General features: G+C 54.8%; 2 protein-coding genes across 2 annotated transcripts; one reads left to right on the plus strand and one right to left on the minus strand.

The window, feature by feature from the left end:
- The first annotated feature begins 10,306 nt into the window (after positions 1 to 10,306).
- Positions 10,307 to 49,495, plus strand: ACAN (aggrecan). Its single transcript, XM_047086814.1, has 19 exons — positions 10,307 to 10,376; positions 12,724 to 13,107; positions 14,184 to 14,358; positions 16,459 to 16,586; positions 17,878 to 18,171; positions 19,757 to 20,158; positions 22,211 to 22,385; positions 22,908 to 23,035; positions 24,038 to 24,331; positions 26,185 to 26,394; positions 29,698 to 32,111; positions 32,163 to 33,702; positions 34,556 to 34,669; positions 43,389 to 43,502; positions 46,531 to 46,689; positions 47,067 to 47,149; positions 47,722 to 47,866; positions 48,802 to 48,984; positions 49,419 to 49,495. Exons 1-19 carry the CDS (start codon positions 10,307 to 10,309, stop codon positions 49,493 to 49,495), a joined length of 7,089 nt encoding a protein of 2,362 aa, XP_046942770.1.
- Positions 49,496 to 52,263: 2,768 nt separating this feature from the next.
- On the minus strand, positions 52,264 to 58,589 carry HAPLN3 (hyaluronan and proteoglycan link protein 3). Its single transcript, XM_047086524.1, has 4 exons — positions 58,475 to 58,589; positions 54,870 to 55,238; positions 53,256 to 53,558; positions 52,264 to 52,584 (listed from the first exon to the last, which is right to left on the minus strand). The coding sequence occupies exons 1-4, from the start codon at positions 58,587 to 58,589 to the stop codon at positions 52,298 to 52,300; spliced, it is 1,074 nt and encodes a 357-aa protein (XP_046942480.1). The 3' UTR covers positions 52,264 to 52,297.
- Positions 58,590 to 60,948: the final 2,359 nt, after the last annotated feature.

Genomic DNA, 60,948 nt, shown 5'->3' on the forward strand with positions numbered 1-60,948 from the left:
ACTTTATTCGATCCTATACCACTTGGATCTACTCCTTTCTCCATGCCTTTGTCCATGCCTTTCTCCCTCCTAGAATGCCCTTTCCCTCTACCATAGGGTCTTGTCTGTCAAGGCTCAGCTCAAATGTCACCTCTTCTTCAAAGCCCCTCCAGGCCCTCCAAACAGGAGGGATTTCTGCATTTTCTTAGCTCTGGAACTTTCTCATTGAGAGCAGCCCTTCCTGTCATTGTAAGGCTTATTCATACATCGTATCTCCCGTCCCACACCAGCCATCTTATCTCTCGTGGATTCACACGGGTCCCTCCTTAGATCCCCCTCAGCACCTACTACAGAGGTTTCCCTGTGGTGGGAGTTTGACAGAGGAAAGGAGGGAGGGACGTAAGGCAAGAAATGCTTGGAGCTTTTCCAGATGAGAGGCAATTATACCTTCCACAGGAGAGCTAAAAAAGAATCCTCAGCTCTTCAGAGCACATGCCCCAAGAAGGGACAGCAGTGTGGGTGACGGATGGCCATGGGCTGAAGGTGTCTTGTCCACTGTCCCATCAGCCAACCCTGAACCACGCTGGGCAGGACGGGCTAACCTGAAGGAGCAGTTTCAGGAGGTCTCCAAGACCACGTTCTCATTCAGTAAGTTCTTTAGAAGGATGCTCAGAAGTTAGCAGAGCTGTTCTACTCATGGTTTTGGTGTTTTCTGGCAGAAGAATACAGATCAATGAGCAAAGCAAAGAGGCCCGTAGGAAAGCATCCCAGGGTGACCAGCTGTGTTCGCCCAGGGGAGTCGTGTGGACAGCACACAGGGTGACACAACACGGAGCACTGCCAACCAGGGAAGCTCACCGAGCCTCGGTGTCCGGAGTTTTTAGAGGGGGGGAAGGGGGGAGGGAGTGGTCACGTGGCTGACTGCCCAAATGGTTGACCTTCGTCTCCAGCACCTCCAGAGGTCAAGTTGATACCGTATGACCCAAGACGCATAGGTCACATTGTTAGCATAGACTATCCAGTGTGCCCTAAGGCCCCCAAGAAAACTTAAAGGTCCCCTCCTGAAAGCTGGGTCCACAGCTCCCATTGTGTCTCAAAGAGGAGCATGACCCAAAAGGAGTTAATGGCTGTTCTCCAGGAGTCTTTCCCAGTCCTGGAACCGAGGCATGCAAAGTAGAATCAAAAGAATGAGGTTTGACTCCAGGAATCCATTTTCCTTCTTACCCTTGACTAGACCCTAGGAACGAAACTCATAGAACCTGATCATCTGCCCCACAAGTTTAAGGGGTTGGGTCAGCTGCTCCCCGTTTCCTGCCTGCCACTTGCCAGGCATCTGGCCCTCTGCCTGCCCAGGGACTCGACTCTAACCCCAAACACCTGATGGCCCTTTCTGACAAGCAGACATTTCCAACAGGACTCTCAGCTTCCAGAAACCTCTACCGAAGATCATTTTTGAAACTTGGGCTCCATTCTCAGCCAGGGAGGCCACTGAGGAGTCACACTGGGTCCCCTAGCCCCTTTCCCAAACCCCATCAGGAAGGAGCTCTCTGTCCTGCCAGGTTGGCGGTCAGCACCACGCGGAGGGAAGTCAGCTCTTGGCCCGGGATCCCTGCCCCAAAAAGGGTGCTTGTGCTTGATGGAAAGTTTGGGCTGAAGGACACTCCTTTCCAAAATCCCAGGTTCGATATTTACACAATGTCTGAAATTAATGCAGAGAAAACCTCTAAGTGCCCGGCTGGAAGGGGAGGCTGAGAACAGGAAGGGGCGGGGCCCAAACCCTAGGTTTTTTTCCACAGAGAGAACAGGGCAAAACTAAATGCCCCTGGGTGAGTGAAGAGGAACCAATAAGCATGCCATGTACCCCTCCACTTTAAACTGGTTTTACTGGGAATTTGCAATGGAGAGTGGGGAGAGGGGGGCGTAACGGAGAAAGGTTGGTGGTGTTGAGCTGAATTCTGCCTTCAAGTGCCCCCACCCTTGTCCAGGCATATGCTTCAGGGCCGGGGTGGCCACAGGCACCCAACCCTTAGGAAGCACCACCCATGGCCAGCCTTTCTTCTCAGCTCCTGGACTCAGCCTCCCTCCCAGCGCCTTGGAAGTACAGCCTTTGTCGTGTTCTGTTTTGTTCCTGGATGCTGTCTCTGGAGTCGCTCACCACTCCCTGCCTGGCCATCCTGCCCCACTCTTGGTCCCCTCCTAGCAGGAGAGGAGCATGAACAGATGTTTCCATGGGCCATGTACGGATGTTGCCACGGGCTACGGGAATGCTCCAGACTCCCCTGACAGCCCCTGCTCACAGCTGCCCTTTCTCCTAGGGCTTCTGACAGTCTCCAGGACTGAGGAGGCGGGAATGCTCTACAATCAGGTGACATTCAACAGTTACGATCAGTCTTAAGCTTTCCACGCCTTCCACTCCCAACCTTAATCCGGAAGGGGCATTGCCCATTCATTAACAGCCATCCGTTCATTTATTCAGTGACTATTTCTTGTTTACCTACTACCGTGCCAGGCATTATTCTAGGCACCGGAAATATAGCAGTGAGCAAACCAGACAAAAGTCCCTGCCCTCACGGAGTGTATATTCCAGTAGGGGAAACAGGGAATAAGCAAGAAAGGACATTAATTTCCAATAATAATAATATCGATAAACAACATCAGGGAGGCTCTGGGTGGTGGTGAGAGAACAGGGCGCTCAGGGAAGGGACATTGGGACTGAGCCTGGAATGCTGAAAAGTGGCCAGGTAGGGAAAGATCCAGAAGTGTGTGCCAGAAAAAAGGAAGGGCAGTTACAAAAGCCCTTACAAGGAAGCAAGTCTTTGTGTTTAAGGAACAGCTAGAGGGGCGCCTGGCTGGCTCAGTCAGAAGAGCTTGTAACTCTTGCTCTCAGGGTCATGAGTTCGAGCCCCAAATGGGGTGTAGAGATTACTTAAATAAATAAAACTTAGGAAAAAAAAAAAAAAAAAAGGAACGGCTAGAATATGGCTGGAAATAGAACTCTGAGATGTGGCATGAGCAGGAGCAGAGGCAGATCGTGTAACGCCTTGTAGGCCGTGGCGGAGGGCTGGCTTTCACTCCAACGACATTCATCCTGCTTTGCCAGGAAGTACATAGGCCAAGCTTCCCTTTGCCTTAGCCATCCCTTCTGACCTAAGCTTCCAACGTGATACAGGCTCCCTCCCTCCCCATTCCTGCCACCTCACACAAGAGGATCTGACTCCCTGGGGGACATAGAAACTTCTGTTTTGTGATTTGGAAGGAACAAGAGGAAGTTTAGAACGTCATTCGCTGCCTCTCCGCCTGACTGGAAGTTAGCCATTTCCAGAGGCCTCACCCATAGACTTTCTGGCCAGAGATAACAAGACACTTGCCCAAGTTCACCCAAATAGCAAGTTATAGGTCAAGGGTGTGAATTCAGGTTGCATTCTTAAGGTATCCACCTTCTCCCATACCATACCATAGGTTTCCCATATTTGAGAAATGTGAGAAGAGGCCATTTTAGGATATTGCAAAGAGCCTGTGTTCAAAGTAGACCCCAGAGAGCAGATAAGGAACAGCGTATCTCTTGTCACGACAGATCCAAGCCAAACAGTGATTACTACCAAGGACGTTTATCAGTGGGTGAAGGAAATCAAGACAGGCCAGAGAGGAAAGAAATCGATGTCTTCTAAAGTCTTACATGTGCTCCGTGCCCTGACCAGGGTCTCCTCCTTTCTGTTCCATGTTGTGCTCACCACCCCCCTCCACAGGCAGGACCTTCACCTACAAGACCACATATGCCTTCAGCAAAGTGAGGGCAGATTTGTTTTTATTGTGGAACCAGCATCCTGCTAGGCCCCTGGTCAGGACGGTGAGGTTGGCCACCGATCGGCATTGGCAGAAACAGCTCCTTGGGCTAATTTCTGAAGCTGACGTTCAGAAAGGGCTTCCTTCCCTTAGCTCCCCTGTCCCTGCCCCTGTGGGATCAGCAGCACAGGAAGCAGCAAGGAGTTGGCCAGCTCTTCCAGCTGCCAGAGGCCAGGGTCCTCCATGGCAGAGTGGGACAGTAAGAAAGGCCCAGAAGACCCAGCTCAAGGGAGGGCTCTACTGGCTTTCCTCCTGAGTTGGCTGATGGGAATCCAGCTACACCAAGTGATGTTCATGTTTTTGCAGGTACACTGGCTGAGACAAGACCCGTTTAATCAGGAATGGCTCGGTTAGAGCTTTTTACTTTCGAATTTTTATTAAAACAATTTTTAACGTCGGGGCACCTGGGTGGCTCAGTCAGTTAAGCGTCCGACTTTGGCTCAGGTCATGATCTTGCAGTTTGTGAGTTTGAGCCCCATGTCGGGCTCTGTGCTGACTCTCAGAGCCTGGAGCCTGCTTCGGATTCTGCGTCTCCCTCTTTCTCTGCCCCTCCCCTGCTTATTTTCTGTCTCTCTGTCTCTCAATAATAAATAAATATTAAAAAAAAAAACTTTAGAAAACAAAAAAAAACATTGAACTTTTTTTTAACGTTTATTTATTATTGAGAGACAGAGCTCGAGTAGAGAGACACGGAATCTGAAGCAAGGCTCCAAGCTCTGAGCTGTCAGCATACAGCCCGATGCGGGGCTTGAACTCGCAAACCGTGAGATCATGACCTGAGCCAAAGCCAGTCACCTAACCAACTGAGCCACCCAGGCGCCCTCTGATTAGAGCTTTTTAAAAACCCACCTGAAAATTCCTGGAAGGAAGTTAGCAAGGACCACCTGCAGTTCTGCAAGCAGAAGTGGATTTGTGTAGCGGCCATCCTTCTTCCTCGAGCATCTTCCCTGACAGGCTTTGGGGAGGAGCCGCCATGTTGGGCTGCAGGAGCCAGTCCTCCTGGGGTTTCTGGGGGCACAGGGAGAGCCAGGACTGGGGACACCTTCAGGACTCCTCCCTGCGGATGGATGGTCCAAGAGTGGGTTAGGGCTCTCACTTGGGAACTCACTCCGCCCCCCAGACTCGACCCTGCATGAATGGTTGTCAAGAATTTAAGATGCGTCAGTGACAGCAGAGCAAATAACAAAATCGGAAAAAGGAAATCAAAGATATGGAAAAAGACACAGGTAGAGAGAGACTAAGGAATGGGAGGAAGAGGGAGAGAGGAGAAAGAGGAGGAAATACAAAAAGAATATTCACATGCACAAAAAATACCTTCACAATTCTCATGGGGGTGAAGCTTGCGTTGTGATTCCAGTTTACAGATGGGAAAACTGAGGGCTTCCATGGGTTCCCCCGTGGGTTAGGACAGAGCTAGGACCGTAATCAGCTTCCTGGCTCCCCCTTTCCATACCTTCCCACCATGTCTGGTTAGAGTATATGGAAAATTAGGAGGTGTGTTCGGGGTCACTCTGGCTAGATGTGTCCTTGGTGTGGGACTCCTGCCCCTTTCTCTATGCTGGGTTTGAAATCCCAGTGTTATGTGCATATGTCAATACTGTTATGCACAGATGTAGGAAGGGGCTTGTCCATGAACAACAAGAGACATGGTTGTGAGATTAGCCTGCAAATAAGTGATATGATGGAGGCCAGTGGCTGGAGGAATGGGTGACCTTGGTCCTTTTCAATCCTTTCCTCAGGACTTAAGTCACGGACATAGAGCTGCTTAGTTACTGACAAATCTTACTGGTCAATCAGTCTACCAAATTCCAATGTCCACTGGTTCATCAATAAGTAGTATCGAAAATCATCTTTGTTGTTCCCAGCGCTGTGTGAGTTAACACGGAGGGAATTCTTTTTTTTTTTTTTTAACTTAAAACTGGTCTTTAATCCTTAAGGAGGTCATGATCTGCATGATGAGGCAAAGCTAGCATCTATAGGAGAAAAAACAAAGTGCTAACCTGGCTGTAGCCCAGTTGTGAGAGGAGAACCAGCCTTGTTCTTTATTTAGTATTAGTTACTTCCAGTAGTGTGCTGATAAGCCCACTCCCAAAAAGGGATAGCAAGACAGAAGTCCCCGTTTGTAGTGTTCCCTCATTTCCATGCCAGAAATGTTCCCATCATGACCAATTTCTGGCTACCAATGTGATGTCGTTGAAAACGGAGTTGGGAAGAGATATCCAAAATTGTCTCTGGCCAGCCAATGCAGGCTGGCTGTGGCATCCCAGTAGTTCTCCCTGGGGCCCTGGGAAGGGAAGACCCTATTTGTCACACCCCTGGGCTGCACATGGGCTGTGACCTTCCCAAGGTCACATGCCATTATTGGGACGCTGGCATGAATCAACACAGCCATGTACATCACAAGCGAGCAGTATGTATCTCTCTAGCTGAGATGTGCTGAATGCAAAATGGGAGTGGTCTACCCCCAAAAGCCATGCACCTCATAGATGCTTAGCCTCCAGCACCCCTTCTCCTCCTTCAGAGGCCTAGGGTGCTTAGGCCTCCATTTATTCATTCATTCATTCAGCAGATATTTTCTGATTGACCTCTCTCTGGGCTGGGTGCTCTGCCAGGGGCTGGGGAGACAGGGAGGCACAAGACAGATGTGGCCACTGCCTAGTAGAGCTTACAACATGGGATGATGATGACCACGCCCCTAGTTCTGGTCCTGGTTCCGTCTTCAACTTACTATGTGGCCTTGAGCAAATCCCTTAACTTCTTTGGACCTCCGTTTCTTCACCTGTAAAATGAAGGAGTTGAACTTGACATGCACTAATGTCTGTGGCTCCAGGAAGAAGGGTGAGATCTGGAAGGTACATGAGGAAGAGTTGAAGGAACTGGGCAGCTCTGTGGGAGACGACAGGACCCCTGAAGATCTGGCATGAGTCCCTTGCAAGAGGAGTGGACATTTTTATTGCGGTCCCTGAGAGTAGAGCTCGTGGGTCGAAAGTATAATGGGGGTGGGTCATTCAGACCCCAGCTTGGAAGATGTTGAACACCATCCCAGCTGCCCAGCCGTGGCATGAGCCACCTTGTGAATGGGCACCTCCTATTCAGTTAGAGACTGCAGACCACGTGCCTCAGATGCACGTGGACAGGATCCCTGGCAGGGAGGTCACGGCTGTGAAGCCCCAGCCGCTGGGTGCTCTTCCAGCCCACACATCTGGAGAGGCTCACCCAGTCCTGCCACCGGGGACGTGGGGGGCAGTGGTGCTGACGGATGCCTACTGAGTTCCGAGCTGGAGACACGGCCCCCACCCTCAAAAGGGAACCTGACTGTCACATTATCTCTCTCAGTCTTGAAACGGCCATGGGGGTGGGTCCTGTGTTATTAAAGTAGGAGGTGGCCACGCCAGGACCAGGACTGGATACCTCCGGCCTGGGGGGGGAGCAGGGTGTGCCTCAGGTCCGGGGGTCTCCACTGCACGGTGCGGGAACAGAGAGATTCAAGGCAAGCGGGTAAGCTGCCCACCCAGTGTCTTAATCGGGTGGAGTAAAGGCTAAGGCCACGGCCACGGCCAGGTTGGCACCCGACCACGTGACAGAGGCTAGCTGACGAGGAGGCGGAGGGTTTCCCTATCTACACGCACACGCACACGCACCCTCAGCTCAGTTTAAAAGCCCCGCTAAGCTTGCTTTCCCCCGTCGGGTCTCCCAGCACTTCTCTCTCGAGGAAGCCAGCTCCTTGACGACCAACCCAACCACACACGGAACCCCTCGCACCCCGGCCTTCACCCAGCACCCACTTCCTGCTCCCCCAAACTCCTCTTTCCCCTTCCTTTCTGACGCCCCTGTCCCCTTGCTCTGCCCCGGCCACACATTCCCCCTCACCTCCACCTGGCTTTGCTTCCCATGGAGAAAGGCCTCCCTGTTGACCGTCTGGCAGTGCCCACCTCCTCCCATAAAAGACTCAGTGAGTCCTGGAGACACTTGGAACCCAGACAGAATGGAATTTCTCCCTATTTTCTTTACAGCTGAGAAAACACCCACACACACAAGAGCATATTTATTGCGATGTTTCTAGCCCAAAGTTTGTCTTTAAAAAAAAAAGAAGAAGAAGAAGAAGAAATAAAATTAGTTTCTCTGCCCAGTCCACCCTACCCCAAGCCTCCACCCTTTTCATTCCTGGTCGAGGCCAAGGAGAAACACAGAGCGGGCCCAAGCCCCACAGAGAAGCACTGCATCCCAGACAATATCAGTCTTGTTCACAGAGTTTGGGAAGAAACACACCTCCGAAAACATACACAAAATTTCCCAGTGGAGGGTGTTCTGAGGGAAGAACAGGCGGGCCCTGTGTCTGGACACAGTATCCCTGAGGCTGTGGGAGAGAGGAGCCCACAAGTCTAGCCCCCTCCCCAGACCGGAGGGGACACCTTACCCTTTTAGCCTCAGTGGGGCCGGGGGTGTCATACCGGGCCTGAACAGGAGTGCCCACAACTCAGTGGCCCCTCACGGTCCCAGCACCTGGAACCCCAGAGATCGTTTTTGGAAGGCAACATCGGAGGAAAGTCCCTGAGGAGAGAAGCAAGGGGCTGCTTGGTAGGTCTCTGGCATTTTCCAGACTTCCTATGGTGTGAAGGAAACGTGCCTCACGCATTCGTCTCTGTCCCCCCCAGCAGGGCCACACAGACAGCCCTTCCATCCCTCAGGTGACCAACGTATGTGGCATGAATGACAGATTGTGATAGAAAGAAAGGTCACTCAAAACAACAAGCCAGGTCACCCAAAAGAGTTCCTCAGAGTCCTGTCCCCTGCCCCACCCCCCAGGCATTCCTGGGATGGCAGCCCAGGAGCCCCCCCCCCCCCACCGCTGATGGTGACTGAGCCAACAGCGACACCTGCTGGGCCATCAGACTCTGACCCAGCAGAGAACCCGGGGGCGTCACCCCAGCTTCCCAAAGCCCCCCGGAAGCTCCATTCATGTCTTTAGTTCCAGATCCTCCACCCCCTCCCCCTCCAGGGCTGCCTCTCTCCTCCCCAAGGAGCATCTGTGATGCAGACACTTCTCAAACCAAAATTGAATGCTCCCACACCGGAGAGGAGGGCAGGATGGACCCCAGCACAGGACCCTCCTGCAGGAGAGCTCAAGGGACATCGTCGGGCACGTGTCAGGGAGTGCCAGTCACAGGCCTCCGCAGCGTGACTGCACACCCTCTAACCAACGGTGCTCATCTAGGCCGCATATTAGAAGCATCTGGGAGCTTCTGAATGCCTGAAGACCAGGCTGACGCCCAGGTGATTTCAGTGCACAGCCAAGGCTGACAACCACTGCTCTGGCTGACCTCTTAGAAATTTCATGGGGTCTTTTGAGGGTCTGTGCACGGTCCACTTGGAGTCAAGAGCCCAATTGTGCAGGGAATGCCTTTATGATGTGATTGTCACATATCTGTATACTTGGCGTGACAGTTCTCCAGCAGAAAAGGAAGGTTTTTCTGATGCACATGAAGTCATTGTTGAGGCCAGCAGGAGGGCTCCGGCGGTCCCGGACTCTGATTGCCCTCCTACATCATTAACCTGCCCATCCCTGAGCCTCCTCAAGAGCTCTCTGGGTGGGCATCCTTCCCCTGGCTTGAAGCAGGCCCCTGAATTGTGCACGAAAGTTTGGAGCATTCTTCATCCTAAACACACAAGGTTCTTGAATTTGAAGTTGGTGACAGGTCTGGATTTCATCAGGGAGGTTGGCTAACTCATTTCATTTCTCAGGGATTCTGACAGGGATCTCCAGAGAGGAAGAGGCAACTGGAGGTATGCATACATAGAATAAGAGATTTACTAGAAGGACTTGGCTCACATGATTACAGAGGTATCAGGCAAGCTGGGGGCCCAAGAGAACCAGGGTGTCGTTGTAGCCTGACTCTGAAGACTCGAGACCCAGGAAGAGCCACTGTCTGGGTTCAAGTCTGAAGGCGGTTTGAAGGTCATCAGGGAAGAGGAATTCTCTCTCTCTCCTGGGGGAGGTTCAGCCTTTTTTGTTTTATTCGTACCATCAACTGATTGGATGAGGCCCACCCATATTAACAGGCCAATCTGCTTTAGTCTACCAACTTAAATGCTCATCTCGCCCAAGAACACCCTCACAGACACACCCAGAATAACATTTGAACACATACCTGAGGACCCCAGGGCCCAGTCAAGCTGATATAAAATCAACCATCACAGGGATCCTTCCAGATCAGCCTTTGCAGATTAGAAGATGGGAAGTTGCCTAGAAAGGACAGGAGGTTTCCAGCCTGCCACGTGCAATGAAACCGAGAAACCTGTGAAGGCTTTGTGAAGAGAGGATTCTTGCAGAAGGCATCCCTCCAACCACATGTAGCCTCTTTATCTTGATGCGATTTCAGATCCCTGCACGTGCAATTTATCACCTTGCGTCCTATGCCCACGTGACCCTCAACCGCACTGTGGCTGAACCTAACTCCTCTGCCTCCCTTCTTCCAGGTGAACTATGACCACTTTACTCTTGGCGTTTGTGACTCTGAGGGTCATTACAGCAGCCAGCGCAATAGAAGCTTCAGGTGAGGACACTCCCGTGCGTGTCTCATGTGTCCAGCAGGCACTGAAGACTGGATTCTGGGTACTGGGTCCCGAACTTAGTGCTGCTACTCCCAGGGTTGTGATTTCCCCTTTCCTGGCCTTTTCCTGGCCTTTTCCTGGCCCTGGCTCTTTCCTATCGAACGAAGGCAAGGCTAACCACAAGGGACGAGGGCGACACGCGTGCGTCCAGGAGCCCTTGCTTGGGTACTGCTTCTCCCGGCTGCCCTCTAGGATGGACAGAGAGCATGAGGGGGAGAGCTCCTGGCAGGTGCCCATCTTCCCAGTCTCCCCTCTGTGGACCTCACCCCAAATTGCCACACACTGAGCTTGGGGTAGAGGCAGGATATAGATAAGCCAAAAGAGGAAATGCCAGCAAGGGAGGATCAACTGGGATATCAAAGAAGAGAAACTTGCTTTGAGAAGGGGTCAGAAAGAAGCCACCAACAAATCACACAGGTCTTTGTCTATCAAGGCAAGCCATCCTCAGGGAAGACCCCCCCATGGTCTCTTACATGTGGCAGGCACTAGGTGGGTTTCTGGTCATCAGGCCCTAAACCAAATGAACAAACTATCCACTGACCCCAGGACGGGTTTGCCCCAAAGTGGGCTGTATCTCCCTTAGACCCAGGCCAGAGAGGCCCCTGCTCTGGGCCATGCACTGTAGAGGCCTTCCTCTGGCCCTCCTCCAGCCCCAGTGCTCCTTAAAGGATGAGGAATCTGTAGGGCCAATGAGACATGTCCACACAGATCTATGCTCCCCCTTTAGACCACACTGGGTACCTAGGATGCCCCTAATTCCCTGCCCAAGTGGACCCAAGCCACTTCCAGAGACACATAGGTGTCTCCTCTGGGCCCATCCTCCTAGACGGGGGACCATTCCCCTGGTGTGAGCTACCCAAGGCCCGTGGGAGGAGTCAAGGGGTGGCCGTTTGTATGGGGTGTGGACGGAGCTGGGGCGTGAGGGCTGGGGTAAGCACCGAGCCCTCACGGGGCAGAGACGTGGCAGAGAAGCCGGCCTCCTGCGTGGCCACCCAATCCAAAACTCCAAGGAATCCAAGAATTCTAAATGTGAGTCTGGCTTCTCCTTTTGAAAGGTATCATTGTCCAATAGCAAGATAGAACATATTTTATTTAACAATCTGTGGCCTTGATTTATAACTTTTAAATATTTATACGCAGGCTCTATGGGTCTCCATCTGTACTCCTTCTCTGGGAGCCACAGATACCCGGCCCCGGGCCGTAACCTGGGTGGTTTGTCCACACAGGCAAACCGGTTCCTAGGATTGGTTGAGAGCTTTAAAAACTGCAGGGTTGGACACTGCTGTCACTCTTAGCTCTCCCCAGAGAACCGCCAGCGCTAAAACCATGCTGTGTTACGGGGCATGGGCTGAGCCCTCAGAGGGAGATTTTTGTGGAAGGACCTGGTGGTGGCTGCCCAGGACATCAGAAGGTTGGGTCTGGACCCCAAACATTCCTGGCACCCCCTTACTTGCCCTGTTGTGTGTCTACCACCCACAAATATCTGGAGCATTTTTATTTTCAACCTGTAGGCTCTCCTGGAAAAAAAAGGGGGGGGGCCATAAGTGTATGGCATGCCATGAAAGGTGCTATTTTTGCAAAAGCTGTTTCTTTCCCGTCCCAGGAGGATCTTTTATTTCTGACAGGATTTTGGTCCCTACTAACACTCTCCATGAGTTTTTGTGGAGCTGATCATCCCCCCCCACCCACCCCCCCCACCCCGGTCTGATTCTTTGCAGACATATGTAAATGTAAGACCCCACCCCCCTCCGTTCCCCAACAGCAGAAGAGAATGCCTTATCCCTCAGCAAAGTCGGGACAGAGTCCAAAGTGGACCCCCTCAGCTGGGACACGCCTTTGAAGTTTCGCATCGGAGCTTTAAACATTGTGTGGATTTTTGTTTTCTTCCTCATAATAATTTTTCCTGCCCCAACATGATTTTTTTCCCCAAAAATCTTTGAGTCAAGCTGTCACTCCAGGAAGATGATCCTGTTTGTCTTATGGCTTGGCATCCCCCGGGGTACCCCAGTTTGAGGAACAGAGAGGAGGCTGTCAGCTCTGGAGCTTTCCTTGCCCTCCGCTGCAGCCCTTTCCCAGCTCCACAGTTCCTGTCTCGTGGCACAGAGACCAGGGGGCTTGAGGAACGCTGCTCTGGAAAAGGTGTAACAACACTTTCCGGGAATTCCCGATGGCACAGGAGCGGCCCCCACCATAGATACGGACACGCTCACGGGCTTTTGTCATTTCCAAAATGACAGGGAGGCTGGGCGGTCCTCTCTCGGCACTAACAGCTCTGTCTCTCCCCCACAGACCCTGACAACTCGCTGAGCGTCAGCATCCCCGAACCGTCCCCCCTGCGGGTCCTCCTGGGGAGCTCCCTCACCATCCCCTGCTACTTCATTGACCCCACGCACCCCGTGACCACCGCCCCCTCCACCGCCCCCCTCTCCCCGAGAATCAAGTGGAGCCGCATTTCCAAGGAGAAGGAGGTAGTGTTGCTAGTGGCCACGGAAGGGCAGGTGCGGGTTAACAGTGCCTACCAAGACAAGGTCTCGCTGCCCAACTATCCGGCCATCCCCAGCGACGCCACCTTGGAAATCCAGAACCTGCGTTCCAATGACTCTGGGATGTACCGCTGTGAGGTCATGCACGGCATTGAGGACAGCGAGGCTACCCTGGAGGTCGTGGTGAAAGGTGAGGACCTCCCACGGGGATGCTGCTTCGCCTGGGGAAAGAGCCAGAACAGTATCCTCACAGCAGTGGACCCAGACAGGCTGGTTTTCAGATCCCAGCTGCCCCCCACCCCCAGCTTGCACCTCCCTCAGTCAAGTCAGTTAGCTTCAGCTGCTGCCCCTGTAACACGGAGCTGGGACTGTCATTCTCTCTGGACTTGGAGGGAATTAAACACGTCCTAGCCATAGTCACCTGTAAATGAAAGTTTGTGTTGCACAGCAATCCCAGGATTCAGTGGACCTTGTGCTCCTCCCCATCTTACAGACTAGTAAACTGAGGTTAAGTGACCTGCCTGAAGTTTCCCTGGAAGTGACTCTTCACCCAAGTGTCTTTTCCCTCCCCCAGCCCCTCCCCCAGCCCCATTCTGTTCCAGAAGCCAAAGAAAAAGATGAAGTCTCTGGTTCCCTTCTCTCGATGGCCCACAGGGAATGGTTGTGGCCTTTCGGTTGGCTTGAGAACAGGGCTCACACTAGGATGCCCCTGGGCTGAGGATACATGGGGCTCTAAGTGTCCCTCTCCCCAGAGAAAAGATGGGGTTCCAAGAAAAAATTAAAAGGAGGCAGATTTTAGTTGAATTCAAAGAACTTCCTGATTATCAGAACTATAGAGACTCAAAAAAGATACCTTGTGAGGTAGTGAGGTCCTGTTACCAGAGGTGTTTCAGCAAAGGCAAGAGGGCCACGTGCGAATGTGGAGAGGAGGTCTAGGCATCAGCTAGAGGCCCGGGGCAGATGTCCCTCGGGCCCCTTAGGGACCACGGCCACAACTCTTCAAGGTGTTTGACATGGGAATGTGGAGAGGAGGTCTAGGCATCAGCTAGAGGCCCGGGGCAGATGTCCCTCGGGCCCCTTAGGGACCACGGCCACAACTCTTCAAGGTGTTTGACATGGGAATGTGGAGAGGAGGTCTAGGCATCAGCTAGAGGCCCGGGGCAGATGTCCCTCGGGCCCCTTAGGGACCACAGCCACAACTCTTTGAGGTCTTCGATGGCCGGAGGCCGTGCCTGACTTGCTGTCCCGCCCACGCGTGTCTTGCAGGCATCGTGTTCCATTACAGAGCTATCTCCACACGCTACACGCTGGACTTTGACAGGGCACAGCGGGCCTGCCTGCAGAACAGTGCCATCATCGCCACACCCGAACAGCTGCAGGCTGCCTACGAGGACGGCTTCCACCAGTGCGACGCCGGCTGGCTGGCCGACCAGACTGTCAGGTGAGCCCCCGGGGCCACCCGCAGGGTGGGGTGGGCGATGGTCCCGAACACCGACCGGCACGGAGCTGGTGCGAGCCCGACACCGTGGCCGGCCTCGGCGGGGGCTGGAGTTAGTGCCTTGGCCGACTGTGACAATACGTCTGTCGTTACGCAGAAGCAGGCGGATTTGGGGCTGTTCGTTTATCCTGTGCGGTAAGATAGAATAAGGTCTCAGGTATTTTGTTTACAGAAAGCTCATCAGGTGCTTTTCTGGATAGCTCCAGTGCTACCGTGGAAATACTTTTATTAGCCGATAGGAATTCTAAAATAATACAGAACTTGCACAGAAAGCCTTTATGTGCCTTACTTTTAAAATGCTTTTAATGTTATTTATTTTTGAGAGGGAGAGAGAGAGCGTGCACGCAAGTGAGGGAGGGGCAGAGAGAGGGAGGGAGACAGAATCCGAAGCAGGCTCCAAGTTCTGGGCCGTCAGCACAGAGCCTGACGCGGGGCTCGAACCCACAAACTGTGAGATCATGACCTGAGCCGAAGTTGGACACTCAACCGACTGAGCCACCCAGGCGCCCCTGTGTGCCTTACTTTTTTAAAAAAAAAAAAAGGGGGGGGGGGTTTATTGTACTCATTTGAATATACAGTGTAATTTGCAAGACGGTAAATGTGCCCAGGGCAATCCGCCTCAGACATGCTCATGTGGGAGCTCGCAGGGAGCCAGGACATGTCCTGGGGTGTCTGGGGGTTCTGCTTGTGGAAATCCCATGGCACCACGACCGGTCCAAATCCTAGCAGCTTTGCCCTACACGATCATTTTCTCCGTGCAAATTACACATCATTCTCCTTTCTGCCCACATTCCCCTTTAGCATGATGTCTTCACTGATCCTTTAAACTTTGGTGTTTCAGGGGCGCCTGGGTGGCTCAGTTTGTTAAGCACCCGACTCTGGCTCGGGTCATGATCTCGCGGTCCGTGAGTTCGAGCCCCACGTCGGGCTCTGTGCTGACGGCTCAGAGCCTGGAGCCTGTTTCGGATTCCGTGTCTCCCTCTCTCTCTGCCCCTCCCCTGCCCATGCTCTGTCTCTCTCTGTCTCAAAAATAAATAAATATTTAGAAAAATTTTTAACTTGGGTGTTTCGTGTATTTTTTTTAGCTGCTTTACTTTTTTTGTTGTTTTTAATAATGCAAGACATATATAAATTAAGCTTTTTGGCACATTTTCCCCCCTACAAGTACAGCTGCTGAGGGATGGGTAGCCCAGCAGGACAGACAGAGCTCTGCCCTCAAGGGATCTCAGTCTGTGAGAGCGAGCCTGTTCAGGCGAGAGGAGACATCCATTCACAATGGATCCGAGCTCTCAACAGAGAAACCAGAACCGCAAAGCCTCCAGAGGAAAACAAAGGAAAATATCTTTGCAATCTTTGAGATTTTAGGACACAACACCCACTAAAAGGAAAACAAGACGAGACAGCAGCCTCACGTAGTCCAAGAGCCCATCCCCAGCTCACAAACAGCTGGGCTCAGACCACAGCTCTGACACTTAGCCGCTGTGTGACGTTGGACAAATTGCTTAATGTCTCTGGGCCCCAGTTTCTTCCAGGCTAAAATGGAGTCTTTATAGCACTTGCCTCATTAGGTTGACGTGAGACCCAGATGATACAAAGCAGGGGTCAGCAAGAGACAGCCCGTGGGCCGAATCCAACCAACCTCGTTTCTGTGCATAAAGTTGTGTGGGAACCCTGTGGTGGTTTCACACCACAGTGGCAGGGTTGAGTGGTCAAGTTGAGACCCCAGAGGCTGCAAGCCCTAAAATATTTACCATCTAGCCTTTCTACAGAAGAGGTTTGCAGGCCCCTGATACAATATGTTCAGTACTGATAAAGAATCGGTAAAGGGGGCTGCCTGTAGTCACCACAAACTGTGAAAACACGCATCTCAGTAAAGCTTGGGAAAAACTGTAAAAACAAGTGGTCCACATACCCAGGGCAGATGCTGGCAAACACATCAGTGAGCCACTGTTTCCTCCCACGTCGGAGGGAGGGTACAAGGGCACAGGCCACAGGCCCCTTCTGTTTCCTGAATGTCACGCCCCCACTCTGGGTTCCTGGCAGGTACCCCATCCACACTCCGAGGGAAGGCTGTTACGGGGACAAGGATGAGTTTCCGGGCGTGAGGACATACGGCATCCGAGACACCAATGAGACCTATGATGTGTACTGCTTCGCTGAAGACATGGAAGGTGAGGCTCCACCCCCGTCCCCAAAGCCCCTGCCGGTGCCCTTCTCCCCACTGACACTCGGGATCACACGGGCCTCCTCTGGGGCAGGGCTCTAGCCCAGCTGCAGCCCATACTCAACCCCTCTGCCATGCACAGGGAGAATGGGAAGGAGGGAAAGGGCCTGCAGGCCCCTCACTGTCCACTTGGGAAAGGGCCTCAGGGGCCCCAGGCACCTGCCAAATGTTTGGCACCGCTCCTGGGCCCGAGAATGCTTGTCTCTGCCTCTCCCCTGGGACCGCCCCTCCCAGCCAGGATGCCCCACCGCTCAGTGCTCGGACCAGCCCGTCAACGTCCCAAGGTCCACTGCACCAGCCCAGCCCGGCCCCCCTCACCGAGGACACCCCAGGCTGCTCCAGAGTGGGCCGAACAGAAACGTAGTTCCCAGGAGAGCTGGCTGCCCCCCCCCACCCTCTCTCGGCTTCCCCGCTGCCTGTCCCCAGCCCCATCCAGGCAGTCTCCGTGGGCTGGTTCTGGAGGGCCCTGGAGGATAGCGGGAAGGGACCGGGAGTCTTTCTCTGCTTTGTAGAGGGTGCTGATTTTGGTCCCAGTCAGAGCTTCCCAAGTTACCCAGGCATGTGGATGACAGCTCTTCTCCCATCTGTACCCATCACCCCTTTGGACATTCCAGACCGCAGCCGCTGCCCCCAGCCCCAGCCCCACCCCAGCTCGCAGCTTCTCCCAGGAAAAGACCTGACAACCTGACTCATTGGAGGCAGGGACAGTCCCCCGCTTTCTCACCTCTGTGCTCCTTTTCCTCATTCTCATGCCTGGGCCCAAAGCCTATTAGGGAGCAAGCAGCTGTGTCCCCATTCTTGGGCACTGCCCATCAGTGCTGCCCCTGAACAGGGCCAGCCAGCACCTTCCCCGAGAACAGGTGCCCACCACGCACCCCTAACCCCCCTCACATAACTTTCTTAGGTTTTTGCAAATAGTAAAAAGAGCTCAGAAGCCCCCACTAATGCCCTTATAGATGCTGCAGGCTAGAGACCTCAGTTTGAGAACCACTGCTCTAAGGGTCAGAGTTCAATGCCTGCTCGTCCCGTCAGAATGGGAAGTTTTGTAAAGGATTGCTTGCATGGGCGATGCTTAACTCGTAGGAGAGATGCCCCGGGAGGAGGATGTTCCACAACAGAGTGCGTGCAAGGATGATTTGGAGCAGGATTTGGGATCCTAGCAGCCACGTGGATTGGCTGGGGATGCAGGGCAGGAGCGGGGAGGGAGATCCTCACTCCGCCGGCCCCGTCCTTCGCAGGCGAGGTCTTCTATGCCACATCTCCGGAGAAGTTCACCTTCCAGGAGGCAGCCAATGAGTGTCGGCGGCTGGGCGCCCGGCTGGCCACCACGGGCCAGCTCTACCTGGCCTGGCAGAGCGGCATGGACATGTGCAGTGCTGGCTGGCTGGCCGACCGCAGTGTGCGCTACCCCATCTCCAAAGCCCGGCCCAACTGCGGGGGCAACCTGCTGGGCGTGAGGACCGTCTACCTGCATGCCAACCAGACGGGCTACCCTGACCCCTCATCCCGCTACGACGCCATCTGCTACACAGGTGGGGCTGGGGTGGGGGGGACTGGGGACCGGGAGGGGTGTCATGCCACGGAAATTGGGACCCAGAGGAGGGGGGCTTGGAACGGGTGTTTGTTTCTACTCCTTCTCAAGGGGCCACAGGGTGCCTGAACTTCATGTTTCAGCAACCCCGCCCCTTCCTTCCTTCCTTCCTTCCTTTCTTTCTTTCTTTCTTTCTTTCTTTCTTTCTTTCCTCCCTTCCTTCCTCCCTTCCTTCCTTCCTTCCTTCCTTCTTTCCTTCCTGAGAAGGAGAAAGAACAAAAGAGCGAGAGGAGGAGAGAGGCAGAGGATCCAATGCAGGGCTCCAACTCACGAACTGTGAGATCATGACCTGAGCTGAAGTCGGAATCTTAACCGACTGAGCCACCCAGGGGCCCCGGCATCTCCCGTTTTCACTAGCTCCTGGAAGAGTCACGTAGAACCACTGTAGGCACCAGCATCCAGCCCTGTCTCATCGTCGGCTCAGAATAGGGTTAAAAGCACGAGCTTTAGAGTCTGCGCTTTCTCAGATTTGAATCACAGCCCTGCCAACGTTTACTGTGAGGCCGGGGAAAGCCTCGCCTTCCCCATCTGCCTGAGGGGAAGGTGGCGGGGCCCTGACCTGGAACCATGCCGCACAGGCGGGCACTGTTACCCACCCTCATAAATCAAATGTGCTTAAAAAGACGGGCTTTTTAAAGACGCACACTTAAAATGTGCTTTAAAAGACGCACACTTAAAAAGAGTGCGGGGGGAGAGGTTTGACAGGCAATTTATTTTGAAAATTTAGACTAAAACCTTTAAAAATGAGATTTTTCTCTTATAGTCCACACAGTCTAGGTTAGAATCACAACCCCATGCTAATTCTTAGAGGGGGAAAAAAACCCCAGTAATATGGGGCTGCATCACTTTATGACAAAATTGATGATGGTGTGATGGCATAGCTCACTTCACGTTTGACCGTCATAGCTGGTCTTACATGAAGATGGGTATTTTTGCAAAAGTAATGAGGATTTCCCCCAAAGCCTCTCTTAACCTTTCAGTATCCTTAGCAGCTTTTTCAAAGTGGTAGCACCCTTGTGGATTTCATCTTTCTTAAATTATGGGCTGGTCGTTTCTGCCAGACCCTCGTTTGCTCACGACAGACACACGCAGGTGCCTTATGTCACTTTTATCCGTTTCGTGAGCTCCCACATCTTTGGCAAGGTTTTCCAGTTCCACTTTGTAACTGATTTACAACGTCCTATTGGCTAGTTACAACGTCAGATGGTCAACAAGGCACCTGGACGATAGGTAAGGAGGCAATGGGTGTTGATCAAGAACAGATCCTGGAGCTGGACTGGTTTTCTGAGCGGTGAGCTGCTTGGTCAATATCTCGTGCTATGATGATGTTGCGTTCTTTTGCAACATGGAAAGGCCTCCTAGAATGAGCGCGCGCAGAGTTGAAGCCGCCCACAAAGGGTCCAGCAAGGTGCCGAGGCACCGTGAGTTTTCCTCCCCTGGTGGGGGAAGCCGGTGGATCCGATGCCCGTCTCCCTCAAGCCAGCCCCAGGCTGAGCCCCTAAAGCCGGTCTTTCCCCCTGCCCCAGGTGAAGACTTTGTGGACATCCCAGAAAACTTCTTCGGGGCAGGTGGTGAGGAGGACATCACCATCCAGACAGTGACCTGGCCTGATGTGGAGCTGCCTCTGCCCCGAAACGTCACCGAGGGTGAAGCCCGAGGCAACGTGATCCTTACTGTGAAGCCCATCTTTGACGTCTCCCCCACTATCCCGGAGCCCGAGGAGCCCTTCACGTTTGTCCCCGAAGTAGGGGCCACTGCCTTCCCTGAGGCTGAGAACAGGACTGGAGAGGCCACCAGGCCCTGGGGTGTCCCCGAGGAGTCCACGCCTGGCCTGGCCTTCACCGCCTTCACCAGCGAGGACCATGTGGTGCAGGTGACCGCAGTCCCAGGCGCCACCGAGGTTCCCGGGCAGCCACGATTGCCAGGGGGTAAGTGCCCGCCCCTCAGGGGGCCGTGTGGGGGCTAGGGGCAGGTGGAAAGAACTTGGCCTTAGGGATGTACCTTCAGCTTAACTTGAGACCTGGGCCAAGGCTTTCTCCTGTCAGACTCGGTTCTCCTTCTTTGTAAAAAAGGGGGATGGGCCAGAGCGGTGACCTCCATGCTTTTTTGCCACAGAGCGTTTCCTTCTAATGAAGTTATAGGTAGAAACCAGACTATGTGTCAAGCAGGTAAAGATGCCACATGGGTCTACGTGAAGTTGAATAAAGAACTGGGCCTCTTTTGCCCAGGGGTCCTTCTTGCCCCATCAGACACCCCCAAAGAACAGAGCCACTTGAGACCTTCTACAAAGGTGACCCCAGGGCTTCTCACAGCGCTGGCCTTCCAGGACAGGGGTCAGCAAACCAAGTTCCAGTGGCCAAATCCAGCTTGCCACCTGTTTTTAAATTTTTTTCAATGTTTTTTTATTTTATTACTTTGAGAGAGAGAGAGAGAGCAGGGGAGGGGCAGAGAGAGAGGGAGACACAGAATCCAAAGCAGGCTCCAGGCTCTGAGCTGTCAGCACAGAGCCTGATGCAGGGCTCGAACTCCCAGACCGGGAGATCATGACCTGAGCCGAAGTCAGACGCTTAACCAACTGAGCCACCCAGGCGCCCCGCCACCTATTTTTATAAGGCCCACAAACTAAGGATAGTTTAATAGTTTTAGATAGTCGGGGCATGAAGTCAAAATAAGAATAATACTCTAATATTCTGTGACGTATAACGAAAATTATGTACCATTCAAGATTTAATGTCCACAAATAACGTTTGATTGGACCAAAGCCACACCTATTTGTCCACGTGATGTCTGTGGCTAATTTAGGACTGTCATGGCAGAGTTGAGTAGTTGTGACAGAAACCATTGAAGCCATGAAGAGTGAAATTGTCCTGTCTGGCCCTTTCCAGAAAATGTCGGCCAACCCCTGATCTAGGATGATGGTGTTCCAGGTGTTTAAGGAATGTCTGGAGACTTTGGATGTCACGTCACATAGAGCTCAGCTGTTCCCCATACTCCAGTCCAAGAACCAGAAGGACATTCTGGGGTGGCTTTCCTAAGGGCCTTGGTGGTGTCCCCTCCTGGGGGAAGAGCAAATAGTCACTGTCTTCCACCATCACACACATGATGCCACCAAGCAGGATTTCAGCCTGAATTGCCCAGAGAAATACAATATGTTGGGAAGGAGAAATTGTTTGGAAGTTCCGGGGGTAACGCCAGCGATGGCCGGGTCTGAGGGTTGGCCCGGGACTGGGAAGAGCCCCACTGGCCACCATGTGAGAAGGCGCCAATGGACGGATGGGCACCTGCCACAGGACAGAGGATGTGGGATTTGCAGCTGTGATATAACCTGGCCGATCACCCGGGGAAGTGTCGAAAGCAAATGTGTGTGCGGCTGGATACAACAGGAAAGGCTGAGTAAATGGGGGGCTCAAGGACGGGGCCCCTTTGGGCACCTGGCCAAAGCCATGAGGACACTCCCCAGAATGTGCCCGGTGCACACCCACAAAAACTCTCACAGCCACTTTCAGAGAGGCCGCCCACCCCCCGGCCCCTGGGCCAAGTGGAAGAAATGCTAACGGTTGATGCATTCCTTAGCCTTTTCTGTATTTTCCGAATGTTCTGTAATGAACATGTATTCTTTTTGTCATGAGAAAAAAATGCGTTTGTTTTAAAGGGTAAAGGGACAAATGAGCAGTCTGGGAGTGAGGGGCCCAAAGAGGAAGGTTGGGGACACCCAGGGCAGAAGAGTCATCAAAGGCTTTCTCAGGGAGATGGAGTTCAGGAGCAGCTTGAACAAGCAGAGGGAACCAGCTTGGTTGAGAAGACGATCAGAAGCAGGAAAGGAAGGAGGGGGTGAAGGGAAGTCACCCCTCAAGGAGCCAGAGCTCCCTCCACGCCCTCAAAGCCAGGAGGACCCACCCCATGGGCACCGGCATGCTGGAATCCAGTCCCTGCCCTGAGCCTACCTCGTCTCTCCTTCTCTCCCTCCCCTCCCCACCCAGGGGTTGTGTTCCACTACCGGCCAGGCTCTGCCCGCTACGCCCTGACGTTTGCAGAGGCTCAGCAGGCCTGCCTGCGCACCGGGGCAGTGATCGCCTCCCCGGAGCAGCTCCAGGCCGCCTATGAAGCAGGCTACGAACAGTGTGATGCTGGCTGGCTGCAAGACCAGACTGTCAGGTGAGGGGTGAGCCCAGCCCCGCTTCCAGCCCAGAACCGTGAGGGGTCGGGCTTGGGGAGCCAGAACCTGTCACGGCACCCAGTGCACAGTGGGCACCCAACACACTGTGCAATAATGAATGAGTTCATGACTCCACGGCCGCTCCTCTAATTTCTCCCCCAGAACCAAGGCACATTATTCTGAGTCGGTGGCGAAGGGCCCCAGGTGACATTAAGTCCTTGGTCATTGACCCCCAAGGAACAGGGAGGGAGAATCTCTCCTCGAGGCCCCCCCACCCGGGTCCCCTCCAGCTCGACCCAATGCCCTTCTATACAGCCGGCTCTCTTCTGAAGCCAGGAATCCCCCCAGGGGCCCCCAGACCCTTTCCTCAGCCACACGGGGAGCTTGCCACGTAAGGGGACTGCTGTCACCGACAGTGCACCCTGCCAGAGTCCCAAGAGGCCTGCCAGCCTCACCCCGGGCCCCGCCTCTCCCGGCCCCTGGAATAGGCTTTCAGGTGCCCCTCCTGCCCTCCTTTGCAGATACCCCATCGTGAGCCCACGAACCCCATGTGTGGGTGATAAAGACAGCAGCCCAGGAGTCAGGACCTACGGCGTCCGGCCACCGTCCGAAACCTATGATGTCTACTGCTACGTGGACAGGCTCGAGGGTACAAGCCACATTCTCGCATTTGGGGCCCCGGCCAGGCAGGGGGCTGGTGGGGAGACACAAAGAGGAGGGGGAATTACCATCCCCCCGGCTCTCTTCCCACCCAGGGGCAGAAAGGCCGGCCCAGCCCCTCTCTCGGGCCAAGCTCCTTCTCTCCCTCCAGAATGGTTCATGTGGGTCCCCCAGGATTGCAGGCGAGGTCTCCACCATCCGCCTCTCGGAGAATCCCAGTGCCCTGGAACAAATGAAAGCCTCTGAGAAGTCCTGCAATAGAAAAACCTCTTTAACTTTGCTTAGCCAAGTGCCCAAGCTTAGTCAACCACAGACATTTTATTTTGTTGCGTTACACGTCTTTTCGTTTCAATTATAATCATCAAATTACTATCCCATAGAACCCAATTTTGGAAATGCTGGCATTATTCTGGAAAGATTTTGGTATAGCCACTCACCTGTTTGGGGGACCTGGGGCAGGTTACTTAACCTCTCTGGGCCTCGGTTTCCTCATCTATAAAATAGGGCTGATTGTGCCTCATATCAGAGATTTCTGTGAGTATTAAATGAGATATGTATGAGAAGGGCCCGGTACAGTAGGTGTCCACTAAATGTGAACCTCCTCCCCCCAATTCAGACAAGCAGCTGGGTACAGTTCTGGGTGCAGGGACCGAAACCCCAAGAGTGGCTACAGGACCCACCCCTCCCCTCGAGGAGCCCCCAGGGTGGGGGTGGGGGTTGCAGGTCCACAGCATTCGGGTACTCCATGCTTAAGTGCTGTGGTGTAGGGAGCGCAGGGGGGTCGGAGGGAAGGTGCCCAAGGGAATGCCTCTCTTAGCAGAGGAGGGGGGTGCCCAAGTGGGACGGGGCAGTCTAGAAAATAGAAGGAGGGAGGCTGTTTCCATGTAGAGTGACCAACTGGCTTCAATTCTCTTGCCCCGGCCCCTGGGTGAGCTGAGGCTGCTCTGGCTGTGGACATGAGGGTGACACCTGCACCTGCCTCTGCCCCCAGGGGAGGTGTTCTTTGTCACACGCCCGGAGCAGTTCACCTTCGAGGAGGCCCTGGCATTCTGTGAATCCCACAACGCCACACTGGCCTCCACGGGCCAGCTCTACGCCGCCTGGAGCCGGGGCCTGGACAAGTGCTATGCTGGCTGGCTGTCCGACGGCAGCCTCCGCTACCCCATCGTCACCCCGAGGCCCTCCTGTGGCGGAGACAAGCCAGGCGTGAGAACGGTCTACCTTTACCCCAACCAGACAGGCCTCCCAGACCCACTGTCCCGGCATCATGCCTTCTGCTTCCGAGGTACGTGTTCTCACCTCTCCTCCAGCCTCCCTTCTGCCTGGGGGTGACTCCTCTGGCTTCACCCCTTCACACCTTCACTCCTGCCCGCTGTCCCCATCCATCAGAGCAAGGAGGGAAAAGTCAGTCCCTCTGGGGCAGGGCCAGCTCCGGAGCTAGCATGATCTTGAGCGTTGACCCCCAAGGCAAGTACATCCTTCTCAAGTTCCTCTGAGACAGGCAGAGAGAGGCGAGTGAAAGCTTGGGCTCTAAAACCAGGTTGACCTGAATTTTGATTACAGTTCTTCTGCGTAATAGCTGTGTGACCCTGGGCAAGTCACTTAACCTCTCTGTTTCTCTGTTTCATCTATAAAATAGTGATGTAATAGTTCCTACCTGAAAGGGTTGCTGTACCGATAAACTGGGATAGTGCACACAAAACACTTGGCATTGTGCTTGGGACATAGTAAATTCTCAGCAAATGTTAGCTTTACTGTTGTAAATAACACCCATATACACATGCACACATATATATATATATATACCATCTTAATTTGCAACCCTTGCCAAGGTTTCTCCTGCTTCCAGATAGTTTTGTGAGGAGTTGAGTCCAAGTGTTCTATTACGCTTCACTAAACACCAGAAACTCAGATTTTTAATTGACCTGTGCTGAGGACCCAGTGCGGATCAAACTACTTTACTAGCGGGAGTCCGAGAATTCTGTCATCAAACGGCCCAGGGGGTGTGGCTAGGGCGTGGCCAAGGCTTAGGGCGGAGCTCTGAAGGGATGAGATCCTGGGGTCTGAAAGCACTGACTGGAACGTAGGTTGTGGTCGCAGCTTGAGCCGTGTTTTATATATGATGCATCAAAGCTGAGTGTCTTTGTAGCTTCCTGTGAATGTAGAATTATTCCAAAACAAAGTTAATGAAAAATAAGACCTGAGCTTTGCCAAGTTTCTCAGACTTCCAGGGTCACCTTTTAAAACCCAGCTCGGAGAAAGCTCAGCCCCGCACCGCCAGCCTCACGAAAGCCAAACCCCTCCCAGAGGATGATGTGTCGAGGCTCTTGTGCCAGTACCGCTGTCGGGGCCCCAGGGCAGCAGAAGCCACACCAGTTAGTCTCCCTGTAAATGTTTACCCATGCACCCCCCCCCCCCCCCCCCCCCCCCCCGTGCACAGTCCCCGACCTTCCGTGAACTCGGCCTTTTCTGTAACTGCCAAGAGGTTTTGGCCTCTTTCCCGACCAAGCCCACCTCCGGTTTCCCCCAAACCAAAACAGTTACCCCCAGTCAATAAGTCCCTCCTTCACCCTCCAGTGCTGGGGTGACTTCATGGATTTTAAATCACAGCCTCCTATTTTTGACCCATAATTTCTGTCCCCAGGAAAGGCAGCGTCATGCCGTAGGTGAGAGCGGGGGCTGGTGCCAGATTCTTTCCTTCAAAGACTAGATCTGCCTCTTATAAGCTACTGACCCTGGGCGAGTCATTTAACTCTGTGCCTCAGTTTCCCTAGCTGTAAATGATATAGTACCTATCTCATAAGGCTGTTGTGGGATAAAATGATTTTATATACATAACACCTTTAAACAATGCCTGGCATGTATAGTAGATTCTGCAGAAGAGATGTCCCAGACCGCCCTGAAATAATGTGTGTGCTGATGGTGTGTGCGTATCGAAATTGTGTAATTGATGCAGACAGCTCTTATTGAGGAAGACAGAAGCCATCTCACTGGGTTTGGGGAGGTGGGGCTGTCGAGGTCTAGCAAGGTTTTTGCACCAGCCTGGCCCCTCTCGGAATCTTCTAGCCCCCCTTGAGAAGGGCCAACCTGGGATGGGTCACTGGTAGGAAGGAATTCTCACCACCCTCATCTCTTTAGGTGTCTCAGCAGCGCCCTCTCCAGGAGAAGAAGAGGGTGGCACAGCCACGCCCTCTGTGGAGGACTGGATCGCTACCCAAGTGGTGCCTGGTGTGGCTGCTGTCCCCTCCGGAGAGGAGACCACGACAAGCCCAGACTTCACCACTGAGCCAGAAAACCAGACGGAATGGGAACTGGCCTACACCCCAGTGGGCACTTCCCCACCACCAGGTCTGTGTGGCTAGGGCTCTGGGGTGTGTCCTAGGGTGGGACATGTGCTCTGTGTCCCCAGCCCTCTGTGTCACACTAGCTGAATGTGCTGCTCTGGGCAACGTCAGCCCCCGCAACTGGCCTCTAGGACAACGGTCAAGGGAAGAAAGGGGCAGCCTTGTTCATAAAGCACCTCTCACTCTGTCTTCCTGCATTTACACCCCTACCTTCCAGCCTTTTAAAAACTCTCTTGTGGGAGGATCTCTAATAGAGGGGTGAGGACCCAGAGGGGTAGTTGAAAGTGTGACCGTGACCTGTCTCCTTGCTTTGTTCCTCCTCCTATGCGACTCTTCTGGGCCAGGCATCCCCAGCCAGAACTTCCTGAGCCCCATCTGTCCTGATAAAATCAGATGACACTCGATGGGATGAAAGTTTCTAGGCCCCTCACCCTGTTGGAAAAAGTGTTTTGTGGCCATAAGGGAAATGCTGGCTTACAGAAAGATTAACAGGTTTCCTCACTGCAGACCTTCTCAGGGCTGTTGGATATGCTAATATTTATTTATATATTTATATTTTGAGAGAGAGAGAGAGAGAGAGTACCAGCAGGGGAGGGGCAGAGAGAGAGGGAGAGAGAGAGAATCCCAAGCAGGCTCTGCACTGTTAGCACAGAGCCCGATGTGGGGCTCGAACTCATGAACCGTGAGATCGTGACCTGAGCTGAAATCAAGAGTCGGACGCTTAACCGGCTGAACCACCCAGGCATCCCCGCGTAAGGCTGAATTAAATGCACAGTAATGTGTGTGTGCTTAGTAGAGTCACCTCACCCAGGGGCACGTTCATTTGAAGGAACGAGTCCATCAGAGCTTCCCAGTTCCTCATCTAGTCACTCAGGGCACTGTTCCCCAGCAGTTCAGCCGTGCTCGGCGCTCCTCTGGGTGCTAGAAAGGCAAAGCCTGGCCTCCCTCCATGCCAGAAGGTGAGGGTGTGTCAGTGGAGCAGGTGGGATTCTGGCCCAGAGACCTCACCCAGCAGCCACACCCGTCTGTGACCCTTTCCTTACCTCCCCCTTCACCAGGACAAAAATAACAGTCCTCTTTGGCTTGAGTGTGTGGCTTGGCACAGTATCCTGGCAGCAGCTAGTGGGAGTTTCCACGGGAAGGGGCTCCAACGGACCCATAGAAACATTTTGCAAACCGGTTCCCTACCACCTTGCTGATTGACCATATCGGGAACCATCTGTACTGTTATTAACTCTACATCCTTTTCTTTAAATTGACTTGCTTTTAAAAAGAAACCTAACAAAATGGGGCCCCTGGGTGTCTTAGTCAGGTAAGTGTCCGACTTCGGCCCAGGGCATGATCTCATGGTTCGTGGGTTCGAGCCCCACGTGGGGCTCTGTGCTGACAGCTCGGAGCCTGGAGCTGCTTCGGATTCTGTGTCTCCCTCTGTCTCTGCCCCTCCCCCTCCCCTGCTCATGCTCTCTCTCAAAAATAAATAAGCATTTATATACATATGCCCAACTAAAGTCCTCTTGAATGCCACGACTGCTATCCTGAACCCCCTACCCACCGCCAAGATTCTGCCTGGAGGGATAGCACCCACTGTGCTCAGGCTCTCTACCTAAGAAATGAGCCCAGCCTGGGTGGCTCAGTCGGTTAAGCGGCCGACTTCACCTCAGGTCATGATCTCACGCTCCGTGAGTTCGAGCCCCGCGTCGGGCTGTGTGCTGACAGCTCAGAGCCTGGAGCCTGTTTCAGATTCTGTGTCTCCCTCTCTCTGACCCTCCCCCGTTCATGCTCTGTCTCTCTCTGTCTCAAAAATAAATAAATGTTAAAAAAAATTTTTTTTAAAAAAAAAAGAAATGAGCCCAAAGGAAACGCGAGGTCCAATCCCAGCTAGGTTGTTTTTAAATGCCCAAGGAAACAACATGGAAAAAAAAATAATGCAATCATGATTATTTAGCATGATGGGGCTTCTTTCCTCTGTTTTCCAAATCCTCTGTAATAGCACTCTCAGAACTGAAAAAGTTGATGTACTTGATGTATTTTTGCAAACAACACCAGCTGGCCTCCCCTGCCTTGAAGGGATGGTTTTGGATGAATGATTCTCAAACTTGAGGGGTCATCAGTGTTGTCAGGGTTCGGGGGTGGGGGAGCTTATTAAAAGATAACATGCTGGGGCGCCTGGGTGGCACAGTCGGTTGAGCGTCCGACTTCAGCCAGGTCACGATCTCGCGGTCCGTGAGTTCGAGCCCCGCGTCGGGCTCTGGGCTGATGGCTCAGAGCCTGGAGCCTGTTTCCGATTCTGTGTCTCCCTCTCTCTCTGCCCCTCCCCCGTTCATGCTCTGTCTCTCTCTGTCTCAAAAATAAATACACGTTTAAAAAAAAAAAAAAAAGATAACATGCTGGGGCACCTGGGTGGCTCAGTGGGTTGAGCATCCAACTTCGGCTCAGGTTATGATCTCACCGTTCGTGAGTTCGAGCCCCGTATCAGGCTCTCTGCTGTCAACCGGTCAGCATAGAGCCCAGTTCAGATCCTCTGTCCCCTTCCCTCTGCCCCTTCTCTGCTTGTGCTCTCCCCAAAATGAATAAATATTAAAAAAAAAAAGACAACAAGCTGGGGTGCCTGGGTGGCTCAGTCGGTTAAGTATCCAACTCTTGATTTTTGCTCAGGCCATGATCTCATGGTTCCTGAGATCGAGCCCTGGGTTGGGCTGTGCACTGAGTGTGGAGCCTGCTTAAGGTTCTCTCTCTCTCTCTCTCTCTCTCTCTCTCTCTCTCTCTCTCTCTCTCCTCTCCCTCTCCCTCTCCCTCCCTCCCTTTGCCCCTCTTCCCCACTCGCACTCTCTCTCTCTCAAAAGAAATAAATAAACATTAAAAAAAAAAAAAAAAGACAACATACCGCCCCCACCCCAGACTCCCTGAACCAGTGGGACTGGGGTGAGATCTGAGAATCTGCTTTTCTATCAAGCTCCCAGACAATGCTGGTGTTGCTGATTCAGAGACCACACTTTGGAAATCATGGATTTAGATAAGAGATCCGAGTATGGAGGTGCCTGAGAGGTGCCCTTGATTACTTTTCATGGGAGCCAGGCCCCTACTTCCATGGGGATGACATCCCCTGGAGCCTCACAGAGCACAGCGACCAGGTGAGGCGCTTCCTGGTCCCCTCCTTCTTTGCCTTCCCCAGACACTGAGCAAGGCTCCACTAGAAAATGTCTAAACACACCTCTCAAGCAACATTTTGCTGTGGAAGGAACGAGTGAGCTTAAATAGGGCAGGGTTACTAAATCCACACCTCATCTTTCTTCTTCCTTTCTTACAGGGATCCCTCCAACATGGCCTCCCACCAGCGCAGCAACAGAGGAGAGCACAGAAGGCCCTTCTGGAACGGAAGTGCCCTCGGCCTCGGAGGAGCCGTCCCCCTCGGAGGAGCCAGCCCCCTCGGAGGAGCCCTTCCCCTGGGAGGAGCCATCCACACTTGCCCCCCCAGTGCCCAGTGGGACTGAACTGCCAGGCTCTGGGGAGGTATCCGGGGTACCCGAAGTCAGTGGTGACTTCACAGGCAGTGGAGAAGTTTCAGGACGTCTGGACTCCAGTGGACAGCCCTCAGGGGAAATTTCAAGTGGACTGCCCTCTGGAGATCTTGACTCCAGTGGTCTCACCTCTGCAGTGGGCTCAGGCCTGCCTGTGGAAAGTGGACTGGCCTCCGGGGATGAAGATAGAATTACAGGGCCCAGCATTCCTAAAGTTGGAGGTGAGGGCCTGGAGACCTCTGCCTCTGGAGTAGGAGACCTCAGCGGGCTGCCTTCTGCAGAAGGTCCAGAAGTCTCTGCCTCTGGAGTAGAGGTCCTCAGCGGGCTGCCTTCTGCAGAAGGTCCAGAAGTCTCTGCCTCTGGAGTAGGAGACCTCAGCGGGCTGCCTTCTGCAGAAGGTCCAGAAGTCTCTGCCTCTGGAGTAGGGGACCTCAGTGGGCTGCCTTCTGGAGAAGGTCCAGAAGTCTCTGCCTCTGGAGTAGAGGTCCTCAGCGGGCTGCCTTCTGCAGAAGGTCCAGAAGTCTCTGCCTCTGGAGTAGAGGTCCTCAGCGGGCTGCCTTCTGGAGAAGGTCCAGAAGTCTCTGCCTCTGGAGTAGAGGTCCTCAGCGGGCTGCCTTCTGCAGAAGGTCCAGAAGTCTCTGCCTCTGGAGTAGAGGTCCTCAGCGGGCTGCCTTCTGCAGAAGGTCCAGAAGTCTCTGCCTCTGGAGTAGAGGTCCTCAGCGGGCTGCCTTCTGGAGAAGGTCCAGAAGTCTCTGCCTCTGGAGTAGAGGTCCTCAGCGGGCTGCCTTCTGGAGAAGGTCCAGAAGTCTCTGCCTCTGGAGTAGAGGTCCTCAGCGGGCTGCCTTCTGCAGAAGGTCCAGAAGTCTCTGCCTCTGGAGTAGGGGACCTCAGCGGACTACCTTCTGCAGAAGGTCCAGAAGTCTCTACCTCTGGAGTAGAGGTCCTCAGCGGGCTGCCTTCTGGAGAAGGTCCAGAAGTCTCTGCCTCTGGAGTAGAGGTCCTCAGCGGGCTGCCTTCTGGAGAAGGTCCAGAAGTCTCTGCCTCTGGAGTAGGGGACCTCAGCGGGCTGCCTTCTGGAGAAGGTCCAGAAGTCTCTGCCTCTGGAGTAGAGGTCCTCAGCGGGCTGCCTTCTGGAGAAGGTCCAGAAGTCTCTGCCTCTGGAGTAGAGGTCCTCAGCGGGCTGCCTTCTGGAGAAGGTCCAGAAGTCTCTGCCTCTGGAGTAGGGGACCTCAGCGGGCTGCCTTCTGGAGAAGGTCCAGAAGTCTCTGCCTCTGGAGTAGAGGTCCTCAGCGGGCTGCCTTCTGGAGAAGGTCCAGAAGTCTCTGCCTCTGGAGTAGGGGACCTCAGCGGGCTGCCTTCTGGAGAAGGTCCAGAAGTCTCTGCCTCTGGAGTAGGGGACCTCAGCAGACTGCCTTCTGGAGAAGGTCCAGAAGTCTCTGCCTCTGGAGTAGAGGTCCTCAGCGGGCTGCCTTCTGGAGAAGGTCCAGAAGTCTCTGCCTCTGGAATAGGGGACCTCAGTGGACTTCCTTCTGGAAGAGAAGGTCTAGAGACCTCTGCCTCTGGAGTAGGGGACCTCAGCGGGCTGCCTTCTGGAGTAGAGGGTCATCCAGAGACTTCTGCTTCTGGAGTAGGGGACCTCAGTGAATTTTATTCTGGAGGGGAGGGTCTGGAGACCTCTGCTTCTGGAGCTGAGGAACTCAGCGGGTTGCCTTCTGGAAAAGAAGACTTGATTGGGTCAGCTTCCGGAGACTTGGGCTTAGGCAGAATACCTTCTGGAACTCTAGGAAGTGGGCAAGCTCCAGAAGCAAGTGGCCTTCCATCTGGATTTAGTGGTGAGTATTCTGGGGTGGACCTTGGAAGTGGCCCATCCTCTGGCCTACCTGACTTTAGTGGACTTCCCTCTGGATTCCCAACCGTCTCCCTAGTGGATACTACATTGGTGGAAGTGGTCACAGCCACCACTGCAAGTGAACTGGAAGGGAGGGGGACTATTGGCATTAGTGGTGCCGGAGAAACATCTGGGCTGCCCTTCAGCGAGTTGGACATTAGTGGGGCAGTTAGCGGACTCCCGTCAGGAGCTGAACTCAGTGGCCAAGCCTCTGGGTCTCCTGACACCAGTGGGGAAACATCTGGATTCTTTGGTGTCAGTGGACAGCCATCAGGATTTCCTGACATCAGCGGGGGAACATCTGGGCTTTTTGAAGTCAGTGGGCAGGCATCAGGGTTTTCTGGGGAAACATCTGCAGTGACTGAGCTCAGTGGACTGGTCTCCGGCCAACCGGATGTCAGTGGAGAAGCTTCTGGAGTTCTTTCTGGCAGTGGTCAACCATTTGGCATAACCGACCTGAGTGGGGAAACATCTGGGGTCCCTGGTGTCAGCGGCGCGACCTCTGGAATCCCTGACCTGGTTCCCAGTGCCGTGAGTGGCAGCGGTGCATCTTCTGGCATTACATTTGTGGACACCAGTTTGGTCGAAGTGACCCCAACTACATTTAAAGAAGAAGAAGGCTTGGGGTCTGTGGAACTCAGTGGACTCCCTTCAGGGGAGGCAGGTCTGTCAGGCACATCTGGGATCGTGGATGTCAGTGGACAGTCTTCTGGAGCAGTTGACTCCGGCGGGTTTACCTCCCCGCCTCCAGAATTCAGTGGCCTGCCAAGTGCAGTAGCTGAGGTCAGTGGAGAATCCTCCGGGGCAGAGATCGGGAGCAGCCTGCCCTCAGGAGCATATGACGGCAGTGGACTTGCTTCTGGTTTCCCCACTGTGTCTCTTGTAGACAGGACTTTGGTGGAATCTGTAACCCAGGCCCCAACAGCCCAAGAAGCAGGAGAAGGGCCTTCGGGCATTGTGGAACTCAGTGGTGCCCATTCTGGAGCACCAGACGTGTCTGGAGACCATTCGGGATTTTTGGACCTGAGCGGGCCGCAGTCCGGGCTGGTGGAGCCCAGTGGGGAGCCATCAAGTACTCCGTATTTTAGTGGGGACTTTTCTGGCACTGTGGATGTTAGTGGCGAATCTTCTGCGGCCACGGGCACCAGTGGAGAGGCCTCAGGACTTCCAGAAGTCACTTTAATCGCTTCTGAGTTCGTGGAGGGTGTCACTGAACCAACGGTGTCCCAGGAACTTGCACAAAGACCCCCTGTGACACACACACCCCGGCTTTTCGAGTCCAGTGGAGAAGCCTCTGCGTCTGGGGAAATTAGTGGAGCCACCCCCACGTTCCCCGGGTCTGGGGTAGGATCGGTCCCGGAATCCAGCAGCGAGACACCTGCCTTTCCTGAGGCTGGAGCGGGGGCGTCTGCTGCCCCTGAGGCGAGCGGAGGGGCTTCCGGGTCCCCTGATGTGAGTGAAGCCACCTCCACCTTCCCCGACGCTGATGTGGAGGGAGGCTCAGGCCTGGCGGTGAGCGGCAGCACCTCAGCCTTTCCAGAAGGCCCCGGGGAGGGCTCGGCCACCCCGGAAGCGCGGGAGGAGCCAACCACCACCCACGATGTGGGCACAGAGGCATCGGGCTGGGCTTCAGCCACTCCGATGGCTTCTGGAGACAGGACTGAAATCGGCGGAGACCTGTCTGGTCACACGTCAGGGCTGGACGTGGTCATCAGCACCAGCGTGCCAGAGTCTGAATGGACCCAGCAGACGCAGCGCCCTGCAGAGGCACACCTAGAAATCGAGTCCTCAAGCCCCTTGCACTCAGGAGAAGAGACCCAAACAGCCGAAACAGCCACCTTCCCCACAGATGCTTCCATCCCAACTCCTCCAGGAGGGACAGATGAATCCACGGTAACCGTTGCAGGTATTGTTGGGATTTCTTTTTTTCCTTAAATGTGTTCGGGGAGTTCAGGCTGTAGCATAGTAGGAGGCAGTGTAAATTCAAGCTTCACTACAGATTAGCTGTGCAGTCTCAGGTAAGTTTCTTAACCTCTCTGAGCCTCCCCTGTAAAATGGGAATAGTACCAGGGACTATTAAACAGGATATAAATATATACCGAGCAAGCACTTAGCGTCCTGCTTCTCACATGGCACACACTTAGTGATTAGTGGTTGTTACTGTTACAGTGGCGTTACATCACAAGAACATTGATATGTGAATTCAACTATCTGTACTTGGCAGAGGGAGAGAGGAGGATGACTGTTTACACGATGCTAGAAATTCTACTCACGCCCCTTCCCCGTGGAGTTTCTCTTTCTTCGTGAGAGGAGAGAACGAATCTGATGACATCTATGCCCAGATATTTATTTCGTGTAGGGATAAGACCTGCACAATTTAGGAAAGTATGAAGTGTCATCTTGGCTGTCCTAAAGTGTCATTTAGTCCCCACCCCAGTACAGGCGACTTCTCTGTACAATGGTGATGGTCTCACCTCGACGCAGCCCAAGCACCAGGCACTGGAAGCCGATGATTTTCCCCTGCTTTTTGCCTTGGGATCCCTTGCCCCTCCCTCTGGGCCGAGAGACCTTTCCCGGTCAAAGAGCCCCACCCCCTCCCCCAGGATGCTAGGGCTAGGTGCCCAAGAAGGACAGAGACTGCAAAAACATGCTGACCCAAAGCAGCCTTGTGGGCTTCAGGGGTCCTTGTGCCCCGACCTTGAGGTCACAACCCCAGGCCGCTGTGTTCTTGACGCTCAGCGCCTCCCTGAGAGCCGCAGCCCCTGCCAGGTCCTGTGCCAAGGAGCCCTGTGGCAGTGCAATCTGCCAGGAGACAGAGGGACACATCACATGCCTGTACCCCCCTGGCCCCACCGGCAAGAACTGCAACATAGGTAAGACCCTCATCGGCCGTGGGGGTGCAGGCAGGGGCAGGAGGGCGACTCCTTCGTCCCTAGAAGGGGCCACAGGTCAGAGGAGGCAACCGAGGCCAGCGGAGGCTCGGGCTTCTCAGACCGGAGAGGAGAGGTATGCAGTGACGCGTCAGTGTAGAAGCCACAGGGTAAACATTCTACTCTACGTGGAGTTTAGGAGATAAAGTTCAAGTGGTTAAACTAAAAGGTAGTTCATCTTTTTGTTAAGCCAAAGATTGTTTTTAAATTTCTTTAATGTTTATTTTGAGAGAGAGACAGACAGAGCATGAGCGGGGGAGAAGCAGAGAGAGAGGGAGACACAGAATCCGAAGCAGGCTCCAGGCTCCCAGCTGTCAGCTCAGAGCCCGACACGAGGCTCGAACTCATGGACCGTGAGATCATGACCTGAGCCAAAGTCGGATGCTTAACTGACTGAGCCACCCAGGCGCCCCAAGCCAAAGATTGTTTTATGAGTCAAACACAACATATGCTTGAATTTTGAAGGGAAAACATCACTTCTGAGAAGTGTGGAGCGAGGATGTAGACGGGAAAGAGCAGGTCATGCCTCCGAGAGGGCTGTCTTGCATCGGGCCGAGCCACCCTCTCTGGGAAAGCGCTGCAGACCCCTCCGTGCCTGACCCTGGGTGGGGTTCGGGTCCCCTTCTTGCCCTGAGGGAAACGGCAGGCAGTACTTACTTGTCACCCCCAGCTCCAGGGTTCACGGTGGCAATTCGGCCGTGACCTGGCAGCCCCCTGCCCCTGGGCACCCACCACCCTGGGGCCCTCTGTCCTTAGCCATGGGTGAAGCAGCTTGTGGGACAGGTGAGGAGCCTGGGGAGTCCTCTGACTGGAGGTGGCGCCCCGAACGAGATGATGAGAATCTACCCGTGTTCCCTGAACACTTGGAGGTCTGTGGCCATGCGAACACTTCATCTTGTCAGATCGCCACCCGGAAGGGAAGAGATGCCCAGTTACCTCCAAGCTCATTCTCTTGGGTTGGGTCTCCGCACTGCCCCCACGCCCTCACCCCAGCCTCTGTCCCAGGGTCTTTCCTAGGACAAGTGCAAAATCAGAGCCATGAGTCCTGGGGGGGAAGCAAATACTACTAGACAAATAGGGCTGGGCACCTATCCTCCGGTAGCCATTACATCGTGCACAAGGAAAGATTTCTGTGTTTGTATATATTGACATATATGTAAATACCTCCTAATATATGCTCATGTAATACAAATATGCTGTATATACACAGCATACACAGGAAATATTCTGTATAAACAGGCACTAGGTTGACTATGAATTCACTCTTTTCTCCACCTGGGTCAGCCTCTGGCCAAGTGTCAAGGCCGTGACTAAGAGCACTGGGGGCCTCTGTGGCCAGAGGGGTGGACTCTCCTAGGACAGTCCTGGCCCTGCCACCTAGGAGGCAGTATGTCACAGGGCCACAGTCACCTCAGGGGCTAGAGTCACGTCCCTCGTCATCCACCTCGATGGGAGGGCAGGGCACTGCCTCTGTCCTGAGAGAGGCTGCCCCTGCAGGAACCCTGGGGAGGCCCTGTGTGTGTGCTTTCCAGCCAGTGGGGCTCTGACTCCTCGGTCAGCAGTGGGAATGGCTCTGTCTGTCCTGTGAGTGGCAACCCTGGCGGACATCATGTCTGGTGTGCAAGCACTTCCTCCCTCCGGGTGTGCGGGGGGGGGGGGGGGGAGGACAGCAGGGCCGCCTGTCTTGAGTGAGGTGTTAAGGGAGCTCAGCCTGAGTCGGAGAGGAGCAGACTCGGAGCCCAGCAGCACTTCCTGGACAGTCGCCAGGACCAGAACGCCCTCGCCCTCTTTTCGTGTCTTCTGACACCTCCCTCCATCCTCAGCAACTCCTTCCCTAAGCAAAAACGGGACACTGGGATCAGAAGTCACAGCAGGGCTCATGAAATGAGAAGTAGGTGGCAATCGACCCTAATTGATCTGCTGGAAGGACAGCCCTTCTCTGACCGGGTGTATTTCCAAAGGGCTTTCTTCCCCACGACTTCCTCCCAGACAGCTCTGTGGGTAGCTTGGCAGTTATCCCCCTTCGAAACGGAAGCACAGAGCGGTCAAGTAATTTCCCTCACCCCTTTGAGTGAGTCAAATGCAGAACAGGGGTCTTCATTCACTTGTTTAACACGCTCAGCCAAGTAGGAAGCTCCCTCTTGAACATAATAATCAGTTGCCGGTCTTAAAGAGCCGGAAGATGAACTTCAGGGCGACCAGAATGGAGAGAGGTTTTAGAAGTGGGGCTTGGCCAGTGAGAAACCCACAGCCAAGCCCTTAGTACCTTGTTTGTAATAGGGTCAATCAAAGGTAGTGGTTCTCAGCTTTAGAAAATTCTGAGGCCTGGGGTCCCACACCCACAGATTCTGATTGAAATGGTCCTGTGACCTTGGCACTGGGTTGTTTTCTTTTATTTGTTGTTTTTAATGTTTAGGTGGGGGGAGGGGCAGAGAAAGAAGGAGAGAGAATCCCAAGTAGGCTTCTCCCTGTCAGCGCAGAGCCCGACGCAGGGCTTGAACTCAGGAACGGTGAGATCTGGCACGGGCGGGGGTTAAGACCACCCAGGTGACTCCACTGTGCGGTCAGTGCTGAGAAACTGAGGAATAAGGAATACCTGAGTACAGCATCTGGCCCAAAAAAGTATTAATAAAAATTACTTCTGCTTCCCCATCTCTTACTCTGCTGGTTAGGGAAAGCTTTATCATCCCAAAGAGCAGGTGTCGAGGATGCTTCCGAAAGGCCGGAGGAGCATGCTAATCTCCACAGGTGACCCACTGTTGTCCTGTGCTGGGACTGGGAAACACAAGCTGTTGAAAGACTATAGGTCAGTGTTCTCCAGGTGCTGGAATAATGCAAGCTATAGCATTATTCCTGTGGCAGTGTTTGAATACTCAGGGTCATCTTTCACCTAATAAGTGAGGTTGGAGGCTGTGTTTCGTCCTTAAAAGAAAGTATTTGACAGTTGCCATCAGCTTGTTTCGTCAACATGCCGTAGACAAGTTCTTGACAAATTATTCATCTGTACTCTTGATGACTATTCAGATTCTTTAGCGATTAGAAGCAGGGCTATGCCACTCCCATCCACTTAAAAAGCAGCAGCGGGGCCACCTGGGTGACTCAGCCGGTTAAGCGTCCGACTCTTGACTTCGGTTCAGGTCACGATCTCATGGTTTGTGAGATCGAACCCTGTGTCAAGCTGTGCGCTGAATGCAGAGCCTGCTTGGGATTTTTCTCTCTCCCTCTCTCTCTGCCTCTTCCCCTGATCACACTCTCTCTTTCTCTCAAAATAAGTAAATAAACTTTAAAAAAAAAAAAAAGGCAGCAGCATCCGCCCCACCTATGTTGCTGACATTTGCTGAGCTTTCTGGCTCGGAGGTTTTAAACCCTGTTGCTCCTTGGAATCACCTGGATGCTTTTTTAAAGTCACTGCACCTGGGCCCCACCTGGAGCTACTCTGATGCGATCATTGGTCTGAAGAGGGTCTCTGGCATTGGTATTTTTTAAAAATCCTTTTTAAAGACGTGTTAACTACAGGGTGTAACTACGTGTACACCCAAGGTGGGAACATGCTACCTCACGTCCAATTTCCCGGCCATCCCCGGTGCCGGGTGGATTTCTCTAAACTCTGGGGTTGGAAGGGCGTGAACTTAAAATTTAATCAGCCTCTTTTCGGTCTTAACCACCATTCTCCGTTTTGTAGGCTTGAGACTCCGATCTATGATCTGACACGGTCTCTTCCCCTAGAGCAGAAATGTTTGAAGTTCAGCGAAATCTTAGCCCTGGGTGGGGAAAATGCTTTCAAAGCAAGTGAAAATACAAGGTTACAAGTGAAAACACGAATCACACCTTCATGACTTGACGTAACTAAAAAGTCTACGGGCAGGTTTTAACAGGGAATTAAGGTTGGCCCTTGAATAGCACTGGGGGTTGGGGGTGCAGCCCCCATATGGTCGACAATCTGCGTATAAATTCTGACCCCCCCCCCAACTACTAATAGCCTACTGTGGACCAGAAGCCTTCGTGATAACATAAACAATCGATTAATACTTATTTTGTATGTTCTGTGTATTATATGGAACTCTTTTTTTTTTATGTTTTATTTATTTTTGAGAGAGAGAGAGCATGAGCAGGGAAGGGCAGAGAGAGAGAGGGAGAGAGGATCCGAAGCAGGCTTTGTGCTGACAGCAGTGAGCCCAATGCGGGGCTGGAACTCACAGGCTGTGAGATCACAACCTGAGCTGAAGTCAGACGCTCAATCGACCGAGCCACCCAGGTGCTTCTATGTATTGTATTCTTATAATAAAATAAGCTAGAGGAAAGAACATCATGGGGGGGCGGGCACCTAGTTGCCTCAGTCAGTAGAGTGTGTGACTCCTGAGCTTGGGGTCATGAGTTTAAGCCCCACGTGGGGCATAGAACTTAATTTAAAAAAAGGAAAATTATAAGGAAGAGAAAATACATTTACAGTACTGTACTGTAAAAAATCTGCATGTAAGTGGACGTACACACAAACATGTTGTTCAAAGGTCAACTATAATTGAATTTAAGAAGCAGGATATTAAAGTTACATTCAAGATCAACCTTTAGAAATATAAGACTTGATTGTACAATTATAGCATACTGTTTAGTGATGTTTATTTTTTTAAGTTTGTTTATTTTTGAGAGAGAGAGAGAGTAGGAGCAGGAAAGAGACAGAGAGACAAGGAGAGAGAGAAAATCCCAAGCAAGCTTCACACTGTCATTACAGAGCCCAGCATGGGGCTTGAACCCACAAACTGTGAGATCATGACCTGAGCCAAAACCAAGATTGACTGAGCCACCCAAGCGTCTCGTTATGGTTTTTTTTTCTAAGTTTTTAAAATTTATTGTGTGGGAGAGAGCAAATGGAAGGGGCAGAGAGGGGGGAGAGAGAATCCCAAGCAGGCCCTGCACTGTCAGCACAGACCCCAATGCGGGGCTCGAACTCACGGACCATGAGAACGTGACCTTAGCTGAAACCAAGAATCCGACGCTTAACTGACTGAGCCACCCAGGCATCCCCTATCCTGTTTATGTTAAAAGCAAATTGGAACTGACAAATATGTTCTTGCAACCCTCCTATCAATTGTGATAGACCAGAAAGCGAATGTATTTACTTGGGTCTGTCCATCTGATTGATCCTAGGTCTTTGCAGGGTGCAGAACATCCCACTGGGTTAAGAAATGGTCTCTGTGCTTCTTGAGGGGATTTTCTCCCATCTTTGTCCAGGAAAGTTATGTCCAGGATCACCACATATAGCTGCACAGGTTGTACACTGAACAACTTGAGGGTTACCATTCATATCACAGTCTTTATGATTGGCAACCCCTTCAGTTGGGTATCACCTGAGTAAAAATACCTGCTGTCACTCAGCCTTTTCTATGAGCCAAATAAAGTCCCTCTCCCTTGGAGGGCCTTAGGCTCTGACAGGAGCAAAAACCAGACAAGACCCATTCAGCATGGAGGCCTGAGGTCTCCAATTCAGATGCCAAAGTGATCACTTGGAAATATCTTTATTCCCCTTGCCTTTACCGGGGGATTCTCTGTTATTTTCTCCCCTAAGTTGGAGGTATCTCTAGAGGGCCTGGTTCCGGAACAAATCATCCCTTTTGGTGATAGTAGTAGGGAGAGGACTCAGTTCTGACACTCCCCAGGGTTCCTGCTCAGAGATGACAGGAGAGCCCTTGGCCGGTGCAGCAGAAATGGTAACGAGGCGCTGAGATCCAAGACTTCAGTGTCCCTCTCCCTCCCCAGGGGACAGAGGCCCAACTTCCAGCCTCAGTGTCGGATTCTTCCACCTCTTCCAGTCTGTCCCCCTGGCTTACCTACGTGGGCAGGCCACTTCTCATGTTCCCCTACCTGTACTGTGACATGTGACACCTGTGCCCCATAGGGCTCCTGGGAGGGTCACGTGTGGGGGACACTTAGCATCTGGCTCAGGGAAGATTGTGAAAGACCGGTTCCTTCTCTTTCCTCTCTTCCTTCATGCGGTCTGCCCGTTGCCCAAAGCCCTTCCGTCCCCCGCCCTCTGTCACCCTGTCTGGGGTCCCCCATTCTGTGCTCAGCCCAGCTCAACTCCTCTTGCGGTTCCAGAAGATGAGCAATGTCCCAACTGCCCTTCACAGAAAGAGGTGGGCACTGCCAGGCCGCGGTGGCTCTTCCAGCCAGAGGGAGAGGAGATGGGGCAGGACAGGCCTGCGGGGCTCCCGGGAAAGCCCCACAGGGGACGCTCAGCCCTCTTCCTCCGGCTGAAGGCCCCCCCGCTCTAAACTGCCCAGCTGGCACCCACGGGCTCTCTGGTCTTCTCATTGGTGAACCCCGGGCCCTGCACAACACAGCTTCTGAACCCAGGAACTGGTTCCCCGAGTTGCGGTCTCTCACCCTGCTCAGATTGTGTGCCAAAGCCAGGAGGAAAAGGACACTGCCGACCCCCCACCCCCACCCCCCGGGGCCTCAGGCCACCTGGGGGCCAATGATGTGAAGGGAGCCACTTGGCCTGACTTCCTGCCCCTCCCCCACGGTTGGCCAGAGGCCCCAGGGCCGATGTCTGGCTCTTCTCCCACAGGCCACTCCTGTCCCCTGCTCTGTAGAACTGCTTTAGCGCCTACATTTGCTTAATCCCCCCTCGCCCAGGTGCTTCCTGTGACCCATAATGACGCTTAGTGGACAAAAGAGAACAGGGGCTCTCCTGGAGCCGGAGAGCAGCCCCAGCTTCCGCCCAGCCCACCGGCCTGACCTATTGCTGCTACTGCTGCTGCTGGGAATCCTGGTGCATGCTGGGAATCCAAGTGCATGCTGGGACTCCAGTCAGTTCCTCCATGCATTTTGGTTTCGCTTGGAACAGTTCCAACCTTGGAACTGTTGGTTTCTAGTCCGTGGTGTGCACTCCCCGAGATGAAGGTAAGAACTCCGTGGGAAGAGAGAGACTCCTGAGGACTTGAGTGCGTGGGAACCGGCCACCCACTGCACAAACCCAACTCTGATCCTGAAGACGTCTACTGTGCACCAGCTAGCAAAAAGGATCCACAAGAAAGTGTTCTTGACTTCTTAGGAGGGGACTGACTCTGAGGTCTAGGCTGCTGCTATGAGAGGCGAGAACTAATCCTGGAACATGCGCAAGACGCTGCTCACGTGGACGCCACCCGTGGATATGTAGGGTCCTGAAGGTGCTACAAACACAGCTGCACACACTGAGGCTTTGCCATATATCGTGAGGCCCCATGAGCCAGTGGCACCCATTCATTGAAGCATCTTATTGACCCCCTGGGAAGAAGAGCTTCATAAGACCTTTTAGCAAGTTCCCAGGGGAAGCACCCCAGAAAAAAACCAGCAGCGGCCTTTATGATATAAATACGAAGAGAGTAAAAGATCCCCAGGTCTCTGGCTTCTCAGAAAGACACGGAAAAACTGGATTAGGAGATCCAGTTCTCACCTTGGCTACTGGATGAAAATTTGAGGCGAAGACCAATGACTTAACAGCTCAAGTCCCACAAAGAGGTTGGATCAGAAAGAACATCTTGGGCCCGAAGAACAGAAGGGAGGAAGAGTGTGCCTGGGAGGAATAAGCCTGCCGTACCTCAGGGTGATGGGTGGCCACTTACGAAGTGGCTCACCAACTTTATTTATTTATTTATTTATTTATTTATTTATTTATTTATTTATTTGAATTCGAGATTGCAGGGGAGAGGGGCAGAGGGGGAGAGAGAGGGGGGGGGAGAGAGAAAGAGAGAATCTCAAGCAGGTTCCATGTTCAGCATAGATCCCAATGCGGGGCTCGATCCCACGACCCCAGGATCACGACCCAAGCTGAAATCAAGAGTCACATGGTCAACCCACTGAGCCACGCAGGTGCCCCAGTGGCTCCCCAGCTTCAAACACTGGTTTCCCACTGGCCAGAATGAAGCCTCTCTAGAAACTGTGACTCACTGGAGGTGTCCACGTTCTAAGGCCCTAAGCTGGAAGGAACATGGGAAAATGTTGGGCTGGTTTCTCTTCCTCCCGTGAAGAGAATGATGCTGGCTTCATCTTTGTTAGATACTCTAGAATCTGATTTACTGAAGACAACGATGGTATCTGCAACCCCCCAAAACTGAAGGAGTCTCATGAGCATATCCCATGGTGCCGTTCTCTCCTGGCTCAGTACCCTGCAGACCACTTCTGGCTTTTTGTCCTCGTACTCCATGCATGGCCTTGCCCTCTTGCCTTGGTTCATAACTACAGAGAAGATAGGAAAAGAAAAGAGTTCTAACCAGACTTCAACAACTTGACCTCCAGGGTCCTCGCTCACCACCATGTTCAGAGCCAGTTCAGACCCCGAGGCCTCTTGAAATAGTCACCAGAGAAGGCATCTTGGAGGAGCCGTGCAATGGGTGTTTGCCTTCAGAAGCACCAGATCTCCTCACCACGGGGAAACCTGGCTGCGGTGCTCCCAGCTTGCCCGTCGAGAATCACACACATCCAGGAAAACCCTTGTTGGATCTTTGGCTCAGCGCTCCAATATGGCGGCAGCAGCAGCAGCAGCAGCAACAGTTCTTAGGAAATCCAGCCACCCCTCCCAGGGCTCTGGAGAGCAGCAGGGCTGGCCACCCGTAAAGAACCTACAATGCTTTCAAAGCTGGAGTTGCTGGCAGGAGTCCTAATGGTGGCCCTTGGTTTCTTGCAGACATTGATGAGTGCCTCTCAAGCCCTTGTCTGAATGGAGCCACCTGCGTGGACGCCATCGACTCTTTCACATGCTTATGCCTTCCCAGCTACCGAGGGGACCTGTGTGAGATTGGTACGGCCGTCTCGGCTTCAGCTAATGTTACTAACTGCTGCACCCCCTCCTTCTCCTTCACCCTTCCCTTCTAACCACAGGCTCTGGGCCCTGGCTGGGGGCCCCCAAGGTCCCTCCAGACAGCCATTTCAGGGGCCACGACCGAGAAGCCTGCCTCACTCACTCCCACTCTTCCTGCTGTTCCTTGTGGCAACCCTCCTCCGGGGCATTGGCTGATCTGACCGCAGGAGAGACACGCAGGCCGGGCCAGCCTGCACTTTGGAAGGTGGGGCTCTGGGGGACCTTTAAAACACTAACCTTCTTCAGGGCTTCCAGACCTGCTGAGACGGCATCAAGGTCGGTGCATGCATCAGACTAAGAGGACAGAGCTGATCCCGTGCCCTTGTCTTGAAGGAAGCTATGGGTGGAAGTAATTAATTGGTTCTCGCTCCAAATGACACCAAAGATCTTCCAGCAGTCGAGCATGCGTCTGCCCGCTCTATTGCCCTTGGGACCTCCACGGCCCCTCTGTGGCCTCGGGAGCCACCATGCCACACTGGCCACGCCGCCTCTCTCTTCTGTGGCAAGAGCTGTGTTCTGTCTGCCTGAGAGCTCCCGTGTCAGCAGCAGGCTCAAGTCATGCTTGAGCAGGGACTGCTGCCCGTCACCTTGCCACCACCACCATGACAGCTGCCATGTCAGTCAGTGCCACTCCGGCCCATGCTTCCTTCCCCCCCCCCGCCCCCCGCAAGGCAAAAGGCTGGCCAGAGAAGACAGAGCCTCACTGCAAGGGGCAGGGGCTGAGTTTCCCCCTCCTGGGCCTTGCCAACCCCCTGCTCCTGCACCTGGGCCGGGCTCTGCCAGGGGAGCTGTGTGCCCGGAACTTCCCAGGGCCGGCTGGAGCCCTCGGCTGTCTCGCCTCTGGTGCTCCTGGTCTGCCCCCTGCCCTCCAGGATCTCAGGGCCATCCCCACTCAGAAAGGGGGAGATGGGGCTTGTAGTTACTAGTTGCAGTAACCCCCACAGAACTAGAAGCGTGCCGGGGTCCAAAACCATTTTCTATGACCCCTCAAGCTAAACGTCCCAGAAACTTCCAGAAAGCAGATGAAACTCCTGGGCAATCTCCCTTGGGTCCTAAGCAGGGTGGGGAGGAGTTTCGGATTGCATGTTCCTCGGAGGCACCGCTAAGGTTACGGGCCGGTGGAGGAACTCAAGGCTTCTGGAAGAAAAGGCCCGGACCCTCTTCTTTCCCTGCCGCCTCCCACTCTCCACCTCCGCCCCAGGAAACTGGTGCATGGGGTCTTGGCCGGGGGCTGGGAGGGAGGGGAGAGTCATAAGGCTTCTCTCCCCAGGATATCAAAATATTTGCGCAGAGGACAAGCATCTGGCGCGTCCTCACGGACAACAGCTCTTAGATGCCAGACCAGGAAAGGAGGTGCTCTGCCAGACTGGAGGCAGGGTCTCCACGGGGCTCTGCACTCTGGCGGGGCACAGAGACGGTGCCGGGTCGCCCAGCTAAGCCAAGCCAGGCTCCGTCTCTTCTCCCGGTTCAGTCCCGCGGGTGTTTCATGGCTCGGCTCCTGGCCCTGCTGCTCCTTCCGGGCTCCCTGCAGTTCGGCCAGTGTCTCCCCAGAGCCACCATCCTGCATGCCCCGCACCCTCCCAGAGCAGCTGTGGCCTCCGGGTTTGCCTGCTCAGCTCGGCCCTCAGGCCTTCCAGCCCTGGAATGAGGTCTCTGGTCTCCCCCGGACGCCGAGCTACCTCTTTGCAGGCACCTTCTTTCCAGACCTTGGCCTCGCTCCGTGGAGGAGCAATTGGCTGCAGGGGACCGGTGACCTTCCCCCCAGCCCTCCTGCTGCTTGACCTCTTCTCCTCAGGCTGCTGGCCTCTGCGTGTCCTCTCTGTCTGCCTTCCCCTGCGTGTCTGTCTTTCAGTCCTGCCAAGCACCCGCCCCTCAGCCTAAGCCTCCTTGCCCTCAGGTCCCGGTCCCCCCCATCCTGGGTCAGCCAGCCTGTCGGTAGCACCCAGTAAAGGAGGCTCCATTCAGCTTGAGGGGTTCCTGGCCCTGCACTTGGCCCCCAGGCCTGAGCAGCAGCCCTCCCCACCCCCAGGAGGAGGAGGAGGAGGGGGTCTTAGAATTCCCTCTGTCTGCTGGTGTGCTGTCTGCTGTTTAGCAACTGGCTCCTGAAGAGGAAGCAGGAGCCCTGACGCATAGCGCCTGCCGATCTCCCAGGTTTATAACACTCCTGCCAGGACCAATTTCCGGCTACCAGTGAGATGTCGCTGGGGGCAGAGATGGGGAGACGCACTCCCAAGAGCCGGCTCCTGCCCCTGCCTCCGTCCGTCCCCTCAGCCTGCTCCAAGATCTCTAAACCAGTCCCTTCCCCTGAACTCCGAACCCATTACCCACATAGGTTCGTGAGGAGAGAAGCTCCTCCCTCTTTTCACCTGCTCTCCAGAAATTAAATAAAAAGCCGGGGCCCCTGGGTCAAGGACCCCGGGTTGGCTACCTCCTCCTCTGAGAAAGAGGCAGATATCCTGGGCGCAGCTCAGATAGACAGACTTAGAGCTTTGGGTCATCTTTAAACCCAAAGCAGACTTACTTCTGTCCCTCTGTCCCCACCCGAGGTGCCGTTTCACGCCCCCGGCGCTGCCTGCAGCTCCCTGCCTCCCTCACACACTCCCTATAGCTCCCTGCTTCCCTCCCCGGGGCTCCTGGGAGCCTCTGACCCATGTTGGGCCTCAACCTCAACACCTCCCACCTCGCCACCTCTTTTCTCCAGCCCTGCAGAGCAGAAAAGCTCTGGGGTGGGGTGGGGGCAGAAGGCGACATCAGAGAGAGAAAGGGTGGAGATGTGCTCAGAGGCTCTGGGGCTCCGGGGCCAGGCCTTCCTGGCTTCCAACTTCAACCTCATCCGTATGGGCCTCTCCCTTCAAGGACGGACACTGAAGGCCGGGTGGATGTAGGAATCTGGCGAAAGACTGGCGGCACTGGGCACGCCCAGTCGGCCCCGGGGCCTCTCTCTTCAAGCCCCCGACCTGTGTTGCAGACCAAGAGCTGTGTGAGGAGGGCTGGACCAAGTTCCAGGGCCACTGTTACCGCTACTTCCCCGACCGCGAGAGCTGGGTGGATGCGGAGAGCCGGTGTCGGGCACAGCAGTCACACCTGAGCAGCATTGTCACCCCGGAGGAGCAGGAGTTTGTCAACAGTGAGTGCGGCGGGGCCTCACCCGCCAGACGTCAGCAGACTTGGACCCAGAGAGGCCGCAGGGGTGGGAGGCAGGGGGGCGGTGCAGGGAGGGGCGGAAGGGTGTTTCCGCAACCAGGCCCGCACCGGAAGCCCACCACGTGCCACGGTCAGTGCCAGACTAAGCCCGTGGCTGTCACCAGTCTTCACCAGCTTGGGTGGTGGCCGAAGTGCACTCCGGACGTGCATGTGCTGAGAGCCTTGTCAGGGCCTTAGAAGTAGGTGACGTGTTCCCAGGAGCCCGCCTACCCCCTGCCACCCCTCCATCCTCTCTGCCTCGGTTTCTCAGACACCCTCAGGGTGTCCAGCGCCGTGCCCAACACCCACACCTCTCTCTAGACAACGCCCAAGACTACCAGTGGATCGGCCTGAACGACAGGACCATCGAAGGGGACTTCCGCTGGTCAGACGGACACTCCTTGGTGAGCCCCGGGAAGAGTTGGTGGCCCAGAGGAGGGGAGGGAGCAGAGACCCCCAGAGAGGGACATGGTCAGACCACATACACTCACTGAACAGCTGCTGGGCCGGAAGCCCTGGGGGCAGGGACCGTGTGTGGTTCATCTCTGCCTCTGGCCCAGGGCCGGGCAAGTCGAGTGAACACCGACCTGGGAAGAGGGGGACGAGGAGGGCAATGATGGAATGAAGGCACGCCACCAGAAGGGCCACGTGGAAGCTTTAGAGGGCTCCCTTGCCCGCAGGGACTCGAGTCTGCCCGAGGAGGCGGGCAGACGGAAAGCAATATAGATGCCAAGTAGACAGTACACGTAGTCAGCGCTGCAGGTCAGCCGAGGACATCAGGGAAGGCTCCCTGGAAGAGGTGAACGGCCACAGAGCCATGTCTCTACCGCCCAATCCTACCTAAGCGAGGCAGCAGTGAGACCAGCCCCTGCCGGAGGGGGAGCGGCATGGGCTCATGGTGAGGGACTGAGAAGAAGGCGGCGTCAAGCTCCTGCCTTATCCTCACCCCTGCCCCCCTCCACCCCACCCCCGGCAGCAATTTGAGAACTGGCGCCCCAACCAGCCGGACAACTTCTTCGTCAGCGGAGAAGACTGCGTGGTGATGATCTGGCACGAGAAGGGAGAGTGGAATGACGTTCCCTGCAATTACTACCTGCCCTTCACGTGTAAAAAGGGCACAGGTGAGCAACCACCTGGGAGGGGTCCGGCCTGGTTGGAGTCAAGACTTTCGGCTCCTGCCATGGGACCTGGGGGGAGTCCCCCTGTCTCCTGGCTGCTCATGGCCCTTCACCGCCGACCTGGGGGGTCTAGTGTCCCAGGGCCAAAGACAAGAGCAGGTCCACTCCTAGGGACCGTTGACAGGGACAGGTGATGGTCACAGGCTGGAGGACAGACCAGCCCCTACACACACACACACACACACACACACACACAGTCCCCTGGGCACCAACACAAGAAAGTCACCCACGATGGCACATGGGTGGGGAGCCCCATTCTCTTTGGTTGTCAGGCCCCCATCCTCAGCTCAGAGTCTGGGGATATTAGAGGTGCTGGTAGAACATGCCCCTCCTTTCCGTCCCTCTTCCCTATACTGGCTGTTTTCTTTCTTTCTTTCTTTTTAATGTTTAGTTATTTTTGAGAGAGAGAGAGAGAGGGAGACAGAGGTTCGGAAGCGGGCTCTGTGCTGACACCAGAGACCCTGATGCGGGGCTCGAACTCACGAACCGTGAGATCACAACCTGAGCCACCCAGGTGCCCTCCTATACCGGCCGTTTTCGTAAAGAAGTCGCAGAAGATCTGCCTGGCTTTCCCCGCCGTTCCCACCTTTCTCCGTCCCTGTTGTCTTTTCCTCGCCCCCTCAAGACCCTCCTTCTATTCCCACCCTGCTGGTCTAAATCACTGAGAACCCCAGACATTATAGCCAGTGGTTTCCAGATTCTCGGCACGGCGTGAAAATGCCCCTTTGCCAGCCACCAGGGCTGGTGGCCGGGTGTCCAGGCTCAGTGCCCCTTCCTTGGGCTCTGGGCTGTCTCATGGCAGCCACAGGGGACCATGCGGGCTCATCACTGGCATGCGTCCCTCTGAGAGCTCTTTCTCAAGGGTGTTTGCCCCTCAGTGGCCTGTGGAGACCCCCCGGTGGTGGAGCACGCCAGGACCTTCGGGCAGAAGAAGGACCGGTACGAGATCAATTCCCTGGTTCGGTACCAGTGCACTGAGGGCTTTGTCCAGCGCCATGTGCCCACCATCCGGTGCCAGCCCAGCGGGCACTGGGAGGAGCCTCGGATCACCTGCACAGACCGTGAGCATCACCCCTCTCCACCCTCGTCGGGCACAGCGTTAGATCCTGCCCCCCGTCCTCCTTCCTGTTCCGGCAGCACAGCAGCAGCTGGCCCTCGCCTGGGGATCCTGAACACCAGCTGTCTGCACCATCCCTGGGCTCAATCACACTCTCCCCCCCCCTGCCCTCAGGGAGGGCTCGCTTTCGGGCGAGGATGAAGGAAAGCGCAGGTGGCCCGCTTTCCCTTCTGACAGCACCTCAGAGCCCCTTTAGCCCAAGTTGGTGCCAAGAAAATATCAAAACCAGAGAGCGGGGAGGTCAGGTTGCCTCCTCGAGCCCATGCTTACTGCGGGGAGGGGAGGGGAGGCGACAGAGAAGGGGCGAGCGGGGAGGGGTGAGGCCGGCCCAGCTCCCTTCCAAGCGGTCAGGATTCTCCCGTCTCCCTTTCACTGCAGCCTCCACGTACAAGCGCAGACTACAGAAGCGGAGCTCACGGCCCGCCCGGAGGAGCCGCCCCAGCACTGCCCACTGAAAGCATCCCGGACGCGCCCAGGATGCTGAGCCCAGGAGCCTCGCCAGGCTGACATCCCACACGGATGGGGTCCTCTTCTTGTCGCTTTCTGTCATATAAGGAATTCCATTAAAGAAGGAGAAAAACAAATCCCACATTGTGTATGCACCCACCCAGCCCCCCACCCCCTCCCAAATCGCCAAAACTGCATCTGATTTTCCCCCCAGTGCCAAAGCCAAGCAAACGTATTGTAACCCGTGGACTGAGTTTAGAGACATTTCTTCGATCTCCCGTTGTGCCTTTCCAGGGACCAGCGCAGGGACAGGGGGAGAAGGGGAGGGGTTAAGTTAAATAAAGAAGATTATTTTTTGTTTCCTGACTTTATCCAAGAGCAGTGCAATCGTTGGTTCTTTCACCTCCAGGGAGAGCTAGGGAGGAGGGAGGGAGGGAGGGGCACGAAGAACTGGAGCCCAAACCGCAGCTGAATGTATTGGATGAGGACCCAGGAGGGCCGCACCATCTGCGTCCAGGAGGGAGAAGCCTGGGAGAGGGGGCGGGTTCCGCCGAGGGTGAGGGGGCAGGAGAGAGCCATGGAGGGATCTTCCGCTGCGTGGGGGCCAGGTTCCCTCCCAGGGTCCCTCTTCCAGCGTCCTCCCACCCGGGTCTGCCACCAGAGCAGGTGTCGATCTCGGCAGGGCTGGGTGGGGGGCACTTCCTTCCCAGGGGGAGTGCCCCCCACCCCCTCTCCCCCCTCCCCCACCCCCGGGACTGTGCAGGCACCAGAGTTCCGTGCACCTATTTATATTTTTGAAAACGAGATTATGATAATTATAATAATAAAGACATTGGAAGAGATCTATTTCTTTTCTTTTCCCTTCTTTTTTTTAAAGAGAAGGCAACCAGGGTCTGAGGACTACCGAAAGGGGCTCTTAAGGAACGGAGGCAGTTGGGACGCATTTTGAGCAAATGATCCCGAGTTGGGTGAATCTTGTCTGTCCAGAAGGCCTGGAATAGTCACACCTGTTGTGCTTTATTTTTGTGAGGGTGCCTGTACGTTTGATGGACGGTGTGTGTGTGTGAGAAAGCCAACGGGTGCTGTGTGTGGATTTGCAAGCTGGCACGTGGTCAAAGGACCATGACCATTAACTCACTTGAGCTAATGAGACACCTGGTCACTTTGCATAGTTTGGTTCTTTGATGGCACACTGCTCACACAGGAATTGGTGGGTAGAGTAAGTCAAGAGCAGAGGCAAAATCAGGATTTATGAGAGGGAACGAAAACAGTTGACGACAGCCTGGAAACGGTGAACCTTTGCCTACACGTAGTTGTGGTTAGCTAGTTAGCCGGCCACCGGCAAAAAGGTCTGGGCATCCTGCCCTTAAGTAGGCTGTAGGATATCAACGAAAACGATTTCTTTTCTTTTCTTTTTTTTTTAACGTTTTATTTATTTTTGAGACAGGGAGAGACAGAGCATGAACAGGGGAGGGTCAGAGAGAGGGTGACACAGAATCTATGCAGGCTCAAATTTGAAAACCTCAGACATAGTGGTGGGCTCGAACCCACGGACCGTGAGATCATGACCTGAGCCAAAGTCGGCCACTTAACCGACTGAGCCACCCAGGCGCCCCTCAATGAAAACGATTTCAATCGCTTATGGATTCCCCCAACAGACCTTGAGTTGGGACTACATCAGAACCAAGAGGGTTTGTGACTCAGCTGGTCTGGGGCCGAGAAATTTGCATTTCTAGTCATTTCCCAGGGATGCTGCCTGGCCACACTTTGAGAAGCAAGGGCCTACGTGAAGAACAGGCTGTGTAACTTACTGAGAGTGCCCGGGGTGTGCCCGAACAGGGGCATCGGGTCTTGCTTCCTGAGGCTGGGGGAGGGGGAGCAGAGGGTGAGACACAGAGGGGGCTGGTCTCTGAGATCCTTGGGGTGGGGCACAGCCTCCTCTGTCCCCTGAGAGGCACCTCCCTCTCTTCTGGGAGTAGAGGTGGCGGCAAAGCCGGCCGGGGCCTCCAGCCGCAGGGCCAGCACCGACACAGGTTGTGCTACGGGCCGGTGAGCCAGAACGAGGCTCCTCCAGGCCGAATGAGGCTGAGAGGCAGACACGGGGAGGGGCCGAGTCTCAGCACCATTCATCATCCCAAGAAAGTACATACACTTGAGGGCCGCTCCCCAAACGGGGAAAAGTGAGAACAGAATGCAGGCTCTTTGGAATGAAGAGAGAAGGTAACACTGGGGAGGGAAACCGTTCCCTTTCCTGGGACTCCACACAGAAGCCGAGGGACCCGTGTCCTCCTCAGGGGTGCTGACCTGAGCCGGCAGCTCCACCGACAAGTGGGAGCAGGCAGGGGACCACAAGGCCCAATGCCCAGCCCCCACCCCACCCCCACGCCCTGCCCTGCCCCGCCCCCAGGCTGAGGGGGAGGGGAGCCGCAGCCACCACCGTCATTGCCCCCTCTGGGTGCCGGCCTCCCTAGGGCAGGGACAGGGGCTACATTCAGTGATGGCAGAAAGCCCTCGTGAGCCCATGAACCTCCAATGTCCTGGAGGAGAGGGGCAGAGGGATTCCTGGGGAGAGGGGAGAGCCTTGAGGTCTCGCCAGAGCAAAGGGAGGATTTGGAATCTTGGATTTACCAAAACACAAACAAACAAACAAACAAACAAAAAAAACTCAGCAATTTCAAAATTTGTTTTTAATTTGAGAAGTATAAAAGCAATACAAAAATGGCCCCAACCTGCAAGGAACAAGGAACCACTCAATAAATAGAGCCTGAGAGGGGAGGGTGCGGGCCGTGCGGACAGCAGGTGCGCGGGGACTAGCGTGGGCGGTAGCAGTAAACGCCGTACCTGCGGCTGCGCGGGTCTGGGAAGCCGAAGCTTCGGACGCCAGGCTCCAGGGGCCCGCAGTTGGGACGCGGGTGAACCACAGGGTAGCGGGCGCTGCCATCTGCCAGCCAGCCGGCATCACAGCGGTCCAGACCACGGAACTTCCAGGCGGCAAAGAGCTGGCCCACCTTGGCAATCTGGGCGCCATCTTCCTGGCAGGCCTCCTTGGCCTCGGCCAGCGTCAGCTTCTCAGGGTGGTCCAGGTAGTACACCTGCCCTGTGGGAAAATGGGGTGTGAGGGTGGGGCAGCGCAGGGGGCAGCCAGAGGGGGGGAGGGGGGAGCTGCAGAAATGCCAGTCTCCAAAGGCCTAGCAATTAGGAGCCCAGGGGGTTCTGCCATGGATATTCAGGGGATACCTTCCCAGTTCTGACCCCTTCTCTGAGAGTCCCATCCCATCTGCCGTGGGGCTGGGGTCCCTCCAGTCCCTCCAGTCGTGTCTGTGCTCCACCCCACTCTTAACTGCACCCTGGGTGGGCACCCCACCTAGGCTGGACCAGTCGGAGTCTCTCGCCCACTCAGTCATTTACTGAGCACCTACTACGTGCCCGGACACTCTTCTGAGTGACCGTGAATCCATGTCTGTTTTTATCTTCCCATGAAACGATCCTCTTTGTGGGACAGACGATGCTGTATTTGTCTATGATGCCCAGAGCCTAGGCTGGGCCCTAGCACGCAGTAGGCTCTCAAAATACGTCTGATGAACGAGGAAACCAGCGATTGGTGTGAAACAGCACCAAAGCACTCAAACACTCAGCCAGACGTGGCTTCAGTGTCGGCAGGTGCTCCAGACCTCCAGGCAAAGGTGCGGGCAGAGCGGGCAGGGAGGTCCTAACGTTCCCCCAGATGCCGCCCTCCCACCCCTGGCCTGTGCCTGGCCTGGCACTCACCCTTGAGGGCAGCGGAGAAGCAGAACACGTCATAGCGGTGCAGGCGGCGGTGACGCGGGCCGTAGCTGCGCACCCCGGGCGCCAGGCCCAGGCCACCGCAGGGCTGCCGGGCCAGCGTGACGGGGTACTGCACCGAGGCGTCCTGCAGCCAGCCCGCGTTACACCAGTCCAGGCCCTCCTCCCAGGCCCGGAATAACTGCTCGAAGGAGGCCACCACCGCGTCCTGCTCCTCACACGCCCGCTGGGCCTCGCGGAAGTTGAGCAGGTAGCGGCCCTGGGGGTGCTGGTAGGGAAAGACCACACCTGGGGAGGGAGGACAGAGGGGCTGGAACGGGTGGCCCAGCCGGCTGGAGACCCCGGTCGCTGCCCCCGGCACTCTGAAAACACGTAGTAGCTAGTTAAGCTCATGAACGGATCAGCCAGTTAATGTCCCCACGTATAGAGCGGGAATGCCACCTAATCCACAGGGCTGTCGCAGGAACCCCAGAGCTGTGGTCTCCATTGTGTCCCCCCCCCCTCGCCCCCGCCCAGATCATATGTTGAAATCCTGAGGCCTGATGTGATGGGATCAGGAGGCCACCCTCAGGAGGCACTTAGGTCATGAGGGTGGCATCCTCGTGAATGAGATGATGCCCCCTCGCCCCTTCCACCGTGTGAGGACACGGCGAGCAGTCTGTGACCTGGCCGAGGGCTCTCACCTGCCGGTGCTGGCATCCTCCCATCCCCACCGGCCCCGCCATCGGGGATGAGGAATGTGACCCCTCCGGCCGCCAGGTGGGCTAGGGAGGCGGGTGCTGATGGTAAGAGCCCTTGACTTACATTTTATGTTCAACTTCTCAGAAGAAGGTACAGGAGGCGCTACCCCCATCCCTCATCTCACGCGGGAGGGGACGGGAGCTCCCAGGGGATGAGGCGTCTACCCAGGACGCCAGGCTGGGAGGGGGTGGATGTGGGGCCTGAACACGGTTCTCTGTCCGTCCCAGCCGTCTAACAGGTAGGAGAGGTCTGAGGACGCACAGCCCCGTCCTAGGGACAGAGACGGGACTGTCCACTGGAGCCCGCACACAGGGCCTGGCTGGTTTGGACAGCACTGGTTTGTGACTGTTGGGTTTTTTTGGTTTGGGGTTTTCGTTTTTTAGAAGAGCCTTACATAAAAATCCAGAGATTTCACGTAAAAATATACACTTCTCTTGTCAAATCAGAAAGCCTGGCTGCACGGACTCTGCTTCCGGACCTGAGTGGGGCACTCCTTTGGGATGGGATGAGGGTTCAGCCACTGAGTGGTGGGTTCAGTCCCCACTACTCCTGTCACTCGCACTGGGCAGCCTCTTTGGTTTTGGGAGCGTCTCAGCTCCGTCTCTAATTGGCTGTGGGGCCAGTTCCTCTGAAGAGGGTGTGAGCCAGAGGGAGTAGAGGGTTCTGGAGCCCGACTGCCTGGGGTCGACGTCCTACGCTGCCATTCATGAGCTGTGAGACCTTAGGGAAGTTACTTGACGCCCCTGTGCCTCTGTTTCCTCATCTATAAAACCAGACTGATGATAACAGCAGGGGTGGTCCTGAGGACTGCATGCTTGTCTAACGCACAGAGTTCTAGATGGTTTCTCAGGGCCTCACCCCGCAGCTCCAGCTCCACCAGGCCGCTCTCGTCCTCCAGCCCGTCAATGACCTCACAGCGGTAACGCCCGTAGTCCTCCGGCCGCAAGTCCCCGATCTGCAGCGACACTTCGCGCTCCCTGTCCTGCCGCAGACACACCCGGCCTCGGTAGTCTCCGAAGGAGCGGTGCCTCAGCCCGATGGCCACCAGCACATCCTGCTCCGGGGCCCCGTTCTCTGACAGCTTCCACCACTTGATGCGCACGGGCCTCGGGGACAGCAGGGCCAGCTCGTAGTGGTAGTGGCACGGCAGGGTCACATTGGCCCCTCGGTAGGAGAACAGGGTCTCCTCGGGCGTCTCTACCACCAGCCTCACCCCGTTGAAGACGCCTGCGGGAGAAGTGGGGTGCAGATGGGGACCCGTGGGGCACACGTGTACCCCTGCAGCGGCCGCCCCCAGCTCCCGCCAGGCCCGGGAATTAACACATTGCGAGAACTGCCCTAACGCCGCACCCGTCCCTGCATCCACGCGTTCTGCACTGGGACTCTGCATCCCCTGTCAAGAGGGGGCTCTGCGTCCCCTTCCCCTCGAATCCGTGCTGGCCTTGCCACTCGCTTTGACCAAATGAACTTGGCAGAGGTGACTGTTCTGAGCCTGGGCTCCAGGAGGCCCCGCTGCTTCGGCTCCTTCTCGGAACCCTGCCAGCCTCCATGAGAACGAGCCTGGGCTCACCTGCTGGAGAAGGAGAGCCCCACGTGGAGCAGAGACGAGCCCTCCCAGCTGAGGCCGTCCTAGGCCACGCAGCCCCCAGCCGACCTGTCCCCCGACTGCAGGCACAGTCTGTGAGGAAATGGCGGCCAGCCCAAAATGCTGACCCGTGGAATAAGCAACAAAGCAAAACAGAAAAACCACCGCTGTTGTCTTAAGCCATTAAGTTTGTGCATAGGAAGCTAGCTGATGTAGTTAGGTGATAAGAGCGCCCCACATCAGGTGGCTGGTTGGGACTCAGATCGCCCTGAGTGTCCTTCCCTACCACGCTGACCACGGAAGAGCACAGCTTGTCCTTCGCTGTCTGTCCACCTGTCATCCATGATTCTTCCCCAAAGACCTAGCAACACAGGTGAGAGGAGGCCAGGACTTCTACAGGAGACAATACTCAGGGCTCACGGGTGCCAATAAACACAGAGCCTAACAAACCCCCCCCCCCCCAGAACCAGGTTTATGCTGAGGCTGGCTCATCTTTAACTTGGGACCCAGTACAGAGGCCTATCTCCTGATCTTGGGCCTGGACTTAGACCCCTGGAGGGACACAGGGTGGGGGAGGGGGGTAGGCTTGGGGCAAGCAGGAGATAAGAGGCTCCTGCAGAGGACCTCAGGCTGCAAAAGCCAGATGCTTTGGTGCAGTGGTTCCCAAAGCGGGGTCCCCGAGCCAGCAGCAGCAACATTCCTGGGAACTTGTTAGAAATGCAAACTCCTGGGCCCCAGGTCAGACCTCCTGAATCAAAAACTCCGGGGCGGGGGGGGGGGGGGGGCGCGGGGAGGCCCAGTGATCGGTGTTTTAACAGTTCTCCAAGTGACTTGGCTGGTCACTCAAGTTGGAGAACCCTGGACAGGCAGCGGGCACGGAGGTTTGAGACCACAGGCCCGGAAGCAGCTAAGCCAGCCTTGCATCTCGGCTCCAACTTTCCACAAAGCTAATCTGATCTAGTCTAGCGAAGTCCACCGACTCTGCAAACCACTTTCCTTATTTGTAGAACGGGGTAGTAATAGTACCAACAGCGGGCCGCGGTGAGGCCCAAATCAGGTGAGGTGGGAAACCTGGCACACAGAACGTGCCCAACAGACGTGAGTCAGGACTCTCATTCCGTGGCTACATCCTTTGTGTTCCCCAGTGCTCTTTGGTCAAGCTGTGTTTGAAGCTGTAACCCGAAGACCATGAGAAGAACATTTGGCTGAATCATAATGCATCCGTACGACTAAACACTACACGGCCAGGAACCAAAAACACACAAAAAAACAAGAAACACTACACAGCCAGGTAAAATAGCTTGGCAGCTGTATATCCACTCACTGACCTTGGGGGGAAGAGCTGTATTCTACGAAGTGATGGCAAGATTCCCAAATCACATGTATAGCAGGAGGTTGAAGACAGTTTTCTTAATCTTATGTAAAAGGCTGGAGGGATACATCTGAAATGGCAGTAATGGTTCCCTCAGGTGGGGGGAGCTCTTTGTGATTTTGCTCACACGTATTCAGAGACTGACGGGAAATGGTGAGATCACGGGTAGAAAGTTTCCGTTTGTAAGTTTCCTTGAATCTCCTTAAAGTAGCGTTTGTACAAAAAATAAGTTCTAAGGCAAAGGAGGGTGGGAGGTCAAGTCATGGATGCCCCAAGCCATCCATCACTGATTCCTGGAACCTGTGAGGGTCACCTTCTACAGCAAAGTGGAGTCTACAGGTGGGACTAAGTTAAGGACTGCAGCCACAAGTATCTGTTTAGAAGGAGGCCGAGGAGATGGGAGGATGGAACGGGAAGGCGAAGCGACCATGGAGGCAGGGACGGGGTGACGCAGCTGTAAGTCAAGGTCCATCAGCAGCCACCAGACAGCGGGAGGGCCAGGGAACGGATTCTCCCCAAGAGCCTGAGGGAGGCTCACATCAGGACCAGGGCCTGGGAAGTGTTTGTCCCCTCTGTCCTTCCACAAACCAATCTCAGCATGGGTTCTTAAGATCTGCGTGCCCTGGGAAGCTGGCTCAACTCTGTGAGCGTCAGTTAGCTCATCTATGAAATGAAATAATCCACAGGATCTGCTTTCGGGGCTGCAAGGGCAGCCGGCATCAGCTTGGCCCGGTTGGTGCCTTCATTACGCTGGTTGTTAAGCTTGCCTATAGGTCAGGTGTTTGTGAGGATTATGAGACCATGTATGGAAGGCGCTAGAAGCATGCCTGACACATAGTAGGTGCACAACACATGCTAACTAAACAGTCACCTGCCCAGGGGCACCTGGGTGGCTCAGTCGGTTAAGCGTCCGACTTTGGCTCAGGTCACGATCTCACAGTTCACGGGTTTGAGCCCCCCGTCGGGCTCTGTGCTGACAGCTCAGAGCCTGGAGCCTGCTTGGGATTCTGCATCTCCCTCTCTCTCTACCCCTCCCCACCTCTCTCAAAAATAAACATTTAAAAAAATACATTTTTAAAAGTCACCTGCCCAAAGCCACGTAGCTAGTAAGTGGCAAAATTGAGATTCAAACTCTCATCTGTCTAACCTCAAACCCCCTCTCCACTGAGGAACTCCAAGGGAGGTCACATTTAATTTGGATCTTGGAAAACTGGCAACTTCGGGAGCATTCTTAAGCGCACCTGTGTCCCGCACAGGTGAGATTGTCAAGTGCTTTCGGTTCCAATGCGCTCAAGCCTGAGGGCCTAGCAAACGGAGTAACTGAACCAGCCCTTGCAGTGATCTTAGAAATGCACCTGGTCCCCTGCAAGGGCCCGGATAGGGAAGGGGCTGCTGGCTCCGTGCCCTGTCCCCTGTCCCGGCCTGGAACCTGCATATCACAGCAGGAGCCAGGAGAGGTCTCGGTCACCCAGTGGAGCCCAGAGCCAGATCCAGGAGGCCGCCCACCTTCGCCGTGGCCGTTGCCCAGGTTCCAGCCGTCGGGCTTGGAGTAGTAGAAGCCGTTGTAGAAGGGCAGCCCGGAGACACAGGGCAGCAGATACAACAGGAGCAGAGGGCGCATGGCGTCACGCACGGCCGCAGGGCCAGGCTGGAGCCCGGGGCAGGCTGGGAAGAGGAGAAAAACCCATTAGAGAAGCCTGCTGCAGGGTGGGGGTCAGGGTCCCCTGGGTTCCAGCACCCACTCGTTCGCTCGCTCAACAGATAATTATGGACTGTTCTCAGAGTCTAGAAGATGCGCTGGAGCAAGGCCAGGTCCCTGCCCTCGGGGGACCGCACCCCACGGGCAAGATGGACAGGGAGGAAGCCAGCAAGGTCTCGGGAGGAGCCAGGAGGAGGCAAAAGTCCTGGAGAAGATTTCACAGGACAATAGGGCAGTGTCAACTTTTCAAACCGGACGTTTGAATTTGAAAAGTTGTGAGCAGCATTTCTCAGAGACTAGACTGGAAAATCTCGGGGTGCGTTCGTGTTTAGTGAGGGGAGTCCTACCTCGTCGAGCTTTGATTTCAGACCAGAGATGCCTTTGAGGGGGGGTGGGGCGGGGAGGTCACAATGTGCAATTTGTCTCTGATCCCGAGTCAAGGTCAAAACCAATTTTAAACACCATTCCGACCTCGGTGGACACACAGAATAGGCAGCTAGTCCGTGGCGGTTTTGTTTTGTTTTTTAATGTTGCATTTAAATATTATACCTTGATTACTGAGGGTTTTTTGGTGTGCGCACACATGCTCCTCCCCCGCATTTATTTCTGCACCCGAGGCTAACGCTTCACTCACCTGCCCCTCATCACCATTTGCTGAGCGCCTGAAGGTTTAAAAGACCGGCAGCCTTGGAGGAAGTCAGTACAGAGCCGGGGCAGAGGCGTGGGCGGGGGGCCGCAGAGAAGGAGCGCGGAAACTAGACTGTAGACGTGGGGGTTAGCTAGGCGGGAAGGACACTAGGGTGTGCCCAGCAAGGGCAGGGCAAACACAAAAGCCCAAAGGCCAGAGAGAAGGGGGGGGGCTGGGAATGTGCTGGAAGCTATCTGTACTCTTTTCTGCCCTGATCCCCGTGGTGGCTTCTCTTGGGGGGGCTGGCTTCTGGCTTCCAGTAGGCTCCTCTCCCAGCACCTGTTCTCACAGGACCTCTAACCCTATTTCCTCCCTCTTTCCCCCCAAGACCTGGGGGGGCAGTGGCTGTCCTTGCTTGTCTGTGTCTTCTCCCTTGTCTGTTGCCCCCACCCCCCTCTAGAAGCTAGCCAGTCCTTATTAGAGTCTCTTTAGTGGAACCACCTAGGGTGAATTCTGTTCCTGCCAAGACCCTGACTGATCTAGGGGAGAGGCCGTGAGCCGTTGGGGCCCAACAAGCTGCTTTTTCCCTCTCTCCTTTGCCCCAAAGGCCCTGGGGTGCCAGGAAGGCTGTAAGCAGAGGGCCCACAGCATCAGACGAACGTCGCAAACTCCCCTCCGGGGGCTGAGTGGAAAGGGAACGTGAGGCGGCAAGGACAGGGCAGCAGCAGGCATCTGGGAAGCATGCTGTCATGCAGCCACGTGGAAAAACACTTAGGGTGCAATTTAAAACGGACAAAGCAGATGTGGGAATTGCCACTCTGCTATGATTGTAAGTAAGGTTGGGCCCCTGTGAGCTCGTGTTGTATGGAAACCAGAATGGGAGGGGACAGCAAAAGAGACGGGGGGAGGGGGGACGGGAGGGAAGAGGAAAGGAAAGCACGGAACCCGTAAGGGTGGTCGGATTATGCAGGGAACCTTCTTGTTTCCAGAACAGTTAGGAACTCTTGGGGGTGGGGGGGAAAGCACAAATGTGCAGGAAGATAAAAGGTAGAATCTACTCTCTTAGACGCCTTTGCGGAGAGCCTAAGGCCCGGACTTGCCCTCTGTGCCGGGCATTACAGTAAGACCCCGCCCTTCCGAGGTCTTGCTTCTTCCAAGAGTCCCCAGGTGACCCCCATAAAGCCTCACAGGGACTTGGATCTGGGCAGCCCAAGCACAATCAGGCAGCCTACTATGGAAGTTTGGGGGTAAGAAGATCTGGGTTCGAGTCGCATCTCTACTGCTGACAAGCTGTGTGATTGCAGGCTGGTTTCCTCGTTTGGAAAACTCCCTGGCCTATTTCTCCCCCATATGGTCTGCTTTCCTCCTACAGTAACAGAGCTCTAGACCGGTGTGTGCTCAGCTGAAAGCTGTATTCCCAGCCTCACTTTGCAGCTAGGAGAGCCAGAGCTGGCCAACGGCAGCAAGCCAAATGAACGTGCCACAGGCAGGCCTTGCGTTAAAACAGGGACAAGGGGCACCTGGGTGGCTCAGTCGGTTAAGTGTCTGACTCTTGATTGGGGCTCAGGTCATGATCTCTCGGTTTGTGGGTTCCAGCCCCACGTCGGGCTCTGTGCTGACCGGGTGGAGCCTGCTTGGGATTCTCTCCCCACC

This window comes from Lynx rufus, unplaced genomic scaffold (genome assembly GCF_022079265.1).
Source record: "Lynx rufus isolate CCGP_SWC_20201006 ecotype Redwood Valley unplaced genomic scaffold, mLynRuf1.p SCAF_21, whole genome shotgun sequence".
NCBI lineage: Eukaryota > Metazoa > Chordata > Mammalia > Carnivora > Felidae > Lynx > Lynx rufus.

Coding starts and splice junctions, on each gene's coding strand:
- ACAN (XM_047086814.1), top strand. CDS start 10,307: ATGACCACTTTACTCTTGGCGTTTGTGACTCTGAGGGTCATTACAGCA. Junction 22,386..22,907: donor CTGCAAGACCAGACTGTCAG/GTGAGGGGTGAG, acceptor CCTCCTTTGCAG/ATACCCCATCGTGAGCCCAC. Junction 26,395..29,697: donor GGGCACTTCCCCACCACCAG/GTCTGTGTGGCT, acceptor CCTTTCTTACAG/GGATCCCTCCAACATGGCCT.
- HAPLN3 (XM_047086524.1), bottom strand. CDS start 58,589: ATGCGCCCTCTGCTCCTGTTGTATCTGCTGCCCTGTGTCTCCGGGCTG. Junction 55,239..58,474: donor GGGCAACGGCCACGGCGAAG/GTGGGCGGCCTC, acceptor CTTCTCCCGCAG/GCGTCTTCAACGGGGTGAGG. Junction 52,585..53,255: donor CTTCTCCGCTGCCCTCAAGG/GTGAGTGCCAGG, acceptor ATTTTCCCACAG/GGCAGGTGTACTACCTGGAC.